General features: G+C 33.7%; 2 long non-coding RNA genes and 1 pseudogene across 2 annotated transcripts; 1 reads left to right on the plus strand and 2 right to left on the minus strand.

Annotated features, from left to right (window-relative positions):
• Positions 1 to 36382: 36382 nt before the first annotated feature.
• On the minus strand, positions 36383 to 36731 carry LOC149532641 (uncharacterized). Its single transcript, XR_016356947.1, has 2 exons — positions 36658 to 36731; positions 36383 to 36574 (listed from the first exon to the last, which is right to left on the minus strand). It is a non-coding gene; the product is annotated as an uncharacterized LOC149532641 (long non-coding RNA).
• Positions 36732 to 44838: 8107 nt separating this feature from the next.
• Positions 44839 to 48222, minus strand: LOC149532642 (uncharacterized). The gene is made up of 2 exons (XR_016356946.1): positions 48086 to 48222; positions 44839 to 45186 (listed from the first exon to the last, which is right to left on the minus strand). It is a non-coding gene; the product is annotated as an uncharacterized LOC149532642 (long non-coding RNA).
• Positions 48223 to 64646: 16424 nt separating this feature from the next.
• Positions 64647 to 66155, plus strand: LOC149532643 (F-box/kelch-repeat protein At5g43190-like; annotated as a pseudogene).
• Positions 66156 to 72089: the final 5934 nt, after the last annotated feature.

Below are 72089 nucleotides of genomic sequence, written 5' to 3' on the forward strand. Positions count from 1 at the left end.
CACTTATAAATTTTAGAATTGTTGCACTAATTAGCATAGCATAATGTTAAAACTTTTACTGAATTTGATGTTTCAAGTTTTGGTTGGTAATTTAAATTTTAGACCATTGTAGTCTTGGTTACATTCTAATGGCAACATTATTCATTGTAGTTGAGAATCAAATACTTCAACAGTGGCAACCGTGGTCACTTTAATGATGACCTCAAAAGGAAGTTGAGCAAGGTGAATCTGTCTCCATTTGATGGATTCGGATCAATCTCTGTACAATCATGTGTGATAAAGCTTGATAGATATTTCCAGCTCAATCCAATGCCCGAAGAAGAAGCAATCAAATTTTCCACCCTCCACTTGGAAGGAGTTGCTCATAAATGGTGGCACCATGGTATGGTTACTCTCATCCATTATCAAGTAAACTCTTATGCCAAGTTTGCATAAAGGCTTATAAATAGTTTCAATAGTAAGGATCTAGAACTTAATTTTCAAGGAATTAGCACAGTTAAGACAAATTGGGTCAGTTGACAACTACAGTACTGAGTTCCAATTATTTTCTATGTTGGTGATGAAGATCTCAGAGAGATGATGGATTGTGTTGTTCATAGATGGTCTGATGGAGCCCTTGAAAGGATGGGTGAAGGGGTTTAACCCTAGCACTCTCTCTGAGGCCATCAAGAAGTCATGTGGTATGGCAACATCATCATCTCATATTTTTCATACGCTAAACTACCCTTGGTTCCAAATGAGAAATACCACAAATTTTCTCCAAAGAAGCCATCACTGGATGAGGCCAGGAGGCAAGAACTTAGAAGGAGGAAGCTCATTTACTTGCAAAGATCCATGTGAACTCGGGAACATATGTCTAGGAAAGGGAAAGATACATCACATTGAGGTTATATTTGACAATGAAGATGAACATGAAGGCACTGAGCATGAAGGAAAAAAAATTTCATTAGATGACAACCAATCCTATGCAAAGAAAATTGCTTTGTTGGCATGGAGAGGAGGTTCCATCGCCACTCTTGCTAACACTATGAGATGTATGGTTTTCAAAGTACGAGGAACACTTCAAGGACAATGAGTGGTAGTCATGCTTCAAAGTTGGGCTATGCTCTATTTCATCATTTTGTTTCTAGTAAATCATAGAGTTTTGCATACAAAGGTGCACAAAGGGTTTTAGGTCAAAGTGGCAAGTGCAAACTTTATATCATGCACACATCTAGTTTTGCAACTGAGCATTTCCATGGGGAATCACCTAGTGACAAATGACTTCTTCGTGGTGGATTTGGATGACATGGAAGTAATATTAGAAATAAAATGGATGGAGGCCCTCAAAAAATACACAGAGTCTCAAAAGGATGGAATTCTCTTTCAGAGTTGATGGCAAAAGGTTATCCCATGGGGAATGTCAAATGATGGGCCAAGAGAGATCTCAACAAGGTGAATGGATGCAATTTTTAGGCATCATGATGTCATCTTTTGCATACTGCTTCATCTCAACACAACCCATACCTAAACAACAACCTTGCAACTAGAATGAAGGGCTTTAGGCAATTTTGGATAAATGCCACTTGGTTTTCACTGACATACCTCCTTGCATACCTCCACATCATGGGTTTGAGCATACAATTGAGATGGAGGTTGGTGCCAAGCTCATCATCACCACTCCATACTGCAATCCTAAGAAGTTTAAAGATGAGATTGAGAAGGTAACCCAAGAACTTCCCAATAAGGGACAGATCAAGTCCAACTCTAGTCCCTTCACATCATTGGTGGTGTTGGTAAATAAAAAGGGTAGAACCCTACGAATGAGCGTGGACTACCGTAAGCTGAATAAGAAGACCATTAAGAGCAGGCATTTGATTCCCAGAATCAACAAGTTGCTAAATGAGTTACATAGTGCACTCCATTTCTCCAGAATAGACTTATTTTTTGGATATCACCAAATCTGCATGAGAAAGCAAGATGCAGAGGAAAAAACCTTCTACTACCATTAAGGACATTACGAGTTCCTAATCATACCTTTTGGGTTGACCAATGCTCCAACCACATTCCAATCTTGCATGAACAAAATCTTTAGCAAGAAATTGCATAAGTTCCCATTGGTGTTTTTTGATAAAACACTTATTTATAGTAAGACATAGGAAGAACATTTAAAGCACTTGGATAAAGTGCTTTAGATCATGGAGTCACAATCATTGTTTTCCAAAAGATCCACATGTGAATTTGGAAGACAAAGATATTATATTTGGGATTTTCTTAGTGATTGAGGGGTTAAGGTACATCAAGAAAAGATTCAAGCCATTTTGGACTAGCCATCTCCAAAAACTCGCTTAGATTTGTGTGAATTCTTTGGGTTATGCAGTTACTATAGAAGGTTCATGAAAGGGCTCTCAGAGCATAGTGCACTATTGATAAATCTAATGAAAAAGGGATTCTTTCATTGGGATGAACAAGCACAACAAACATTTGACAAGATAAAGAAGGCTATGAGCTTCTATCTAGTTCTAACACTGCTAGATTTCATAGGACTCTTCATCTAAGAGTGTGATGCACTCAGTGAAGGCATCCAAGCCATGCTAATGGAGAACCATCACCCGATTACATTTGAGAGTCAAAAGCTCTTGGGAACTGAGCAATTGTATTCCATTTATAACAAAGAAATATTTTCCATTATGTCCATCCTAACAAAGTTTTGATAGTGCCTCATTGAAGCCAAGTTTGTTGTCCGTACTGACCACAACTACCCGAGGTATTTTTTGGAGTAGAGGGAGATAAATGAAAGGCAACATAAGTGTGTGAGCGAAATCCATACACTTGACTTTGATATTGAATACATGAAAGGGAAAAATAATGGTGTGGCAGATGTTTTATGTAGGAGACCTATTGTATGCTCATCTCAAAGTTCAAAAAATTGGAAAGCACACCTACTGGCCAGATACTCCAAGAACACTCTTGCATGACAGTTGTTGGAGGGTGAAATGCAAGATGACAAGAACAAAGTGGTTGACAATAGCATTTACTACAAGGATAGGATTTATTTGGTACTTGAGTCCAAGATGAAGAACTTAATTTTAAAGGAGATGCACAACTCCCCCTTGGTTAGGCATTTGTGGTACTTAAAGACCTATAGACAATTAGGGAAAGGTTTTTGTGGAAGGGACCCAAAAATGATGTCCTACAGTATGTTTAGGAATGTGCTACCTATCATTTGAAAAAATCCAAGAATACCCTTCCTATTGAGCTGCTTTAGCTATTTTTGATCCCTGAGCAGAAGTGGGATAGTATCTTGATGGATTTCATTACTGGCCTTCCCAAGGTACAAGGGAGGTTATATCTTCGTGGTGGTTGACTAACTGATGAAGTATGCACATTTCTTCGCAATTCTAGTTTGGTTTCAAGAAGTTCAAGTGGTAGACTTGTTCTTCTATAAATTATTCTATCTTTATGGTCTCCCACATAACACAGTAAGCGATTTGGACAATCCCAATCGCTTCCTCAACACTTTTCAGACAAAATTATTTTGGCTTGCAGGAACAAAGTTAACACTAAGCACCATCTATCACCCACAAACTAATGGATAAATGAAGATTTTGAATAAGTGGCTAGAAGGTTACCGCAACAACTACTTTTTAGCACAACAAAAGGCATGGGTTAAGTGGTTGCATTTGGGTGAGCATTGTTACAATACTACATACCATAGGTCTATCAAAATGACACTATTGAAGGCATTGTATGGTTATGAATCTTCATCATTCAAAGATATCACACTAGGAGATAGTCATGCACCAAAAGAGAAGGATTGACTACAAGAGGGATTAGAATTTTTGAGATCTCTTAGGGAAAACCTTTAGAGGGCTCAAAACTAGCATAAAATGTATGCTGACTAACATTGAATGTAGAGAAGTTTTGAAGTTCGCGACTTGGTGTCCCTCCGACTTCATCCTTACATGTAATCATCTCATAAGGTGTGTGGCAAAGAAAAGTTGAGGCCATGTTCTATAGGCCCTATTGTGTGGTCTGGAGGGTGGGCAAAGTTTCCAACAATTTGGAGCTACTTGAAGGAAGTTAAATCCACAATGTATTCCATGTATCTTGCCTAATGAAGATTGTGGGACAACACGTCACTATGTTAAGGGATTATTCACCCATTGATGAAGAAGGAAATTTAGTTTTGGAACTAGCCAAGATCATCAACACTTGAGAGAGGAAGTAGAGGGCACACGCTTTTAAGGAGTTTCTTGTGCGTTGGAAAGATTTGTCAATGGAAGATCCCACTTGGGAAGGTGAATAAATTTTAGAACACCCCAGCTGGAGATTGCTTGAGTACAAGAAATTTTCAAGACGTGAGGACTATAATGTCCCTGTCATTAAATAAAAGTAAAAATAATATTTGTATACTTGGGTCTTGATTGATTTATGTATATCTCATACCCTTCTTTATTATTTTTCTTCACATCTAGAGTTTTTCGCCGATTGGGTATTTATGACCGACATGTAGGCTATCTTTGGTATGCAACTTAAATTATTTATTATTTGTGAATTCCAATTACAATTATGTGTTATTTCACTATTTCAAAAGTGAAATATTTTCCCTATTTGGCTATGCAATTTCAATGGGATTCATCCCTCACCTTATTATGCTTATTCATGTTTTGAGATTATGTAATGTAAAGTGCTATCTTTATTAGTCCATGCCTTATATAAGGTAGGGAACTAATGTTCCCATTTGTCCCCCCCCCCCCCCAACCAATTAATTTATGTCAAACAATCGAATGGTATATTCTAAAGTTTCAAAGGTTTGATTAAAAAAATTTATTATCACATACTATTTCTCATTTTCTGATTGGTCCAAAGGCAATTTCTTGGGCTTTATTGTGACTTTTGGAGAACAAAAAAATTGGAAATTAAAAGGCAGTGTTCTGAGGAAGTTTCTAGAGGGCCTCTCTCCATGGACCTAACTACTATTGTCTCCACTACAATCATCATATATTAAATAGATAAGTCTCATTAGCATCACCAATAGACGCATAGGCCAGAGATAGAAGGAGGGAGTGAAGGGAGCGGTGGCCATTACCAAGTAAGTCATTGTTAGTTTTGTTAGCTTTGGACAGTTGTTTGTCCATTTGCTATTATTTAGCAAGTAATTATTTTGCTAACTAATTGGTTAGAATAGACACAAATATTTCTTAATTAATTGACCACTTTTGGAAACAACTAGAAACTAACTTGGTTAGGGTTGTTAAGTTGTTTTAATCTCAACCATTGATTGTAAATCAATATCGATCGTTGGTTTACCAACAGGAGTAGTATAAAAGGAGGTCAGGGGGGCATTTGGAGAATATGAAGTTTGGAGAAACATTTGCAGTGTTAGCAAACAATCTTGCAGTGTTAGCAAGGGCACAGTGTTAGCATGGGAATAGTAGTGGGGAATATCAGTGGGATAAATTAGGAGGTTGTCAAAATTCTGCTAGTAAGAGGCAAGGAATTTTGTATCTCTTGATTTGCTGAAGTTTAATATAATTTCTCATCTGTAGAACTAGTTTTCCCTTAGGGGTTTTTTTCCAAGGATAATTTGTTTGAAAATATTGTGTTCATTGTGTTGCGCATTTCTTTTTGTATTTTATAAGTGAAGTTGCAGTTGTGTTATTTTTTGATATTAGTTGGGAATTTATTTTCAGCAGTTTAATAATCATTTATTGTAGGAGATTAATAATCAATGACTGCAATAGTTAAATTTTTCACATGGTATCAGAGCATTGTTAAGGGTAGACGAGTTTTGCCCTAGGAAAGAAATTTTGATCTCTTTAGATTTATTATTGCTTTAAACCCTTGAGATGGCTTCAGCTGGTTTGAGAGATCAGGATAGATTGGATGGTGCCTCAAATTTTGGTGTCTGGAAGGCCAAAATTTTTTTATTGTTGGAAGAGAATGGTATCAAGGATTATGCTACCAATGTTGTACATGTACCAACAGATGCAACATAGCTTGTAGCATATAGGAAGGATGATGCCAAAGCGAGGAGGATTATCCTTGATGGTGTCAAGAATCATATTGTTCCACATATCGTAGAGCTAGATACAGCGAAGAAGATGTGGGATGTCATTCTGAATCTATACCAGAATGCTACCACCAACAGGAAGTTGATTCTCAGAGAGAAGCTAAAGAATACCCGAATGAATCAGGGAGAAGATGTCACAAGTTACCTCACCAGACTCAGACTTGTCAAGGATGAGTTAGCAGCTGTTGGAGATAGTCCTAGTGATGACGAGCTAGTGAAAATAGCCCTAAATGGGTTTACTAAACAATGGAGTGTCTTTGTTCAAGTTATCAGTGGATGAGATACTTTACCAAGTTGGGATCGACTATGGACTAATTTCACTCAGGAGGAGTTTAGACTAAGTCTTTTCAATGGGGCCAACAAGAGTCAGAAAAATGAGGTGGAACAAGAGAACGTTGCCCTAGTGGGTAAAGGGAAAGCAAAGAAGCGATCTAGCAAAGGATCAAATTCACAAAGTGAAAAGAAGAAGAAGGACCTTTCTAAGGTCAAGTGCTTTGGATGTCACGAGTTTGGCCACTATGTCAGTGATTTCCCAGAGAGGAAGAAGGGTAAAAAGCAAGTGGCAGCTTCAGAAAGTGCGGAAGAACTCTCTAGTAGAATGGAAGATGAGTTTACACTCATAGCTTGTATGGTTAGCTCAACCTCACAGTGTGTTTGGTATATAGATAGTGGGGCATCATTTCATATGACAGGAGTTAGAGAGTACTTCTCCAGTTACAAGGAGGAGGACACCAACATCCAAATTTTTATGGGAAACTTGTCCAAACTCAACCCTATTGGGAAAGGGACTGTTTAGTTTCAGAGGGAGAATGGAAAGATAATCCCACTTCATGATGTGTTATATGTGCCAGGCTTAGGTATGAATTTGATTTCTGTATCTATTCTTCAAGATAGGGGGTATAATGTACTATTTAGAGGGACAAATGTATTGATTAAGCACAAGGATTGGAAATCACCCATAACTATTGGAGTTAGGAGTGGTCGCCTTTATAGATTGCAATTTGATACTCCTAAGGCACTTATGAGCAATAGTAATCTTAGAGATCTTGGAGAGCTATGGCATAGGAGGATGGGGCACATTCATCATGGAGCACTTAGATTGCTTCGTGAGACAATGACAGGTGTTCCAGAGGTGAGCACAGAGCATGATGATGTATGTAAGGGATGTGTGTTAGGGAAGTTTGTGAAAGCATCTTTTCCAAGGAGTGACACTAGATCTAAGGGTGTTCTTGATCTAGTACATTCAGATGTTTGTGGACCGATGTCGATGAAATCTCTTAGAGGATATGAGTACTATGTCACTTTTATTGATGATTTCTCTAGAAAGACCTGGATATACTTCTTGAAGACTAAGGATGAGGTTTTTAGTCGATTCCAATAGTTCAAGGCTCTTGTGGAGAACTCGACAGGAAAGAAGATAAAGGTTCTTCGGTCAGACAATGGAGGCAAGTACAAAGGAAGTGTCTTCTACGATTTCTGCACCAGAGAAGGAATCAAGAGAGAATGGACTGTTCCTTACAATCCACATCAAAATGGAGTTGCTGAGAGGAAGAACCATTCTATATCTGAGGTAGCAAGAGCTATGCTACATGACCTAGACATGCCCCGTTACTTATGGGTAGAGGCGTGTAATACAACAATCTACATTCAGAATAGAGTTCCTCACAAGGTGCTAGGGAAGATGACACCAGAGGAGGCTTTCACAGGGAAGAAGCCAGATGTTAGTCACTTTAGGATATTTGGGAGTTTGGCATATTGCCATATTCCTGGAGATACACGTACAAAGTTAGATCAGACTGCAGAGAGGGGGTACTTTTTTGGGTACAGTGAGACCTCAAAGGCATACAGGATTTTCATTCTAGGGACTAAAAGAATTATTGTCAGATGGGATGTCAAGTTCATGGAGGACAAGGCATTCAAGAGATCTAGAGATTTTCTAGTAGATGATCAGAGTGAGTAGCCAACAGAAGCTCCAAGACCAAGTCAAGAGCAACAAAGCTCAAGTACAGTTACCAGTATGAGTGTAGACTTAGTTAGTGAAGATTCACAAAGTATGGAGCAACAGGTGCAACAGGAAATGCATCTAGAAGTCTTAGAGGTTGAAATTTCATCCTCTATAGTTGGCAACAGGAACCAAGTGGTTCCAGATACACAAAGGGATACTCAAGAGTTTGTGGGAGCTCCTAGGAAGAGTACTAGATAGCGAAGACAACTAGCCAAGTTCAATGACTATGTGGCATTAGTTAGTCAGTTGGTAGATAGTGAGCCTTCTAGCTATCAAGAAGCTACAGAACATCAGGTATGGCGAGATGCTATGGTTGGGGAATATTCTTCAATAATGTAGAATGATGTGTGGGAGGTAGTACCTAGACCAACAAATAGGGTTGTAGTTGGATCACGCTGGATCTATAAGATAAAGCACGGTGTAGATGGTAGCATCGAGAAATATAAGGTGAGGTTCATGGAAAAGGGGTTCTCTCAGAAGGAGGGAATAGACTATGAGGAGACATTTGCTCCTGTTGCCAGGTATACTTCTATACGAGCTGTAATCTCACTTGCAGCACAAATGGGATGGCAAATCCATCAAATGGATGTCAAGACAACATTCCTTAATGGTGAGTTGAAGGAGGAGGTATACATAGAACAACTAGAAGGCTTCGTAGCACACAGAAAAGAGACTCATGTGTGCAGATTGAAGAAAGCATTGTACGGACTCAAGCAGGCTCCTAGAGTGTGGTATGAGCACATTGATACATACTTGCAAAAAATGGGCTTTGTGAAGAGTGAAGCAGATGCTAACCTCTACTACTTGGTGGTTGGGGGTGAGATTCTCATTCTTATTCTTTATGTGGACGACCTATTTCTTACAGGTTCACTAGAGCTCATAGTGGATTGCAAGAGGAACCTTGCAGAAGAGTTCGAGATGAAGGATTTAGGACTTATGCACTACTTTCTAGGCATGGAAGTGTGGCAGACAGATGGGGAGATTTTCTTTGGTCAAGGGAAATATTGCATTGAAATCTTGAAGAAATTTGGGATGGAGGATTGCAAAGCCATGTCAACACCCATGATCACGAATTGGAGGAAGGTAGATACAACTAAGGAGAAAGATGTAGATCCCACTTTATACAAACAGTTGATTGGTTCGCTTATGTATTTGGTCAACACTAGACCAGATATAGCATTTGCAGTAAACTCTCTTAGTCAGTTCATGGTTGAACTGAAGAGAATGCATTGGATAGCGGCTAAGCATGTGCTACGTTACTTGTGTAGTACAGTCGAGTATGAGATCAGATATGTTCGAGGTGAAGGTATTAGGTTGATAGGCTATACTGACGCAAATTGGGCAGGAAGTACAACAGACAAAAGGAGCACTTCAGGGTGTTGTTTCAGCTTGGGATCAAGAGTTGTATCTTGGTTCAGCAGGAAGTAGAAGTCTGTGGCTCTAAGTTTAGCAGAAGTAGAATACATAGCAGCTAGCATGGCAACATGTGAAGCTATATGGCTTCGGAAGTTGTTAGTAGCCTTGTTTGGTCATAAGGTTGAGACTACTATGATACATTGTGACAATCAGAGTTGCATCAAGTTGTTTGAGAATCCAGTGTTTCATGATAGGTCTAAACATATAGATATCAGATATCACTTCATCAGAGATTGTGTACAAAGGGGAGTTGTTCAGCTACAGTACATACCTACAGAGGAGCAGGTAGTAGACATTCTGACTAAGGCATTGGGGAAGGCAAAATTTATCTTCTTCAGAGATAAGTTAGGTGTCTTGCAGAATAGCTTCCTCGCTAAGAGGGAGTGTTAGTTTTGTTAGCTTTGGACAATTGTTTGTCCATTTGTTATTATTTAGCAAGTAATTGTTTTGCTAACTAATTGGTTAGATTAGAAACAAATATTTTTTAATTAATTGACCACTTTTGGAAACAACTAGAAATCGACTTGGTTAGGGTTGTTAAGTTGTTTTAATCTCAACCGTCGATTGTAAATCAATCTCAGCCATTGGTTTACCAAGAGGAGTAGTATAAAAGGAGGTCAGCAGGGCATTTGGAGAGTATGAAGTTTGGAGAAACATTTGCAGTGTTAGCAAGGGCACAATGTTAGCGTGGGAATAGCAGTGGGGAATATCAGTGGGATAAATTAGGAGGTTGTCAGAATTCTGCCAGTAAGAAGCAAGGAATTTTGTATCTCTTGATTTGCTGAAGTTTAATATAATTTCTCATCTATAGAACTGGTTTTCCCTTAGAGGTTTTTTTCCAAGGACAATTTGTCCGAAAATATTGTGTTCATTGTGTTGCACATTTTTTTTCGTATTTTATAAGTGAAGTTGCAGTTGTGTTATTTTTTGATATTAGCGGGAAATTTATTTTCAGCAGTTTAATAATCATTTATGATAGGAGATTAATAATCAGTGACTGCAATAGTTAAATTTTTCACAGTCATTACATAGCAAGTGCAAACAATGGCCCATGAGGGCAAACAAATAGGTTCAATGCCTCTGATCAATAGCCATGCCTACCTACTTACCCTACAAATCTCTAGTGGTACCGCTTACAAATCATCAGAAGCAATCAACAATAAAAATGATTATAATGAAATCATCAATGGCAGGTTCTCTTGTTTGGTCTTCCATGATTTACCATCTACAAAATTTGAAATTCTATTCTTATTGCGATGATCTACCTCTGGCTGTAAAAAGCTACAATCAGTCCAAGAATGAAGAAATTGTCATTGCATTCAGATAAATGTCTCAACCCACCACTCTTTCCAATTGCAGTTGCAGGCAGATTTTGACCCCAAAAATATGAAATGGGCATGTCCCATTTATTTCTTTCTTCTAAGATTCCTGATATCTAGTAACTCCCTTGATATTATTATCCATAGCACCTGTCTCATCATAATATGACAACAGTTTGAATAGGTACAGGGTTTTAAGAACAGAATGCTTTGCACAAATGCTAAAAAAAACTTTTTCAAGGTAACGTGGGAGAGCGGGAGAGAGTTTTATAGCGGCAAAGATGTCATTATTGATGATGAAAGGGAGGGAACCCTACTTGTAAAGGCAAGAGAATTTTGTTTCCATAGAAGTTGAGTAGATAATAGAACACCCCAAGCATCAGTCGTCTCAGGGAATGAAGTGACGTCAGAGCCAACCCCTCAATAAATTTTGGTCTCGACCTTATCAAATGGAAAATTGTGAAACTTCAAGCAGGCTTGAAAGAAAATCTATGCACAAAAAATATGCTTGCCCCTTCAAATAACAAAAAATCTCAGTAAAAACAATATCAATTATGCCTTAAGAACATTGTATCTGTTCTGCCTGCACGATACAGAAAATAGGCAAACTAGATATTTCGATCACTGACGCCACTTGTAAACCAGACAAGCTAGACCGGTCACCCTCTGTAGTTGTGGCAGAGGACATATGTTCCAATTACCCCTCCCACTACAATGTTGTTTCAAACTAGAAGGCTGGAGTGGTGTTGTCATCAGAAGAGAGCTGGATAGTTGGCAATGGGCTAAAAAGGCTAATTAGTCGAAGGTGGAGGAATGGTCAAAACTACTAAAATGCCTACACTTTTCAAATCATACACAAAGATTAAACTGAGCTTCATATGCGAATTTATTTTTGACAACATCTTGATTTGTAGGTACGGAGATTATTTCATGCCTTATTTATTTATGGTGTCAAATCATTATTTGGGACTCCCAAATAGATTAAATTGGGTATTTGATTTATTTATAAACATAATTCTAAACTATTGTAGAATGGATTAATTTGAATGAGAAACATGTTAGAAAACCAATGATATATTAATAGTTAATTTTTCAAAAGCATAGATCAAAACTTCAAAATAGAAATCAATTTTTCTGGGGAAAAAATAGTTTAAGAAAAATTACTCATGAATTTCTTTTCTACTTTTTTCATTAAAAAAACAATTCAAACAAGAACTTATATTCTATTTTCAAATCCAGTAGAATCTAAATCATTCAACATAGTTTTTTTTAATTTATGTTTATGTTTCATTATTCTTTTCTTACACTTGGACAATAGTATTCATGATAACAATTGTTCATACCTATATTACACTATCTTTACTTTCCTATAAATTCTTCAAATTATAACAAAATATTCATAACTTGAAATAAATATTAATGTTTTAGTTACTGAATGAATTTCTAAAAATAGTTTTGTTACTATTTAGCACTTCTCATTAAATTTCAGCTAATATACAATACTCTTTCTATCCCTCCACTATAATATTTTTATACATTTTATAGGTTCCACTCATGTCATTTTTAAAAATATCCCTCCACTATAATATTTGTATACATTCTATAGATGTACATTCCACTCATGTCCTTTAAAAGAAAAAGAAAAAGTAAAATGTGAACTAACCTTTTAAGAAAAATAGCTTATTTGCTACTATGATCGTTTCTAATATTGTTTTAGATAATAGAACATTGAAATCAATTTTTAAATTTATTTTTTCTATTTTCAATTGCTTTCTTTTATAGCTCTCAAAGAGCTCTTGTTTAATTTGAATTTCTATGTGCGCATTGCTAGCCTTTTGAGGACCATTTACCAAACATATGTTTTTGTGCTATCATTATTGAATTGTCTGCATTACAAAATTATCACTAGAAAATACTAAATTTATTTGTATGCAATCTCTGTGCTTTTGAGTAGACCAAGGATAAGAAGGGTCGTATATCCAACTCTGGTATACACAAGCTTGTGAAGAGACCGTATGGTCATAATCCTGATCGTACAACTTAAACTCAACTATTGTATTGGTGATACATCACTCCACCCTGCAACAAATATTCATCTGGCATCAACTTGGGTGAATGGTAATTTTCCTTGACACTACAGGACTTGCATAAATCCACTGTATGTCTGAATTAGTCAACATTATAGTGACAAGCAATTTGACCACGTCGTACAATCAAGATAGTGCGCCCCCAAAGCCTACAATCAACCTCCCACCCTGTTGCAGATACCCCTTGCATTAGACGTAGTCCGTCATTGTCATACAACCTTGATATCCCACGTACATACCAGTTTTCACACCAAAGTAATCATGGGATACCATTGAGCTATTTGTGCTGACGATAAAGACTCCGACCGGTCTACATCCTCATCGTCTGAGTTGGGCATTACAAATTGTTTCCTATTACCTCCATTGTTGTCATTTTTGGATGTTAATTTGCTCAACAACTTATCCAATTGATAATTTGATCTATGCACTTGTTAAGTCTTCCATCTTCTTCCTTTTTTAAACCCCTTTGTTATACTAGTTTTAAAATTGTTTCCAATGTATTAAATTGGAATATGTTTATCTCGCAAGCTGGCAGGACTATAGCTCTAATAATAATTGGAATTTCCCCCTTTTGCTATGTATGAGACACTATTGAATTTTTACAATTCCTACTTGAATAATTGCTCTATTGATCCAAACTTCAATTTATGAAGAGGTAAAAAATGTGATTGATTTAAATATATAAATCCTTGTACAACTATAGTTTCAATGAAATGCAATTTATTGGCGAATTCCAAATGCAAATTCTGAATTTCTATATGCTTCAAGAATGCAATTTACAATTACGAAGGGATGTGTTTGATGTAACAATATACATTGTGCACAATAACTTGAATGGCTGTCTTTGTTCTTTGTATGTGATTCATATGGCAAATACAGGTTGGTATAATGCTCTCAGGCAAAGATATATGCCGTCTCTAATATTCTATAATTATCTATGCACTACTTCTCTGATATATGAGAGGTCTCTGATATATCAATAATGGCTTATGTTCCTCCAATAGATGTCGTCTATGATATATAAAGAAAATGCCTACATCAATAGTTGCTATCGCAAACTTCTATGCTCTAAGTGGAGCACTTTCCATAAGGGAATACATAAGTTATCAAATATCAATTTTTTATTGCCTTCTTGGTGAGCCCTTCCTCATTTGTTGTCCTTCTACTATTCATGAATCTGACCATCTCACAGATGTTGGAGAAAGTGAAGAGATAGCAATGGGGTGGGGGGTTGAGGTGGAGGGGAGACTGACTGAGGATATTTTAGAGAGTAGAAGTATCTGAGACCAGAGAGATGTGATCCAAGGTGTAGGGTGAGTGTGGTAGGGGAACATTGTACGCTAGAAGAGCTTGGGAGATTGCAGGGGGTGACGTTAAGAGGTCTAAACTACATCATGAAGAAAAAATATTTCTTTTGGCAAAGAAAATGGCAGTAAGCGAGCCTCAACTTAGAAAAATGGGGTGAGTGAGTAGAGAAGGCTGAACAAACCTAGTGGTGGAAGAATTTACAATCCTCATCAAACCATTGATTTATAGGATGAGTTCTTGCACTTGGGACTATTGGAAATGGGGGTGGTGCGATGGAGGATAGAGAGGAGCAAATTCCCAAATGGCAGTAGCAAGCAGATCAAACATTGTGGATGCACCCACAAGATTAGTGAAGGTGTCCTAGCAAAGGAGTTGTCTAAGGTGGAGGACAAAGAGGTCATGGTCAAGATCGATGAAGGAAAAGGAGGTGTAGGTGTGGTTGTTTCTAGGGGGAGGCGGTGAGGTGAGGGAGATCTTGAGAGTAAGGTTGAGGGGGCAATCGTTGGCTAGGGGAAGTGACAAATAGTGAAGCTCCTGATGGAGGGTGTAACAGAGGCACAAGAGAGGGTGTAGTCCATTATACTCGCACCATCGCCATGAGGCCAGCAAGTAAAAGAGTTGGAACTAGGATTGCAAGAAAGCCCATTCAGGATCACCAAGTTTGAGGACTTGCAAAATTGAAGAAGTTGGTGACCGCGTCTCATAGGGGTCCTCCACTATACTCAGAGGAATGTTGGAGACCCAGGATGCTTGGATCTGACTCAAAAGTACAAATTGAATCCATACAATGACTATAGATAGGAATCTGATAGTCTCTGGTCAATGCATGAAAGTCCCCCAAAATGATGATGTCTCCTATGGTTGCAAACCTAATAATGCATTCATGTAAGTCCTCATAAGGATCACCACTTACTGTACTATGAAAGATGTAGGATGAGGAGGTTAGTGGGAAATAAAAGAAAATGATGAAGATTTCTTTGTCAAGTGGTGTCACATGACTAATATGGATCCACAAAAAATTGGCCTAGCTGTCAGAATGAACCACAAAAACTACGTTGACGAGGTGGTCTTTAACCAAACAAGCAACCCCACCCAACCCTATGACTCTGCCAAAAAGTCTGACCTCATCCAACCACTAGCACTTGAAAAAACCCAAAAGAGGACAGATAGGGTTCTCATGTTTCTCTACAACAAGAACAAGTCTCCATAACAAGAATAGTGTCAGTAGAATTGATGACATCCCAAAAGAGATAGGACAAGGGTCATGCAGGGAACTGATGCGAGGCTCCCTCATGCCCAACTACCACCAAGAACCATTTTTCCTTGGCAGCCAACCTAGATTCCCATCCAAGAGGAGAGGAGTCCCAAATAACTGCACTGAGGTTTTTGATAACAACTCACTTCCTATTGCATCTAGTGTCCGCAACAACCCCTAAAGAGTGTTCCAACTCTGCCACCTGAGATTTAGTGTGGTCCTCATCAAGATAAATCCCTATGGGAAGAGGAAAGAGCTTCCTCCTCACCCTAAGAGCTTGAAGACAATCATCCAAAGAAAGGAACTTGAGAAAGAGAGTGTCGTGAGGTAGGAGGGAGATCCTAAGAGTAAGGCTGAGGAGGGTGTGGTTGGCCAAGGGAAGGTGGGAAATAGTGAAGCTGTTGATGGAGGGAATAAAAAAGGCACAAGAGAAGGCGTAGTCCACTATACTCACACCATACAATGGAACATCGTAGACCTAAGATGCGTGGTTTGACTCGTAAGTACAAATCAAATCAATACAATATTTGTAGAGAGGAGTTTGATGGTCCTCTAGTTAGTGCATTAAAGTCCCCCAAAATGACAATGTCTCCCAAGGCTATGAACTCGATAATGTACTTATGTAAGTCCTCATAAGGATCACCACTCACTGTATTGTGAACAATGTAGGATGAGGAGGCCGATGGGTAATAAAAGGCAACAATGAAGATGTCTTCTCGAGTAGTGTCATACAGTCGATATGGATCCACAAAAATTTGGCAAGGCTACTAGAATGAAGCACAAAAGCCACGCTGAAGAGGCAATCTCTAACCAAACAAGCAAGCCCACCCAACCCTTTGACCGTGTTAGAAAGGTTGACCTCATCTAACCACTAGCACCTGACAAAACTCGAAAGAGGATGAATAGGGTTCTCATGAGTCTCTATAACAAGAACAATGTCAGTAGAACCAATGGCAAACTAAAAGATTCATGACAAGGACAATAAGGTACAATTGCCATTCCAACGATTGATACATAGGAAATCAATGTGAGGCTCCCTTGTACCCAACTGGCACTAAAACTGATGTTTTTCCTTAGCAGCTAACCTGGATTCTTATCTAGGAGGATAGGAGTCTTGAGTAACCGCTTCAAGGTTCCTGATAACAACCCACTTTTTGTTGCATCTAATCTTAGCAACAATCCCTTGGGCATGTTTCAACTCTGCCACCTAAGATTTAGTTTGGTTCACATCAAGAAAAAACTTAGTGGGAAGAGGGAAGAGCTTCCTCATCACCCTAAGATCTCGTAGACAGTTAGCCAAAGAAGAAACATGAGAAAAAGGGTTCCTTCATGGCCAACCCAGGCCCTGTTAAGTGTGATATATGTAATGCCTAACTGGTCACTGAGAAAGGAGTGACTTGTAGAGATAGGATCAATGGAAGAGGAAGGCCCCAAACTCTCAAATTAATCTCACAAGCTTGCCGAACATGCTCATCCACCAACCTAGCCTAAGCAAGCTCTTCCACACTAGAGAGTGGTGCAAAAGTGGTATGGCCACAAATGGATGCCCAAGATTTGAGTTTTTGGTCTATTTCCATCATTAGAGTATTGAGTTTAGCTTGTTTGTCCTTGATAAATGGCTTTTCTGAACTAGTTCTTTGTTTGAATCAATAGTTTTTTTGAGGTCTCCTATTTCAGTGGTGCAGATCTCAAAAAAATCCTTAATATGCAGTGTGTTGGTGTCAACAATTTGTTTCAAGCTTGATAAAGTTGCAGGAAGAGAGTGTACAATGCCACATAGGCATTCGTTCTCCTTTTCCAATGTAGCCATATGGTCAATAAGTCTCTAGTAAGTGATAGTTGTAATTGGTTGATTGTCCATATCAGTCATGGGAACCAGTGAAAAACCAATAAGGAAACACACCAATGGCTCTAGATTGATAGAAGAGAGGACATCATAGAGAGAGAAAACTCAAAATATGTGGAAGGAACTATAGAAGGAAACCCACAACAATAGAGACTCCAAGCTAGTGTAGTGATAGAATAGGCGAAACCATGGTGCAGAGGCAGAGACATAAATTCTTGATAGGTAAAGGCCAAAGAAAACATGGGCAAGGAGCAAAAGTTGGCAGCTCGAAATGCCAAACGTGAGTACAACTAGCAACAGAGGAGAGCATTGAGAACAAGAGCAAGATGGGCTACCAAGGAATGAGAAAAAACACCTACAGGAATGTTGTGGGTGCAATAATCATGCGGGCAGAAACTATAGAAACAAGAGGCACTCTCGTATTGGACTAGAGAGAGAGCACCATAACAACCCGTCACCAAGGAGGTTGATGGGTGAAGCAATGCTTGGAACAATCCTAGCCAAGCGAAGGGAAGGAAACATGAACACTTCCCAGGAAAGAAGCCTTTGCAGAACACTACGGAACATGATGCAAGAAGAAAGCAAGGAAGCCATGACAAAAAAACCACGGAAAAACAAACCTACAAGTACCCACGTGGCGGACAATAATGCTCGAAAGAAGCTTAAGCCAGAATTCAAATATTGCAGGCGCCGGGGTCATAGATAAAAATGACGTCGGGAGCAATTGTGTCAATGGAGAGGGTGTCAGGATTCATCACATTGTGGGAGAGGGAAGATACATGTCAAGGCAAAGGATACAAGATCTAGCAATGGCATCAAGGGAGAGGGTATGAGAGTCATTGCGTCAAGGTAGAGACATCTCTTAAACAAAGATAAGGAGAGGAGTTACAAAGTAAATCACAAATCTATGAATGCCACCATTCATAATGTGTGTGCAATGTGACAACATCCTCTTAAGAAGGATAAAATAATATTCCTTCATAAAGACAATTTAAAGAAATGACATGCCCTCATTCTTGTACTGGAGGACAAATTACATGAAAGGATTCAAAGGAATATCTCAAATTAAATACAACCAAGGAAAGATCAATAGTTTAACAAAAAAAAACTATAAACCATGCATCAATTTCCATAGATAAGATAAGATAACTTTATTAAGGTCCATAGAGCTAGATCAAGATCAAGGATGGAAGCAGGGTGTCTACATTATTTTTGACCTTTGAATTTGTAATTTTTCTTGTCTAACATGATCTCAGTCAAACCAACTAATTTGGACTTGAAATCATTCATTGTTGATGCTTGTCCTTGTAATTTATCAACATTTTCACCAAAGTAAGATGTTCCCCACGGTTTGACATGTACGAGTTTAGTTCTTGTTTTGCAGAGATAAGAATTGTTGTGAATTTGGGTGTTAGTCATTGACAACTATCCATGTCAAATTGGAGTGGCATATTGTTTCTTTTAACCAAATTTATACTTTAAAGCACCATTTCCTTGTAAGTGATGCTTGAAGAATGAGAACAATGAAATCAATCAAGCATCATTAGCAAAAAACAATTCTTATATTATTATACAAATCTAGTTATATAAAATCATGAGAAAATATTTGAACGATGTGCAATTCCTAGTTATTGCTAATATTAGTTCAATTTTCTAGGTCTTACAAATGTTATTCAAATGCAATTTTTCTTTGAATATTTGCAAGTGACAATAGCTTATGGAAGTAGCAGATCATTTTGTGTTGATAAATGGTTAAGAGGACAAGATCCATCAAATGGGTGAGTGTTTCGTCGTAATATTGTACAAGACAATTTTCATATATGTGGAGTTCTTATTTGTAATTTTGCATTATGTTTATTAGTACTTGATTTTACATTTGCATGGTAGTTGTCTATCATGTTACACTTATATCTTTTCATATGGAACTATCCTCATTTTGAGATTTTTGTTTTCACATATAACTAGGATGACATGATCAAGGGTATAATATGTCTTCCCAAAATTACCTACTTGCTAGGATTATCTCTTGAGACATAACAGTTTTGCACCTTTAAAGCTTCCTATTAGTTGTAGTTAAGGCCAAAGCCGAGAATATTTTGGATGGAAACAAATGTCATTGTGTAATTTCTTATTAAACACACTAAGACACCAGTGTGGAGATGCAAGGAGAAATTGTATTCAATAATGATAACACTTAAGATTACAAAAATCTCAGACTAAGAACAAGTAGAATAGGGTGAGGAGTTACTCCCAACAAAACTATAGATGCCAAGTAGGGAGGATCTATCACTTTGGAAATGGTAGACAACTGAACTCCAACAGGATTTCACACATACAAAGAGAAAGATCAAATTTTCATACCTACAACAACTAATCAGACCTTAAATATGGCTTTGTGGAAACTTCCCAAAGGATTAAAAAAAGTGTCGACATCACTAACATGCTACTGACAATAAAATAAAATAGAGCTTGGGAGATAATAAAGTTGATTTTGGGGCCATACATACAAAATTATTAAATTAAATTATTTATTTAAATCAGGACATTACACTAAAACTCTAACAAGTTTTATAAAAAGGGGAAGTGTGAGCTCATTTGTTATGTTGAGTTTATTATTTCTAATATTTCTCTCTAAGAAAAACCTTTTGTGGCTCTAGAGTTGGGCAGGGTTCAGCTCAAGGTTTTTTTTGGATGAGATGTCTTATAGGCAACATTCTCTACTTTGTTGCAATACACAATTTAAAGTATATCTACACTAAATCTCTTAACAAGTCTTATAAAAAGGGGAAGTGCGAGCTCATTTGGTATATTGAGTTTATTATTTCTGATATTTCTCTCTAAGAAAAATCATATGTGGTTCTAGAGTTGGACTCGGTCCAGCTCAAGGTGTTTTTGGATGAAATCTCTTGTAGGCAACATTCTCTACTTTGTTGCGAGACACAATTTAAAGGATATCTTGGTGATTTCATCTCAAAGATCATAATTGATCATTTTTTGGAGTTTCATTTCAGTTTTTAGAGGCTTATTGCATATGAAGTTGTTAGACGTGGATTGAAGAAGATTAAGAGGAGGGTTTAGTGTTCATTCATCTCTTTTTGCTTGTTGTGCTTTGCTGAGGAGATATGTGAGCTTACTAGAGCTGGCTGCCTATGGTTTTGATGTTTTCTTCAGCAGTTTGGGAGGGCTAGGATGGGAAACTACATTGTTATAATGTACTATATCATTGCTGGAGTGTTTTGTAGTTTGGTGTCCATTTTGAGTTTGATAGTTTGTGAATTTCATGAACAAATCAAGCTATTTCAATTCTGCATTTTTTGGGTGTGTTTGAATTAGTTATTTTATGCTATTTAATTATCCAGGTTGCTCTAACTTGTGGGAAAAATGTATTTCTACATCAGAAATAAAATCTGGACTTTTCAGTTTTATGGATTTATGAGTTTTGTCAAATTTTCAAGTTAATATGTTGTAAGTTAATTTATTAGTACAGTTTGTTTATCATTCCAAAACAATTGGAAAACATCTTTCAAAATGGGAAACAAAAACAAAGGCAAATCTGGGCTGCATATTACAGTTCAAAATTTCTTTCTACAGGTGGTTCTTCTGTTGTTGGTCTTGATAAGGAATTTCCCTTCCTTTTTCTATTCTCAACTCTTCATTTAATTCAGATGTTATGTTTATCTCTAATGTGTTGCCATATCTTGCTTTTATGTCACTAGAACTTGAGATCACTTCCCACTACCTCTACTTCACAAAATACACCAAGCCTCTCTCTTCTGAATCTTCCTTAGGTGATGCCCTTTCTTTTTTGCAATATACAATTTTGTTCAACTTTCTATCCACCTACCACCTATGGCTACTCTTTCTTACTTCCAATTTGTTAGGTTTCTAGTGGCATCTATTAGCTGACTTGAATTTGATGACATAAAATTGCCTTTTTTCCTTCCAAGTTCTTTTATTAACATGGCTGATTTGAATTTTGTTTTCATGTAATTTTTTTTCTATTTCTTGTTGTGTATTTGGGAATTGATGTAAGCTAATAGCCTGCCTATTTATTCATTTATTGTTTTGCATTCGGGTAAAAACAAAAACGATTATTCTCTCCAACATTTTCATAAGTCTTATTGACATTGCTTTGATGTAGAAAGTCATAAAAAAGACGGCTCCAAGAAATCATGTATATTTTTTATTTTTGCATATGAATCATTCTTACAAACTTTCCTACCTTCCCTTAGGAGAATATTGTCCATGAATTCAAATATAATTGGACTTTTTCTTGTGGGAGGCAAGTATTTTTGTAGTTTTTAAAAATAGTTTATTGTCAATTGCGTCAAATTTTTCACAAGCTTGAAAACCATATTCATACTGTACATTTTTTTTCTGTATCATTTCGTAGGTTTTTTTATTGAATCCAAATGGGATGTGTTCTATACCCCTTATGATGTAAATTCTTTCATCATACTATAAGTATATGCGTTCTCTCTTGCCATTAGGATGCAAAGTGTACCATTCTTTAGAATATGGAAACATACATTGATATTGCTTGACTAAATGGATGGGTGATGCAGTTATGGTATTACAAGGGTAATTGAAGATGGAAATCTATTGGAGAAAGGAGCTGTCAATATCTCAATGGTGCATGGTCAACTCTCAGAAGCAAGGGTCAAGGTTGGTATTATTTCATTTTATAGGATTATTTTATTTTATTTTGATTGGTAAGAGGCCGAAGCCAAGATTAATTATTATTTATTAAGTGCAAGTAGATTCGAACCCAAGACCTCTTTGATTAAAAGCTCACAATTTACCGTTGTTTTGTAGGCTCTTACGCATAGGATTGTAATTTATTATTTGTGTAAGTTTTTATCCAACAAAAAGGTTCGAGATGAAAAAAATAACAAGCCTTACTGAATCAATTACATGCAATATAAGTAACTTCTAATACCACATATTTATTAACCTCTTCAACTTAGTTTCTTTCAATTTTCCTTATAGATCTTGTTCTACCCGTGATATTTTTAGAGATGTACATCTTTCTTTTTATATTTTATATCTTTTAAATTAGCAACTACCCGAATTTTCACTTTACCTTTACTGTGGACAATTATTTCCTTTCCTTTTTCACCTAAATAGTGGACATACAACCAAATCCCAATATTTTAGTTTCATTTATATGTAGATGTCTCTAATCTTGATGATTTGAGAATAGTAGCTCTACCATAAGACTTTCAATTGCTTAGGCCCTGTTCCCATTCAATGATTATCAAATTCAAATTTTAAGTCTGGATGCACAAGATAAACCTAGTTAGCAATATGGCTAAAATATTTCACACTTATTGTCACTAAATCATAATAGATCTTTCTTACCAAAAATCAGTAGCATTGAAATATGTTTGTTGCCACTACCAGAAAGTGCTTTAATGTAGTTTTCTCTCTTAAAAGGATAGATAAGTCTTCTCTCCTTGCAGAGCAATGGAACATAGTTAAATTAAGGAGAATTGGGAAAGGGATTAGTGTGGATCTGTGTAGCTAATGGGAAAACATAAAAGTTGGAGATAGATCAGCCAATTCATCCATTGGTTGAGACTCCTAATAGCAGGTTTTACAAGGGTTATGGAAAGAGCCAAATGGAAAATTGAATTCCATTTCAATGAGAGAATAAAACATTGAAAGTGTTAGCTATCAATGGAAGCACGAGGCCCTGTCTTATATGGTTGTGAGCTAGTGTAAGCCTAAGCTTCAAAACTAGTTTACACCATTTTAATCCACTGGAGAACCTCCAAAACCTTTGAAATCCAATCATTTGAAGTGTCACGTGTCTCTAATAAGTCAACAATGGCAAGCTCTACATCTTGGAATACAAATATGTTAGATGCTCAAATTTTGGATAGGGACAATTTTAAAGCAAACATTTAGTCATTATTTTGTAATCTTTTTCATGACAACTTTGCCACAAACTGAGTTATAGTATTGTGGACACCCAAATCCAAACATAATTAATTTATTTGATTAATTATGCATCTTCTATAGTCTTAGGTAAACTAATTCATTTAATTTATCTAATGTCCTTATTCTATTTAATTTAAAGAACCTTTGGCTTTGTTTAATTAAATGACCAATTTCTATTATTTTATAGATGTCTTATTAATTAAATAATTTATTTATTTAATTAATCATCCAGAGTTGCATTAATTAAATAGCTTGCCTATTTAATTAATCCGAGCCTACTTGACAATCCTTCTAGGTAAATTAATTGATCTAATGTATCTAAAACCCAATCCCATTTAATTAAATAGACCCCTCTATTTAATTAAATAAGCTATTTTGAATTTTAAAAAATTCAAAATTCATAAGGTCCTCATCCACTTGCATTTTCCTACCCATCTACTTACACCACTTTAATCCTACCTTCATTAGGGAAATACTCTATTTGCCTAATCAATTCTCATCCATTCTCTCCTTAGACACTTGTAAATTCCTACCAAGTCCACTTGCCCTTTAATTACCTAAATCATTAATCTTAATTTCTCATTAAACATGTGCAGATTCCTAAGTACAAAGATTAAGGAAACAAAGTCAAGCCTTGTCTCTTTCATCTAAATACCCAAAAAGGCATGACATGTGTCTTCCTTAAATGCTCCTAAAATCCTGTCCCCTTTAAAGAATTTTCTTTATTCCATTCCATCACTTGAATTTGGGGTTGAGACATAAATTGCTTTTATGTAAAATCCCTCCATCTCTCATTAATGTTGAAAATCATAACCTCCTAAAAGACTTCAAAAAATTATCCTTTCATTCATTTAATCATCTCTCATTGTGCAACTTTATTCAAGGCCTATTTGGTTGTTGGAATTGTCAAATTCTAGTATTTAACACAAATGAAATGTGATTATTTTGGTGTAATTTAAATGTGATTTTTGTTACGTGATTCAAATCTGATTTCAAGGTGGTTCTTGTTATGTGATTTAAATGTGTTTTGTTTATATGATTTAAATATTAATTTGTTACATTTTTTTAATGTGATTTTTTTGTCATTTATTCATGAATTAATTGTGATTCTTTTTATGCGATTTAAATATGATTTTTCTTGAAGATGCATTTTTTGCATTGCGTTCCATATTTATGGGATTGGAATACCACTTAAATAAGGTTTTTTTTTTTTTTTTTTTTTTAACACGAATGAAATGTGATTATTTTGTGTGATTTAAATTAGAGTCATGAGACTCGCCGCGAGTCGGGCGAGTCTTTTGAGTCAGAGAGTCGAGGAGGGCTTGCTAGGTCAAAATGACACGTGACTAAGGCTTGGCGGGTCAGGAAGGGTGACTCACTTGACTCACAAGTCACGACTTGCTTGACCTAGTTGCGACAATCAACGTCTAGCAAAGTGAAAACATTAAAAATTGCTTGCTTTTTTAATATTTTTTTGGTTCTTTTTTATCCTTAAGACCCTAAAAGGTCTTTCATAACACTATTGTGAGAAAAAGAAAGAGAGAGAGAGAGAGAGGAAGAAGAGAAATGAGTGTTATTGTTTTACAACCAGCTGAAAGGAAGAGGAGAAAAGCTTGCATTTGTGACATTGGAGAAACTATATGCTTGCATTTAGATCATAAAGGAGTTTTTAGTAGCTCTTCTCAACACTTCTCAACTCATTTCAAAGAGGTAAGAGTTGATTTTTTGGATTTTGATGATTTTTTTTCTCTATGCTTATGAGATTTTTGGATGATTTTTTTTTTTTGAATGTTTATGGGTTTTGTTTTACTTTAGATCTTCATAAACCACAATGCTTAAATGGTAATATTTGGTCTAAAATGTCTTATTACAACAACCTTGACATTTTTCCTTACTCATAATGGCTCCTCCAGCTAAAAAACTCAAGCTCTCTAAGGCAATAAAAAAGATGAGTGCTGGAAGTACACCATAGACTTTCCAGGTAGAGGTAGAACTCAAACAAAATGCCTATTTTATAAGGTCATTAAAAGTGGGGGGATAAATAGCTTGAAATACCATATTGTTGGAATACATGGTCATGATGTTGAGCATTGTAAAGTAGCAACTCTTGAGGCTCAACATTTTTGTTATGTTTCCTTAGAAAATTATGAACAAGAAAAGGAATTAAAACAAAAACAATTAGCAAAGTTAGCTCAAACTAGTTCCACGCTCATCTGAAACTACTTTTGTATCTACTTTTACACCCCTATGTTCAATAGGTTGTATTGGAGAAGGTGTTTCCTTTCCCCCTATCATGCTAGTGCTTCAGCTAGTTGTACTTCGTCTACATCTATTCCTTGCACTTCTTGTGGCACTACCTCTACTAGTAGTGTTGGTGTTACCTTTCATCCTAGAGTCATAAAATCTAGGTTAGACAATTTTTTTGTACCACGTTCCACTCCTGGTGCACAACCCTCACTTGAGAGATTGGTCTGGAATAGGGAGATTTGTGAAGCTGGAAGAAGAGCAATTTGTAAGTTTTGGTATTTCTGCAACATTCCATTTATAGTAGCCAGGTACTTCAACTTCATTTATATTTGATTGTTTTATGTTTTAAGTGTTAAATTCAATTTTTAAAATAAAATTTTATAATTTTAACTTGATGTTGAAATATGCTAATAAAAATGTTTTTTATAAATGTAATAGGACTCCTTATTGGCAGGGGATAATTGATGTGGTGTCCATCTGTGGTGCAGGGTTTAAAGCCCCCATTGAAGATGAGTTGAGTGGCCCCCTCTTACTAGAAATGATTGAGGAGATGAAACTTGAGTTGGAGGACCATAGAAAGATTTGGGGCCAAAGGGGGTGTACCATTATGATGGATGGATTGACAGATAGGAGGAATAGGACTCTCCTAAGTTTTCTTGTTTTTAGTAGAGGTAATTCATTATCCTCTACTTCTCAAAGTCTAAAATTTTGTTTTATTGACTATTCAATGATAATTATTTTGTTTAATTTTTAATTTTAGGATCCACTATGTTTTTGAAGTCTATAGATGCTTCCTCACATGTCAAAAATTCAAAAAAATTATGTGAGGCTATTGAGGAGGTCATAAGGGAGGTGGGGGGGAGAGAATGTTGTCCAAGTGGTGACTGATAATGCAACTAATTATGTTGCTGCAGGTAAAATTTTAACTCCTAAGTTCTAAAAATATTATTTTATTTTTTCAATAAATTTTAAAAATTAAAAGTTTTTTAACACATTTGTAACAAATGGTTTTTCATAACAAACAAAGACAGTTTATAAAAAGATTTTCCCCAACATTCATTGAATAGATAACTGAATTCCTTTTCATATGACATTAATTGTTTTAACTATCACCAATTAACTAAAAATAACTGTATCCATGATTAACTGAAATAACTAGATTAATGATTATCTAAAAATATTTGTATCCACAATTAAGTGAAATAACTAGATTAACTATTAACTGAAAATAACTATATCCATGATCAACTGAAATAACTAGATTAACAATTAACTAAAAATAACTATATCCATAATCAGCTAAAATAACTAGATTAATGATTAACTATTTTTTCTACATACAAGTAAAGTAAATGCTTATCATGGAAGAAGAAAAGAAATATACAAGTATGATTTGGTGAGTCTTTAGTTGCTTGTGCAAGCCTTGGATTTCGGTAAGAGGAGAAGCATTGACTTAGGCTTAACTTCCCAACCACAGATCATACTTATCCCCACACAATCTATTGAATTAGAAAGGCCCTCCCTACCCTGGGATTAGGCTTGGGATATTCTTAGTCCAACCACATGATCATTCTGGTGTTTAGAATGTCCGTACAATTATGGATGGACATGTCTACGTAAATGGCCCCACAGACATCAAGTGATCAATAGATGGAAAACATGCCTTTAAACTACCTTAGCCAAGGTTTTTTTGATGGATTCAATGACCTGATCACCATAGCTCAACTTGACAATAGGAAAACATTAATAAGGACAAACATGAGCTATTAAGTAAATGTATTTAGTTTTATTGTATCATATATGATTCTTTTTCACGTCTTTGCAAATTCCATCTCACCTCTTCACCTTTTTCATAGCTATTCAGTCGGTGAGTCCTAGGTGCTCGAATTCTCAGAGCAATCAACTTTGTCTGATGATTCTCAAAAAAATCATGAATTTTATATATTTTCCAACTTATCACAATCTATGATTTAGAAGGGTGTGTTCTTTAAAACATGCAGCAAATAAAATTTGGTTATGATCATCAAAGACATAAGAAATACAATTATGTATCATGGATACTTTATTACTATTGGATAACAACTCCTTAAGTGAGTAAATTAATGGTACTTTAACATTATGGATATATATTACAACTGCCTATTGCTAAAAAGTTTGGTTTACAAGAGTAGCTTATAAATTCATAAATTACTTGAGGTTGATGGACCACATAACTTGATATATTTCTAGAAAGATTTGGAGCCCTACCAAATGCTAATGATTCAGTTCTCTTTCTAAACGATCCTCGGGTGAAATCCACAAAGTGATTTACAGTCATGTTTCTCAGTAGGAAAGGTATATTGTATACAAACAAAAAAGATATTGGCAATACTAAATTGAATAGAGGTATATCAAATGGTAATGTAGGGATTCTATGGGGTAGATGGAAGTCAGATTCTTGTAAGATAGAAGTTGAGTATCAGGAAATAATATCAAAGTCAAGTACTTAGGAAATAGAAGTCAGGTGTTTAAAAAATAAGAGATGTCTTCATCTCTCACTCATGACTTCAATAAAAAGGAAAAGACATGACTCCTTGGCTTTCGTAACATAAGAATTATCTTGGCAATTAAAAATACCAAGTGTTAAATCAATTTTAAACAAGAAAGAAAATAAAAAGGATGGAAGAAAGTTTGAAGGTTATAAATTGAAAATTATTATGGGTTATATTTATCTACATACATGTAGATATATTGGTGAGTTGGCACCATATTATTATAAGAAAATAACATTATGGTGTCACTTCATTTTTATGTCTATGTGTATGTACATAAATATATATTATAATAATATGGTGAAAGATCATTTAATAATCCTTTGAGGTACATATTTAATTTTAATTAAATTATTTTATGTTCCTTAAATTATTTATTTAGTTGCTCATGTGGGTCCTACAGATGTATCCTAAAGTTCAAGTCGCTAGGTCCTTGCCAATAAGTTTAAAGTCATACCTATCAATCCTATTAACTGGACTAAGCTAGTATCCCATTTCGTTGATCCCATTTAGTAATGCTTCCCCACTTCATCTTCTCCTGCAATCACCTATGAAACACTTCCATCATAATAACATGTTCCATATTAATTTTCATATAAGCAAAAAAGGACTTTAATTATTAAGCATAATTCCAAAATCAAGCAACTGCTAAACATCATATAAATAATGGTTAATGACCATCTTCATTAACAGTTAATATAATAGATATAAATACTACCTACTTCACATGATTATGAAAGAAAAATCCATTAAATCCAATGGTTGTGAGTAAATTTAAAATTAGGTCAAAATTTAAGATGTAACATACCCTCCCCCTTAAATTTTTCATCATCCACAATGAATATCACAAAAAAACTTTAAACAATGTCTATTCAGATTATTTCAAGAAAAGAAATGTTCAAGTTCTAACCCTAGAGAAAAGATGAGGGTATTTTTGAAAAAAATTGTGATAATCTTCCCAAGTGGCATTATCCTCTTATTGATCCCATTGGACCTTGCATTGAGTCACCTCTCGATTTCATAAGTGTAGCTTCCGCACCTTGGGTATTCTGAGTGGTTCTATTTTCACCACCCCTGGTTCTTGCACCTATAATAGGTTCCAATCAATTATATGATCATGACGAGTAATGTATTTCTTAAGATATGACACATGGAAGATGTCATGCATCCTTGCAAGGGCTAGTGGGTGGTAAGGCAATTTTGTAGGCTACTGGGTTCACAACTTCCAATATTTCAAAGGGTCCCACATACCTTGGGGCTAACTTGGCATTCTTACCAAACTTGATAGTACTTTTTTGAGGTTTTACTCTTAATAACACCTTTTCTCCCACTGAAAATTCCCTAGGTGTTCTTTTTGTATCTGCATAACTTTTCTGTCTGTCATTAGCCTCTTTCAATCTCTGATGAATTTGGATTATCTGTTCTTCCATTTCCTTAAGCATTTCAAGCCCAACAATAATTCTATCTTCCAATTGATTCCAACTTATAGAAGTTCTACATTTGTGGCCATATAGAGCCTCAAAGGGGGCCATTTTAATGGTGAATTGGTAGGAATTGTTATAAGAAAATTTTACTAAAAGTAAATATGTTTCCCACTAATATTGTCGATCCATATAGTAAACTCTCAAAAGATCTTCTAATACTTGGTTTACTCTTTCTATTTGACCATCTATCTTAGAATGATAAGTTGAACTGATGTTTTTTTTAGTACCTAGTGTTGAAAATACTGTTTGCCAAAATCTAGAATTTATCCGAGCATCCCTGTATGAAATAATTTTCTCTGGAACTCCATGCAATCTAAAAATTTCTTTTATGAATTTATGAGCAATTTTTGGTGCTCCATCAGTTAGATTTCCTGGTATAAAATGAGCAACTTTCATTAATCTATCTACTACTACTAGAATGGTATTGTGTCTATTCTGTGTCATTGGTAATCCTTGCACAAAATCTATGGAAATTATCTACCATTTCCATTATGATACCTCATTTGGGTGCAAAAGATCGGCTGGGTATCGATGTTCTTTTACTCTGACATTCTAAGCATCCTACCACAAATTTTGTTACCTCCCTTTTCATTCCTTTCCAAAAATATAAAGGTTTTATATTTGACAACATTTTAGTTACTCTAGGGTGTCCTAAATATGGAGTTGAATGAGATTCTTCCAGAATCATTCTTCAAAGTTCAGTTTTGTTGGTACATAAATCCTATTATGATATCTTAACAATTGGATCTTGTGGGTCTCTAATGAGAGCTAGGCTAATCTCTACATAAAATTCATCATGCTCTAAATGCTGTAAAATCTAGTCCTTTAATCTAAAATTTATAGTAGCCATTGCAGAAATGTGTCTCCTCCTGCTTAAGGCATCTGCCACTTTGTTTTCCTTGCCTTTGATGTAACTTGTCTCAAATTCATAGTCTGCTAAAAATTCCAGTCATCTTCTTTGTCTAGCATTTAGATTTGGTTGGGTTAAATTTATTTTAGGTTCTGATGGTTGGATTGTAAATCAAAAGTTTTCCCAATGAAATAATGTGTCTACATTTGAAGAGCATGAACAATAGTTGCTAATTCAAGATCATGAGGGGCGTAATTTTGCTCATAGTTTTCAATTTCCTAGATTCGTATGCAATTACCTGCTCATCTTGCATTAGCATACCTCATACTCCTCCCGATGCATCAACTTTATAACAATGAATTTCTTTTGTGGGTTAGGTACTCTTAATATGGGCATTGTGGTTAACTTTTCCTTCAAGTATTCAAAAGTTGATTGACATTTTTCCGTCCATGCAAACTTCCTTCCTTTTCTCTGAAGTGATGTAATTGGGTAAGCTATCTTGGAGAAATTCCTAACAAACTTCTTATAGAACCCAGCCAATCTCATAAAACTTCTAACTTTTGTCACATTTTTAGGTATAGGCCATTCCTTAATTGTTTTAATTTTTGACTGATCTACAGCTATTCCCTGAGCTGATATAATGTGCCCTAAATACTGAATTTCCTTTTGGTAGAAAGTGCACTTAGAAAATTTTCCATATAATTAATGTTCTCTTAACCTTTGTAAGACTTTTTCCAGATGTTCTTGATGTTCTTCTTTATTCTTTAAATATATTAGAATATCATTTATGAAGACTAGTACAAACTTATCTAGGAAATCTTGGAATATGCTATTCATTAAGTTCATAAAGGCTACTAGAGCATTGGTTAACACAAAAGGTAACACTATGAATTCATAATTCCCATTCTTAGTTCTAAATGCAGTTTTGTGAATATCTTCATCCTTAATACGAAGCTGGTGATACCCTAACTTCAAATCAATCTTTGAAAATACTGTTGCGCCTTTCATTTGATCAAAGAGATCATTGATTCTAGGAAGTGGATATCGGTTCTTGATAGTAACCTTATTGAGCATTCTGTAATCTATGCATAATCACATGGTTTTGTCCTTCTTCCTAACAAAAAATACCAGGGCTCCCCATGGTGAAGCACTAGGACAAATTAGTTTCTTGTTTAACATATCTTGCAATTGTATTTGCAACTCCATTAGTTCTGTGGTGGTCATTTGATATGGTGCCCAAGAAATGGGTTTTGCTCCTAGTATCAAATCCATGGTAAAATCAAAGACTCGAGATGGTGGTAAACTATGGAGTTCTTCAGAAAACACATCCTAGTAATTCTTTAGGTAGGGATATTTTTCTTCAAAAGATTCCTTTAACTTTTCTCTGATTTCCCCATCTTCAAAAATGTAGTCATCTCCATAAGTGGTGTTTATAGGATCTCTCATGTCTTCAACTCTTACTGCAAAAATCTCACATCCCTTTCTTCCATATGTCTTAAGTTGCATGGCAGATATTTGTTTTGATTTAATTTCATGTTTAATTCCTATAATGCTTGTAGGTTTTCCTTGGTCATCCAAACAATCTATAGTTTTGGCAAGAAAATTCACCTTCTTTGCCTTATGCTCACTGAGCCAATTAATGCCTATAACAGTGTCGTAAGACCCAAGAGGTGTCACATACAAATTCAATTTAGTGGAGAAATTTGGAAAATCAATCTAAGCCTCAAACAGACACTACTCTAGCTTAGCCCTTGACTAGTTTGCATACTCAACTATCCATGGTTTTTCCATAAAACTAGATCTCTTTGAAAATTTACTTTATAGTTTAAGTGATATAAAACATTCAGAAGCTCCGGTATCAATTAAAATAGAGACAGGGTTCCTGTAGATCTTTCTCGGAGTTTCAATCGGGCCTATCTATTATTTTGTTTGTCTATCATCCAAGGCTGCATGGATTCTTTGCTTATAAACATGTTGCTATTGTGGAAGAGGTGGTTGGAGCAACTGATTGGTGTTGGGTTTGACGAGGCATTTACTAGCATAATGATCTCCCCCACAATTGTAACATCCTGAAAGTGGCCCGTTCTTTTCATTGCTCTTATTATTTTTAATTGTACTGAAATTACTTTTGAAATCCTTGATTCCATTTCCTTTTTATTATGGCTTCCTATACTTGTAATCCTTATATTGTTTCTTCTAAGATTCAATATCTGCACCATTTGTATTCCAGATTGTTTTCCTTTTATTATCCTGAATGGAGTCATCTCTTTTGATTTTGTATTATTGTCAGACAACCTTCTCTAAAGCTTCTTCCATGGTTTGAGGAGTGAGAACATCAACTGCTCCTCCTATTCTATTATTTAGTCTCATAATGAATTTCCTCACCTTTCAATTTCTATCTTGTTGATATGGTTTTACATACTTCAATAGTCGGGTAAATTTCTCCCAGTACTTGTGTACACTCATGTCTCCTTGCTTTATGTTTTTGGAAATCTAGTAATTTTTGGTCATAAAAGGTTTGGGGTAACCAACGATTCCTAAAAAATGGTTACAATTTTTTCTTAGGTAATTTCTATTGTTTTAATGTTTTGTTCAACTTTGGTGTTTCCCCACCATGTAGTAGCTTCTCCAGTAAAGTGGTATATACCCCAAACCGCTTTTGAGGTTTCTGAAAAGTTCCTAATTTCAAAATGTTGTTCCATTATAGTTAACCAAGCTTCTGCATCCTCTCCAAATTTAGAACTGGCAGATTTGGATGGTTTGATTTTCTTAATATCTGTTGACAAATTAGTCACTATTTCTTGTTTCTTTTGTTTTTCAGTTTGAGTGGGTGAAGAAGTTTTCATGTTGTATTTGGAGACTTCTATCTCTGTTCTGAGAGGAGGTGATGACTAAATTTCCTCTTGGTTATGCCCTATCTAGGCTGCCATTTCATTCATTCTCCTTTCCATATTATCTAACTTCAGTTGCATTTCTTGCAAAATCTGAAGTAACAAATCAGTGGATGATTGCGTGTTTTCAAGGACCATGTCATGATTTGCAACATTCTTGTTGCTATTCATTTTTTTTGTTTACTAGTTTAACCTATGATTTTACAAAATTTTGTGTCAATTTATTGTATTCATATTTTTAAGTGTCCTACAAAAAATTAAAAGAGTTTTGTGAGTACATATAACACACAAATAAACCAATTTTATTCAATTAATTTTAATGCTTTTGCTACTAAATTCATGGCAACCTTATTTACAAAAATTTCCTCTACTGAGGATGTTTACACTATGGAATCTAAGTTTTGCTTCTCAGCATTCAATTCTGATTCAGACTTCTACATGCCTCGCACCATCCAGGATTTGTGAAATTGTAGAAGAGAGTTGCCCTGATGAATCTTTGAATTAGTTTTTTCCTATATGCTACTTTACTTGTAATGCCCCGCCCGGAGATCCTTGGAATCAAGGATTCAAATCAAGCCAAGATTTTTTTTTTTTTACAAGTATGAATGCACAAGACAACATCATACAGGGATCACAAAGATCGCAATGGAAGACTTCAACACAATCTCGGCAACCAACGAATCTCCAAACGCCACTACCAAACTGACACACACAACCAAAGCCAACAAGGACGGCACTGGCTACACAGGGACGAAAATGCACCCGGTCATTTGGTTACCGTCAGTGCATTTCTGTCAGCCTCGTCAATCATCACGAAAAGAAATTGCAAATTTCAAAGCAGTTGAACAGCGGAGGAAAGGTGTCAGTGTCTTGAAATCACCATCACATTGCAGTCAATTGCTCTTTGTATTTAATGTGTGATGTGACTAAGAGCCGGCCATTGTTGAATCTTCTCCCATGTTGCCCATTGGTTAGAGAACTAGTTTCTCTACCAAAGATATCCACAATTTTTAAGTCAATTAGAGTGTTTTCGATTCGATTCAATAATGGAATTTCTTTTAAATGTGACCAATTTAATGATAATAGTTGAACATTTACTTTTTTTTATTTTCTTTAAATGAATATTGACTTTGTAAGTCGTTTGAGTTGTTTATTTGTAGGATTCATTAATGTAAATTTTTCTTTAACATATAGAGATTTGAGCGGACATTTTATTACTATTATTATAATGTGATGTATAATGTCTTATAAATATTTATCCATTAATTATTATTATATGTACAAAATTTTATATGTATGCTTTTATTTTTTTACTTTTATGCATTATATCAATTGTTATGTCTTTGCCATTTACCAATGAACACGATTCTATAGATGTATTTTGGTTTCAAGTCTTGATAGTCTTGTCTTAGGTTATTATCAGGACATATAAAAAATAATTATAAATGATGTAAATCTAACTCAAAATTGTGTCAATTCTCACCATTTCCTAAGGGTGTAGTATTTTGATTAGATCTTTGGATGGAGATGTGTAGTGATTCTTGTAATTGGATTGATATCCACGCATTCCAGTGTCAGTGCTCTAGTAATTTTCAAAGTAGTTGCAACTTAGTTGGGGACTCCCAACCTTTTATTCCAATTTTTGTTTTTCATACTACATTTGCGGGTACATATATACCTTCAAAGATTCTTATTAATCTCCTTGATCTTGTTCATATTTGTTGTCCTCCTTACTATGGCCACTTGTTCTACATCTAGGGTTGATCATTATGTATATCTTCGTCTCCTCCTTTTCTAGGATCAACGAGGTTTTATTCAAGTAGAAATTTGTGCATTGGTGTGATTTTGACATAGTGGTGCCCATTCAATTTTAATACAATGGTGCTTATTTGGTGCATATTCATTTTTAGGATGGCAAGCTTATTTGGTATTACATGTGATTTCTAATAAGAGTATATTGATAAAAGTGTCACCAACTCTTCAAGTTAGATGACGAAGAAGTATGGTAGGTCATTTCCTATGTAGTGCAATATTTAGTGTTGGTGATTCTCATACTCGTGATGGGTTAATTTATGAGCTTTTAATTAAACAGAAATAAAATAATCTTATTTAATATTCATAAATTTAATTTCATATATAACATCATTTTAGTCTTATAAGAAATAATAATTGATTTCATTAGTTTTAGTTTAAAAAATAAGATTATTAAATATTATAGATAGCAAAAAAAATTATTATTCTTAAATAAATAAGATAAAAAATATTTTGACAAATTTATAAAAAATTTAAATTATTTAGATAAAAATATTAATTAATATATTTATCAAAAATTTAAATTATATATAATATTACTTTAATATAAAAGGAATAATAATTAATTTTATTAGTTTTAATTTTAAAAATATAATTGTAAAGTAATATGATTTAATATAATTGTAAAGTATTTATTAAACTTATTTAATGACAACAAACTAAGCAAGTATCAATTTCTGATATTCCTCTCAAGATTTAAGTGTGTGATTTTGAGTCAAACTCATTGACCCATGTTTCATGAGTAGTGATTCAACATGAATCCATCTCTCATGAGTATAAATGTAACACTTAGCACTCATTGGATCTAGGTGATGCTCATAGGGGTGAAGCACCAAGACTTTCTGAGAGATCACCCATCCTAGTACTACTCCAGCTTGAGTGCACTTAATTACAGAGTTTCCTCGATCGAAATGATCTCCTACTTATCAAGTATCAATTTTTTGTATAAAATAATTCATAAGACAACCATGTTGAATATAATTTCTTAGACAGTTAACCTACTTAATCATTTCATTTTATATATTCTATATCTTGTCATCTTATTTTCTTCTAAGTAAGAATGAGAAAAATTATGTGATTCTTAACCATATAAAATGTTACAAAAAAATTGCTTAATTTGACCATGTTATTCATAACCATACACATATATGTTATTTCAACATTTGTGTTATTGCAATACTAAAGTTGGATCAAACGTTACATGCTAACTTTAATCAAATAACACATGCAAAGTTCAAGACAACATAAATATATGAAGATGATGAACAACTATTTTACCAAAATATAACTCAAAGCATCATAATGCTTTCACTACGAGACAAAATCAAATCCCTTGTAAAAGCACAAAATCAAGGATGTAATATTTGGATGATAAAATAATACAATATGTTTTGAAAATCCTTCATAATGAAGCTCTTAGTCTTGACTTATATTGACCTCTCTTCTAATTAGAACCAATTTTATCACTTTGATAAATTTACAAAAAAGTGTTGATCACCATCCTCCATATAAACATCATCAACACCTGCAAATATATTGTGTTAATAATAAAATTTATTTTCAAACTAAAGACACAATTGATTGAAGTTCATTTCTTATTTTCCTTACCATCTCTACTTTGCATTGTGTTCGTTCTTGCTATTGTTTGATTAAGATCAATAAAGTATGGTTGCATGCTTTTTTGAATTTTTTGTTGATCATCTAATTCAAAAAAAGCATTAACATTTAATATATATCATCAACAAATTTAAAATATGGTTGTCAATTTAATACTCATAATTATGTTTATTTCATAACTTCATTACCATATCTGGCTTCTGTTGCATCATTTTTTGTTGATGCCTGATTAGATTCAATGGAATCTAGTTGCATATATTCTTGATTTTTTTGTTCATCATCTAATCCTGCAATAATATGAACATTTCGTATGTAAACTTTGGCAAAATAAATTTACAAACTAAAGACTCATAATTCATTGATTTATATAATGTCATTACCTTGTCTAGTATTTATCACATCCATTGTTGTTAATGTTTGGTTAAGATCAATAGAGAAGGGCAACGTAAGTTGTTGAGCATCTTGTTGATCGTCCAAATCTACATAAAAAACTTATATTTAACATTTTAACTTATATAAAATGTTCAAGTATAAAATTAATTAATGTAAATAATCTAAACAATATTAAAATTACTATCTACCTACAATAACTTGTTCAAAGGTATGGACAGGGATAGTATTGGTCATTGACGGTTGATCTCTAATAATTGTATCTTGTACATAAAGAAGTGGTTAGAACTATGAACCGAGTATTTTATTATAAAAGTAACAAAGAGACTTAATAGCTAAAAGCTTACCATTTGGAAACTTCACTTCACCAATTGTTGTATGGTTTAGATCAATGGAGAAAGGTAATTGACGTCGTGGAATACTTTCTCGATCACCCAAACCTACAATGACATATGATTAATACATGAAATGAAAATAAGAATTATTGCTATGTAATTACAAAAATACTTTTTCTTAAAAATACACTCACCTTGTTGCCTAATAATATCTCTTTCTTCTTGAATAGCTATATTTGAGCGATTTGTGACCTTTTTCTTTTTCTTTTTGCATCCTATAGAGGGGAACTGGAAATTTTTATTCTCCTCAACTCTACTATTTAAGTTTCTAGAGAGGGATTTGCACTTTTTGTGAATGGAACGACTTTTTTTCATTTTACTTGGACTAAACCATGGTCTTATTCATCTCATAGATATGTTATCTGAGCCAGGGATTGGTTTAAATTTGGAAGATGAAGCAAGAGATGAATGAATTTCTCTAAATTTGTCAACAGATTGACTAAAGATGTCTTTGTCATAATCACTAGTTGGTAAATTTTTCAGCAATGAATTTAAATAATCAACAGATTTTTGAAACTTATCATTGATAGTAGTAGATAAATTCCAACTATCTGCAATACAAATGTAATGACAAAGTCAAAATTAGTGATAAATATTGAAATTTCATTAAAAATGATAGTTTTGAAATTTACCAGTTTTGTCACCTTCACCAATGTTAACCTCAAGCACATCTTGATTTTCAGAAAGTATACAACCATCTACAATTGAAATATTACGTAATTAATGTTGAGAATCATAAAATCATTTAATATTTAACTATAGAGATCATATTGATCATTACCAATGACATTAATGTCATGACTCGATCTTCCTATGACTTCCTCATCATCAACGACCAATGGAGTAGAAGCTTCTATAATTTTAAATGAGACTAATATAGTTAACATAGATTTTTTTTAATAAAATGTAAATAAATTAATGCTAGATTTTAAATGATACTTACCAACAACTTTATCGTGTGTGTTTCTCTTTAGAATATATAAGATCTTCAACACATGCTTGCATGTGTTTCCTCTTTTTGCCCATTCACAATCACATACATGTAAATTTTGTCCAAAATTCCTTACAAAATACCATTTTGCTGGAATAGTTTGACTTCTAACTTTATATGTGTTTGGTAGCTGGTCATCTTGATAGCAATCAGCATCTGGTATTAATTTTGATCTTTCTAATGCAGTTATGTAATATCTTTCCTTTTTGAAGTTGGTTAAAAATCCAGATTGTTGCAAATATCTTTTATTTTTATAGAATGGCTCTACCCTATGAAGAAGTGTATAGATGAGCCAATCCATTCTTCTTGTGCCTTTCCTAGAATGATCACTTAGATGTTGACTCTTGATGTGGGAGTGATATGACTCTATCGAAGCATTAGTTTCTTGATTTGCATGAGGGAAGCTTCGAAAGTTTTTTGCCCACATCGCTAGAAAAACAAACATGACATCTTAGCATATAGAATAATTAATTTAAATTATATAAATTCATAATAAAATATAAAAGATAATCTTGATGGTCGTACCAACGCGACTCTCATCATGGCACCAATAATTCTGAAAGTAATTAATGAATTCCTTCTCTTCTTTGAATTCCTCTATGAACTTCATTGTCAAATCAGTAATGGCATCTTCATTTTCATGCATTGCATACATTATCTCACCCAGTCTACCAAATATTCTTGTTCCAACATCTTATTTTTAACAAATCTGGATTATATACAACAATATAGAGTTATGATGTTATGTATGTGATTTTTCATATATTTTAATAAAATATGTACTTACTTGTACACATTCTTCAGCCACGCCCTACGCACATGCCAAATGCATAACAAGACTCGACACTTAAAGGATAATCTACAAGATAATTTATTATCAAAGTTCATAAGTAGTATTCTAAAAAAAAATTCTTAAATTGAAACTTGTTTATGCTAAAAATTGGAAAACATATATCTGTATAAACTAAACATTAAAAATTTGCATTCTTCTAACTATAAACTAAGGTTGGAGAAAACCTTATTGCTTCAATCTCGGCGCTAGCATCATCTGTCATGAATGTGTTGACATGCCAATCTTCTCTATATTGTTTCCCTCTTTTATAAATCTCTATTAGCCATTCATTTATATCCTCAACTTTATTTCTTGAGGATATGGCCCATGCAACCGGTACATCGGCTTCTTGTTCATCAAATACAAGCAAAGTATAAAGTTGATACTACGCATGAAAAAAACAACGATATATTAATTTTTTAGACAAATAAAACTAATGGCTAAATTAAAATCCATAAATAAAATTAAAATCGTTCTACTCACACAGTATTTGTTTGTTGAGAATGTGGACTCCATCGCAATAATTGAATCATGTGAATGTTTCACCATCATCTCTTGCATCCATGGTGTTTGGATGCCTATGATAAATGGAATATTTTCTTTATTTTTTGGTGTTTTATAAAAAAAGAAGTTCTCTTTCTCCTCTATATGCCACAAACATACACTTTTTGCATCATCCTCATTTTTTTGTGAATGTAGGGAACTTACTCGTTTCCATGCATTTAACACATCCTTTCTTAGCAAACAAGTATCCCTCTTATTCATCAACTTTGTCAAACCAAAATCTAAGTAATGTCGTTCACATATTGTGTCAATCCTTATGCCCATCAATAGTAAGGATTCAATATATGATTTACATTCAGTTGATAACCTTGGTGCAAAACTACTCCTTGGATCACTAGAAGGGTCATTTTTTCCATGACAAAATTCACCATTGGCATCTTGATGACTAAATTCATTATATATAATTATTGCAACATCTGGTCTACCATACATAACCTTAACAATAAAATGAGTTTGACAACCCCTTTTTTGAGTAAAATTGTGACTTCTTTCCTTGCTTTTTGGTGCATTTCTTTTATCTTCTGGCCCAAAAGCACAATGATAACTGTTTAAACATGTGAAAAAATATAAGTTAATGGATATAAAAAAAAAGTGACATGCTTAATCAATTTATAAAGCTAGACAAACCTTGAATACATCTTTGTGGCTTGATTAGTAGGTTCTATCAAATTATTCTCCAAAATCCTTTTACGTATAAATGTTGTTTCAGTACTATCCAATAAACCTTCCCCTTTGACAAAGTGAGGGAGCCTCTCAAGAGGCATAGCAGCACACCGATCATCTCCAATAAGTTTCTATTCAAGTTCACAACTTGAGAAATGACTTCCTTCATTTGGGATGTCTTGCACATCTAACTTGATAAGTGATTCCCACTTATTCTTTCTACCCATCCTGAAATTTTTTAATATTGTTAGTGACAACCTATCAACAAAAAAATAGAATGACATATCCCATGATTGAAATGTTTTTTTATTTTTATTGCAAGAGATATATGAAGATGTTATGATGGCATAAGTGATTCCCTAATGTATGACATAAATATTTTTGTAGATTCCATATGAGTATGGATACTATATGTGATGGTGCCCAAGAGATATAAATGTTCATAAAAGCATGTTAATATAGATCGTAGACAAAAGAATAATTTTCTTAGTATAAGTGTGGACTAAAAAGAGAGACGACATTGGCCCCACTAGGCAAAGCTAATACCTTTTTCAAGTATAAGTTAAAATAAATAACTAGTTATTGTATTTTTCACAAAATTTTGAACTTTTTAAAATTAATACATGACTTTTTTGAAGTACGCAAAAGTAAATGTAATTTGAAGATTTAAAAAAAATACCAAGATGATTCTAAATAAAACCAAAACTTTATGAAAACATAGGTATTCAATTCCATTTCTTACTTCAAGGAAGTACAAATTTATGAAAGTAGAATGGATGTAAAATTTATATATATCTTAAGTATCTTAGTAATTCTACATGGATGTAAATATACCAACATGTGTCAAAATGAAATAGTTAAAAAGCTTTTGGAATAAACTTTGTATATATTTTCATTTGTCATGTTTTATTATGCTCTAATTATTTTCATTTGGCAACCCCTTTTTTGTATAAACTTTTGTATCATTTTCACCTTTTTAATGTCTTTAGGTTTTTTTCTATTATCCTTGGGCCCAAAAGCACAATGATATCTATTTAAGGACATGTAGAAAACAATATATTAATCAACATGATAAATTGTGTGTGTGTGTGTGTGTGTGTGACATGCTTAATTATATGGAAAATGTTAAGCATACTTTGAAATCATTATGGTACTATGGTCAGTAGGGTTTTCAAATTTGGGCTCTCTATGAGCTTTACATAGAAATGTTGTCTCTATGCCTTCCTGCAATATACCTTCTCCTTTGATAAAGTGAGCAAGTCTCCCAAGAGGGATAGCAGCGCATAAGTCAAGCTCCTGGATATTTTCATTTCCGATAGGTGTCCATTCAAGATCATTCATTAAAAAAAGATTTCCTTTTTTTGGAATGTCTTGGACATATAATCAAATGAGTGATTCTCATTTCAATCCCCTACTCATTCTATACAATATTTGGCTAATTAGTTTAAAGATTTCAAGTATTTCTGTAACTAGAAATGTCCCTAATATAACTCATCAACAGTATGCAGATGATACCATCCTACCAGGTAAAAGTTCAATCTAAGAGGTTGTGGGATATAAAAATATCTTGCAAACCTATATGGATGCATCTGGACAAAAAGTGAACAAAGAAAAATCAGAGATTTTCTTTTTGAATACCAGTACAGAAATGGAAAATTCGATATGTAGGATCATGGGTTTTAAAAAGGGCCTGTTTCCTTGCAAATATCTAGGAATCTCTTTAGAGAAAGGCACAAAACACTGCAAATTTGGAAGGACATAATTGAAAAAATAGATAAACGGATTGAGAATTGGAAAAATAAATGGCTATCTAAGGCAAGTAAAATCACTAAGATAAGATCAGTTCTCTCAGCCATTCCAATATTTCCTATGGCCTATTTGCCCCTTTCTAATTGGATGTCTTCGTCATTTGAATCCACATTGAGGAACTTCTTATGGAAAGATAAAGAAGAAGATAAGAAGCTAGCACTTATAAAATGGGATAACATATGTAAATCCAAAGAATATGGGGGCTTAGGTATTAAAAAACCTCAATGGCAAAATGACACCTCGGGGGAAAAATTAATTCGGAGATTATACAAAGAATCTGATAAAAAATGGGCTAAAATCTTATTTAACAAATATCTCAACCCTTCAAACCCGGAATCCCTGTTTAGAATGGATAGTCTCCCTAAAGGATCGGAATGTTGGAACTTTATGACTAAATGTCGGAGTCTTATCAGCAAATTATGAGGAAAAGGTGTAGATATGTGTTCTAGCATCATATGGTGGTTAGTTGTTGGATAGTTTCTGTGGTAGGGATATTGTGTTGTAGGTTGTAGGTTACTGATCATTCTGAAGACAAAAGCATTGATATGGAACTGGAAGTAAAGAGGTGGACCTCTTTCATAAAATAACTATTTCCTGTAAAATGGTTGGTATAAATTGTAAAGAGTTCTACCTGTATTGATATTAATGATATTAAATAGCTAGTACGTAGGTCACTGGGGTATGCCTCTTTTATAAGATGTAATAATATAGGACTTTTGTCCCGGGCAAGAGTGGAGGTTTTCTTCTCCGTTCTTTCCTACCAGTGCCCGTTTGAATGGAGAAAGTTGTATTTACTTATGTTATTAATAAAAATATCATGGCCTTGGCCGTTTATCAATTAAAAAAAAAACTAAGATCAATTTCAAATTTATAAATAATAATCAGGCACATAGAACAACAATCAGGGATTTCAAGCAAACGTCTACAAGCAATGGGCAAGGGACAAAGCAACCTTGCGCATGAACAAAAATAGTGTCGTAGTATAAATCTAATCCCTAGAACCACTACTATGTATGTTCTCAAAATATTTTTCAATCATGCACATAGTCTTAAAAAAGAAAATTTGGCAGCACTAAGGTTCTTAGTAATGGTCAACTCTGCAGCTTTTGCAATCTAGAGTGGGCGAAATCCAATCCTGGTGTACCAGGGTTTTGACATATTCTGAGAATTTAATCAATCAGAGATACTGAGGAGATCCGACAACCCAACAAAAGACTACACTCGTGAGGATTTCCCCCACAAGGACATTTATATAGCGGTTGCTACTACCACGTCAAAAATGGCTATTACCGCTTGAGGTACCATCCACCTGGTTGACCCAATAAAGGGAATGTCCACTACGGTTTAACCCTCTCTAATCAAGAAAGGCTCACAAAATCTTACCACATGGGGACTTGGTTTGGATTCAAGGGTTCCAAGTTTTTGATGTGCCCAAAAGGGAACAGAGAATACTCCTCTAGCCTCTTCACCTTACCCAAACATAGCAAACACAATTTTTTGACACGCTAATTTGAAATCACCCCACTAACTTTTTGAAAAATCCAACAACAAACACCACTAGTCTCAAAAGAGAAAGTACTAATGGATGTTGAGGACAAACCCAAGCAGAATAGTGAGACAATGACAAATATCCTTCCCTACCTACAAGGGGATCCGTCATCAAGAGGAGCTTCGCATGTAAAGCAAGCGAATGAAGCTCGATCTCTCAAGATCTCCCAAATAGTGTTCATAGGGCCTAATTACTATGTGAAACATATATGCGTGAAATAAAATCTAGATCCAATTTTAAAGCACCAAATGAAGTGTGAATCTATGAAAGCATGTAAAAACACTCAAGCCAAACACATGAGATGTTCATTTTAGTTCCAAATCCAAATGTTATAGAGATCCAGCAAAATACCTAGTAATCCTTGCAACGCATTTTTCTCTGTTGTACCTTTCGTTTATGCTTGAACGCTCACTCGCAATGAACAAAGCAACAAGAAAAAAAAACAAACACAAGATATGTAATATATATACCAAAGCCAAGAGGCATTTCCAAATTAGAGAAAATTTAAACCTTATTATAGCACTAAAATTTAAACTTTATATGCACTAAATATTTAATTTGAATTAATCTAACTATTACATTAAATAGTATACAATAGATCTAAACTATAAATCATGTATAATTAAAATTTAATATTATTTATAAAATAAAAATAAAAATTATTTAAATGTATATTGTATGATTCAATGTATGATTTGCACTCATTTGATAACCTTGGTGCAACACTAGTTCTTGGATTACCAAAAAGGTCATCCTTTCCATGACAAAATTCACCATGAACATCCTGATGGCTAAATTCATTATATGTAATTATTGCAACATTAGGTCTACCATACATTACCCTAACATTAAAGTGGGTTTGACAACCCCTTTTTTGAGTAAACCTATGTATTCTTTCTTTAGTTTTTGGTGCATTTCTTCTATCTACTAGTCCAAAAGCACATTGATAACTGTTTATACATGTACAAAAATATATATATTAATCAATAAAATAAATGAATAAATTGACATTCTTAAAAAAATTATTAAATCTAGGCAAACCTTGAATACATCTTTGTGTCATGGTCATTAGGTTCTGTCAAATTATTCTCCATAAATTTTCTACGGCTAAATAAATATTGTTTCTGTACTATCCAATAAACCTTCTCCTTTCACAAAGTGAGGCAATCTCTCAAGAGGGATAGCAGCACACCGGTCTATCTGTTGGCTACTATCGTCTCCAATAGGTGTCCATTCAAGTTCAAAACTTGAGAAATGACTTCCTTCGTTCGGGAGATCTTGCACTTCTAACTTGAAAAGTGATTCCCATTTATTCTTTCTACCCATCCTGAATAATATTAATATTGTTAGTCAAATATTATTTAAATATGTACAATTTTTTTTATAGTGATACCATTATATCTATATCTTAATATCCTCAACAAAATATTTGGCTAGTATCAAAATCATATAAACACCATCATATCAAGAATAAAATAGAATGACATATTCCATGGTTGAAATGTTTGTTTGATGTTATTGCAAGAGGATCTATATGAGGATTTTATGGTGATATAAGTGATTCAATAATGTAGGACAAGGATGCATTTGAATGTGTTATGTGACTATGGATACTATTGTGGTGGTGTAGACCTAGGATCAAGTCCCTATTTGGCTTCGAGTGGGATGGTTGCAATCTAACATGACCAATGCATATATGAAACAAAAACAACCCTATAATTATTCAAGTGGGAGTGACTCCTAATATGGGCCCACTAGGTGAAGCTAATACCCTTTTCAAGTATACTAAAATACTTAATAAAATATTCAAGTAAAATACTTAATAAAAAAAGGCCAATCAACATCAAATACCTATGCAAATACTTCAACACATTAATTAACTATTTAAGTGCTTTGTTATGTGCTAGATTATCTAATTTTTAAAGGTTGACCTTCTATAGTAAAATTTTCTAGTGCAACACCTAAATTAATTTGGAACTAGATGTATGTATGGATGATAGGACCCACTTTAATTGTTCTAGATAAATAGAACACAAGTCTAATGAAGTTCCATAATAATAGAAGAACATAAATTAATATGATCATTTTATTATTATTATTTAGAATGGTTTGATTTTAGATATTGTGGATAACATAACAACACAATTTAGAATCAGTCAATATATACCTACAATAAAAATGAAAGGAAAATGGGGAGATAATTGTACTTGAAATTTGAAGTTAAGTATTATCTAAATTTCAAGAATTGATTGTGAAGTAGTCATCTTAAAATCATACTCATGATAGAAAAGTCTATGAAAGTAAAATAGATGTATAAATTATATACATCTTAAATATCTTTAAAATCCTATAGGAATGTAAGACATCATGTGACAAAATGGATAATTAAATCAAACTTTTGGAAGGTATATAAACAAAGATGAGTTTTATAATAGATAATTAAAAATTACATTAAATAAAAGTATCCAATGGATTTTTTGTTTATTATTTGGAACAATTTGATTAAGATATGTGGATAACATGACACAATTTAATTAGGTAGTTTTCAAAATTTAGTCAACTCAAGATTAGTGATCCTATAAATTTTAGAATATATTTTTTATTTGCCAATTCATATCGTACTCTAATTAACCTAAAAATTAATTTAGTTAAGTTATATATGAAAAATAAGACTTTCATAATAAGAAAAATTAAAGATTAAAACAAATAAAGGTATTTGATAGTTTTTGTTTATAATTTAGAATAGTTTTCTTTTAGATGTATGTTAGTGACATAATGACCTATTTTACATTTTGTTGTTCTAAAATTTTGTTAACTCAAACTTAAGAAAAATGGTGGGATAGTTATACTTGAAATTACAAGTTAGGTATTATTTAAATTCAAATTGATTGTGACATAACCATAATAATAGAAGAATATAAATTAAAATGATCAATTTATTATTATTATTTAGAATGATTTGGTTTTAGATATTATGGGTAACATAATAACACAATTTAGATTTAGTCATATGTGGGTAGCATAATGGAGGAAATTTTAATTTGTTTCAAAAGGTTATTTGTAAGATTGTATATTTTTACATTGATATAGAAATTGATTTCTAAAAGATAATTTTATAAAGATAGTAAAGTGTATGTGATATTAATATTTTTATCAACATAATATAAATAGAATTATATCCTCAATACAATAGAAATAGAATTACAAGTAGATCTAATAAGTTTTGTTCTATTTTTCTGATCTTGTGATCTAATAATGAGTGACATGTAATGTAAGCCTAGGACACATGATGTATATGGTAAGATTGCAAGTTATGGTATATCATTAAGCTTCAAAATTTATTGTGTCCTTAGATCTAATTTTTTAAAAATTTAATTTAATATAAAGGTAATTAAGAAATATTGTAATATATGTTTACATTAAATTGAAATAATAAATATTCATTAAATTATTTATTTCAAATTATTTTAAATACAATATTGAAATTTATATTAATACATTAATTTATAAGCAATTATAAATTTGATATATAGTATAATATAAATAAAAGTTGTAATTCAGAAATAATATTAATATATGTATACATTTAATTTAAATTATATGTCAAGAATTTTATAGAGGATAATCTTAAAATTAAATTAGTTGGTAATTAATTTATTTAATTTATAAAAAAATAGAATAAATAGGTTCTCAATTTTTATGTTGATATTCTTTATTTAAATATATATATATATATATATATATATATATATATATATATATATATATATATAATGGGTTTCTTTATGCACGGGTTCGAATCTCTGCATTAGGATTTTTAATTACAGTCTCCACAAATTTTCTATGGCTAAATATTGTTTCTGCAGTATAAATATTGTTTCTACGGCTAAAAAATTTGGAGGCTACTGAGAGGCATTATTTATATTGCAGAAACAATATTTAGCCGTAGAAAATTTGTGGGTTTTTTAATCTGCATTAGTCTATGGTTTATCTGCATTAGGTTGCTAAAAAAAATTTGGTTTACAACGACAGATAACCAAGATTGTGTGGTTTTCCATAAAACAATATGCATTTTACATTTGTAAAACCTACAATTATTTTATGTAACAATTCCATAATTTAAATGCACTAGCAGACAACTAGATGTGCATATGTGCAATCCTATTAATCCTCTAAAGAAAATATTTTGTACTAACCTGTGTGTGTGCTACTGAAATTTTGCTCACAAAAAATTGATAGTTTCTCTCTGACGAAGCTTGAAGATTGCAGTTGCAGATGTGCTTTTCCACACTCCAGATTGCCACCAAATTCATTACAGACAGCAACATCAGTTTCACCCGCCAAGAATAAATAGATTGTTTCTCCCGCCATAAAAAAAGATTGTTTCTCCCGCTATAAATAAAGATAGGTGAAGTGTTTAATGGAACATTAATTTGGAGAGCACATAAGGCAGGCACGAAAAATTTGATAACTTTGTCCAAAGATTTGACTTTCGCAGCACATAATGCACAGCAAATAAACTTCGGCGCTGACGTTGCAGTGATTTGACATTGATTGACTGCCATTGCCATGATTGACAAGGCTAACGGAAATGCACTGACGGCAACCAAACGGTCGGGTGTATTTTCGTCCCTGCGTAGCCAGTGCCAACAAGGACAACACACATGATGAGGGCACAAGAAACAACCACTCATCAACAAAACACCAAGCTGGGGTAATATGCAGAATCCCAAAATTTGGCTAAGCCTGAAATCCTGAAAATTGGCTAAGTCTGGATTTTTGAAGCCCTGAAATTTCCTAGAATCCATAACTTATCTCTGAGAGGTCTGAAACCTATCTCAAACTATTTGTCGCATATATTAAAATATATCTTAAGTATAAGGAATTGAATTCAACTTATACTTAAACGATATATTTTAAACCCCAAGAGACTAAAACAGAAACACAAAAACTCGATTTCAAGAGAAACTGACAGAATTCAAAATGCAACAGCATAGGGTCGAAGAACGCCCAAAAAGGTATCCAAAACCACTCTCAAAAAGATTGGATCATGAAGAAAAGTGCCCGCTGATGGCACGCGCAAGTTTTTCACAAAAACCGTGCGACACTTTTTACTATGGGAGGGCGATACTTCTCCTTAAGGCGTGCGACACTCTTCCAGTGTCGTACGACATTTCTCAAGAAGGCATGCGACACTTTTTAGCATCATACAACATTTCTCAAGAAGGTGTGCAACACTCTTCTAGTGTCATACGACATTTCTCAAGAAGCCGTGTGATACTTTACAGTGTTGTACGACATAGTTTGCATGGGCGTGCGATACTTTTTAAAGTGTCGCACCATGCTGAACAAATGTCGCCCATAGAAACATGAAAACACTCCCAGAAGCAAAAAGGACCAAAATAGAGCAAAGAACCTCCACACTAGGGAGTACCAGATCCACAAAGGCTCGAGGAATGAACACTCGAGTGCAAGAACAACACAAAATGGAGAACATCAACCATCTAAACTACAACAGCATAGAACACACTGAATATAAACATCACAGAGAACAAAAGCAACATCGCAATGTACATAAATACATCTCAGGAACAAAACAACCAAACTAAGTACGCGGTTCCTCCCAACCATCAATAGCATCATAAGACCATCGTGGGTCCTAGCCATCCCCTGCACGTAACATCCCAAGCCACCGACCAGATCGTCGGTACTGTCGTAATAGGGATGTCACTACTAAAACATGCAAAAATATAAGCATAAGGAAATCTAACATTCTAGTAGTAAAGCATAAAGATAATCCTACAATAGATAACATCACCTATCACATGCTAAACAGCAGTAAGCAACAGATATACTACTAAATCAAATAACGTCATATAATCATATGCTAAACATCATGATAAGGGAATGCGTCAAGTAAAATAACATCATCTAAACATGATATACAAGCATCCCAATGAAAGCATAAATCACAAGAAAGCATACTCTGGAACCCGAAGTACCAAGTGAAGACATCTAGCAACGGTCGCACTAGGACAAAAGATCATCTCTGTACACCGATCCCTAGCAGTGGTGAAGGTAGCTATGCCTCCCAACCACATGGCACCCGTAGGTCCACACCCACCCTGCTAATGGAGATAATGATCCAACCACACACACACAAAACAACAACCATGGCTAACACACACACCAAGCAGTATGATGACTGAATCCAAGACATAGACAATGCATAACTACAGGTCCTGGTCAGACTTCTCAATAGGCTACTAAGTAGGGGTTGACATCCTGGAGAGTCGCTTGGCATCCAAAAGCCCAAGCTTGGATCACATGTGGCAACACTCTCAAGGGACTCCCTTGGAACCATCACACGAATGTAGATCTTTTCATTATCTTTAGTTTTATTAACTCTCACAATTTTATTTAGTTATCACTTACTTAAAACTTCTTATCCTCCGTCAACCTCCGGCGCCATACGCCGAGCTGCGAGATAGAAGCCCCCTCCAGATGCTACCCTACCCTACCCATGCTCATCCAACGATGAGTGCCCGTAGGCATGCAAATTCCCAACCCAACCCCAATGATCAAAACTTCCAGAAAAGATATGGAAGGTCAAGACTCGCAAGTCTCCCGACAAAAGTACGCACACGTACTCATGTGTGGCGCACCACCATCACGAAGATCATAACACGAGGACAGGAATGAGAGCACAATGCAAAGAAAACACCCAACTCAAAGCAACACAGGAAGGATGGATTCTACACAAATCCCAAAGCCAATAAAACTGTACATCATAAAATCACTCAACCGGCCTCAATCCGAGAGTATGGATTCTACACGAATCTCAATGATGTAACAAGACCAAACATCATGAACTCACTCAATCGGCCTCAATCTGAGAGTATGGATTCTACACGAATCCCAATGATGTAACAAGACCAAACATCATGAACTCACTCAATCGGCCTCAATCCGAGAGTATGGATTCTACACGAATCCTAGCGTTCAAGAAACAAAAGCAAAGGTCCAACAAAAACATAACAAATATAAAATCACTCAACCGAACACAACATCGGGAGTACGGATGCAACACGCATCCCAATGCAACATAAAAGTGCTAAAGTGGTCTGATTGATATCCAAACGGATCATCAAGGTCCACGACCCACATTGTGCCAAGAAAACTCGAGAAAATAGGGTAGCACGCAAAATGAGGTAAAATCTCAAAAAATTGGAAAACTTCAAAATTAAAACCCATTTGGCCTTTGGGTTCAAAAACCCCAAAAATCCAAAAATAAATGAAATCAAACACCGTATGCAAAAATGGCCAGCATAACGGCATAAAATCCCAAACCCTCATCTCAAAAAATAGAGAAACGTTCATACCCGCCCAACCAGGTAGAACTAGCATACAGAAATGGAGGGGAACACTAGTTCTCAGCCTCCAAACAAACGGCTACCAAAAATAGAAGCAGAAATGGAGCAGAACCAATAAAACGGGAAAGCCCTACCTCACAGCCAAAAGGGCAAAACGGGAATCTGAACCATAAAATAAATATCTCGCAGAAGTAGCTGAAAATTGCGGCAATCCAAAGTTTCTCTGAGCTGGATCCAACAAGCCCAACCTCGCGACGATCCGACGCCCGTAGCTCCCACAATGAACAAAACAGTAAATCCTCATGAAGAGGATTTTGGGTTTTACTCTCCAACTTTCCAATTCAAATGTGAGAAGTGAGGAATTAAATTCCTTTTTGGATATTTATTCACTTTTTGGGTGAATAGTCAATTAGGGCATTTAACCAACCAATCCAGTTAAACCCCAAATCGACCCAAATGAAAACAGGCTATTCTTATAAATAGGAATTCATCTATGGCAAAGCTGCCAAAAATTAAAATAAATCAATTTAAAAAGCCCGAAAATCCAAAAAACACATAAACCTCCTTAATAACTTTTCACGACAATGTGAACCTCTAAATGCACAGACACGCTTACTGGTCTAATCACATAATGCAAATGAGTTCGGATTTAATAATCACCGAAAGGTTTAAATTAAACATTTTAATAAAGGATACGTCGACCATACAAGGACAACATTGGTAAAATATGAAAGGCTGAATCACTAACTCCATGTGCCACTGCCAGGGATATAATCCTGCACACTAAACAACACGATCAAGTGCAATTGCATATAATAACATAGCCGAAGCAATAATGCGTTAAATCACCTAATTTAACCATTTATTTAATTATATTAAAATAATCTATTTACATCACTCACGTTCGCAAAAGGCATAGCAACGCAGGAATGAAGTGAATAACCATAGCATTAAATCCATCACATAACAAAATCAGAGGTATGTCCAAATACCAAATAACCAGATAACATCACAAAACACACTGTCATCTCAAAATAGCATCATCATGCAATATGATTAACTGAACAACATAGTAGTCTAATGTCTATGATACTGGAATCAAAGAGTAACATTTGACCCTCAGGTCATCTCAAATGTAAACATAACACGAGAACAGATATCTCTCAGATCAAAATAAAACAAGGTAAATGTCTGCAGCATATAACCAAAGAATCCAACAAGAATAATCCATTCTAATTACTTAAGCATTTAATAATGATTGATTACTCTGCATTAAAAGGCATTTAAAACACATAAGAAAACTCAGTCATAAACATGACTAACCACTGCTACAGGAACCTAGTCCCGTGTAGCATGGTAAAAAGTACACAGTGCAATCTCTGCACACATCTCAGGGTAATCACGGAACAACCTCATGATACCACATCAATCCTAGTAACCACTGGCACAAACCTCAGTGAACCAAAAATCACATCATAATCTCAAAGATCAGTCAAAAGCATAATCAAAGCAACTGATACAGAAACATAAATCCAAACACCTCAATGGTGTAGACCACTCATGGTCACAATCATGATCCCATCACAACAAAAGATCAGAAAGGTTGCATCCATCAGGATGACTTACAAAAGTCAAATGGGAGAGGCACTACATTACTAGTAGGAGGCCACTTAACTCTTTCCTTCTTCATTCGTTGCAATGCCTAGTTCAGGGTTTCATTGTCTTGGGATATGGAGCAGCAAGTATAGTTGAATTTTGGCATGTTTTTAACTAAGAGAAGATGGGATGTTGATCCTTCTTGCAGGGTGTTTATGTACGTGCATCCTATATATTTGTTCTAAGAACTTTCAGGTTTACTAGTAGGTAGTGTGCCCTAGGTTCAGTGTTGAACCCATATGTAACAAATGATTTTTCATAGCATAAAGATAGTTTATAAAGAGATTTTCCCTAACATTCATTGAATAGATAACTGAATTCCTTTTCATATGAGATTAATTGTTTTAACTATCAACAATTAACTAAAAATAACTGTATCCATGATTAACTGAAATAACTAGATTAACGATTATCTAAAAATATCTGTATCTATTATCAACTAAAATAACTAGATTAACTATTAACTAAAAATAAATATATCCATGATCAACTAAAATAACTAGATTAACAATTAACTGAAAATAACTATATCCATGATCAACTAAAATAACTAGATTAATGATTAACTATTTTTTCTACATACAAGTAAAGTAAATGCTTATCATGGAAAAAGAAAAGAAACATACAAGTATCATCTGGTGGGTCTTTAGCTAGTTGTGCAAGCCTCAACTTTCAGTAAGAGGAGAAGCATTGAATTAGGCTTAACCTCCCAACCTCAGACCATACTTATCCCCACACAATCTATTGAATTAGAAAGGCCCTCCCTACCTCGAGATCAAACTTGGGATATTCTTAGTCCATCCACCTAAGCATTGTGGTGTTTAGAATGTTTGCACAGTTATGGATGGACATGTCTGCATAACTGGCACCATTGACATCAAGTGATCAATAGATCACAAACATGCCTTTAAACTACCTTGGCCAAGGTTTTTCTGATGGGTTCAATGACCCAATCACCACCTCTCATCTTGACAACAAGAAAGTATTAATAAGGACAAGCATGAGCTATTAAGTAAATATAATTAGTTTTATTATATCATATCTGATTCTTTTTCATGTCTTTGCAAATTCCATCTCACCTCTTCACCTTTTTCATGGCTATTCATCTAGTGAGTCCTAGGTGCTCAAATTCTTAGAGCAATCAACTATGTCTGATGATTCTCAAAAAAATCATGAATTTTATATATTTTCCAACTTATCACAATCTATGATTTAGAAGAGTATGTTCTTTAAAACTTGTAGCAAATAAAATTTGGTTATGATTATCAAAGACATAAGAAATACGATTTTGTATCATGGATACTTTATTACCATTGGATAACAACTCCTTAAGTGAGTCAATTAATGGTACATAAACATGATGGATATATTACAACTACCTACTGCTAAGAAGTTCGATTTGCAAGAGTAGCTGATAAATAAATTCATTAATTACTTGAGGTTGATGGACCACATAACCGAATATATTTCAAGAAAGGTTTGGAGCCCTGCCAAACACTAATGATTCAATTCTCTTTCTGAATGATCCTTAGGCGAAATCCACAAAGTGATTTACAATCACGTTTCTTAGCAAGAAAGGTATATTATTTTCAAACAAAAAAGAGATTGGCAATGCTAAATTGAATAGAGGTATATCAGATGGTAATGTAGGGATTTTGTGGGGTAGATGGAAGTCGGATGCTTGTAAGATAGAAGTCAGATGTTAAGAAATAATATCAAAGTTGAATATTTGGGAAATAGAAGTCGGGTCTCTGAAAAATAAAATATGTCTCGGCCTCTCACTCATGACTTCAATAAAAAAGGAAAAGATGTGACTCCTTGGATTTTGTAACATAAGAATTGTCTTGGCAATAAAAAACACCAAGTGTTAAATTGATTTCAAACAAGAAAGAAAATAATAAGGATGGAAGAAAGTTTGAAGGTTATAAATCAAAAATTATTATGGTTTATATTTATCTACGTACACGTAGATATATTAGTGAGGTGGCATCATATTATTATAAGAAAATAACATTATGGTGTCACTTCATTTTTATGTCTATGTGTATGTACATAAATATATATTATAATAATATGGTGAAAGATCATTTAATAATCCTTTGAGATAGGTATTAAATTTTAATTAAATTATTTTATGTTCCTTAAATTATTTATTTAATAGCTCATGTGGGTCCTACAGATGTATCTTGAAGTTCAAGTTGCTAGGTCCTTGCCAAGAAGTTTAAGGTCATACCTGTCAATCCTATTGACTGAACTAAGCTAGTATCCCATTCTGTTGATCTTGTTTAGCAATGCTTCCCCCCTTCATCTTCTCCTACAATTTCCCATGAAACACTTCCATCATAATAACATGTTCCATAATAATTTTCATATAAACAAAAAAAGACTTTAATTATTAACCATAATTCCAAAATCAAGCAACTACTAAACATCATATAAATAATGGTTAATGACCATTTTCATTAACAGTTAATACAACGGATATAAATAACTACCTACTTCACATGCTTATTAAAAAAAATTTGTTAAATCCAATGGCTATGACAAAATTTAAAATTAGGTCAAAATTTGGGATGTAACATCTAAATTTTTAATTGTTTACTAACTAATTTAAAATTGTTGTAAAAAAACTTTAGATGGAGAGACACCCAAGAATCTTTTGGACTCCATGTGTGGCCCATTGCCTCGATCTCATGTTAGAGGATATTGGTAAGCTTGAATGGGTGAAATCATATGTTGCTAAGGCCAAAAATCTTGGCAAGTTCATCTATAATCATGCTTTGGTCCTCAGCATTATGAGGGAATGCATGAAGGGAAAGGAGTTGGCTTGTCCTAGTATCACAAGATTTGCCTCTAATTTTATCGCACTAAAATCCTTGTTGAGTTCAAGGTTAGCTTTGAGGTGCATGCTTGTTGGTCCACAATGGAGTTCCTCCTCCTTTGCCACCACCCCTACAAGGATAGATGCAAAAAAATGCATTTATGATGAAGAAGGTTTTTGGGAACCATGTAAGGAGATTGTGGAGGTAATTTAAATTTTAAAATCTTTAGTCTTAAAATTGTATAACTTAATTTATCTCATACATATTTTTGTTTTATTTTCATTATACAACTTTGTAAAGTTTCATCATTCACTAAATTATTTTTTTGTTTAATTGTTTTTTAGATCACTAAGCTCCTTGTAGCCCTCCTACAAGTTATTAATGGGGAGAAGCCCACTATGGGCTGCATATATGAGGGCATGGATAGGGCCAAGGAGGTTATTAAGGAAAAATATGTAGGAGTTGAGGACAAGTGTGGCCCTATTTAGGACATAATTGATAGGAGATGGCAAAATCAGCTTTATAAACCCATCTACACAGTAGCCTATTACCTCAATCTGGCATACCATTTTCGTAAATATTTCAAGGCAGATGAGGAGGTTCTTATTGGCCTATACACTGATATTGAAGATGGCAACTAATGCCATAGATATATTGCTTGAGATGGATGCCTATAATAATGCAACAAGGCCCATTTTTTCAAGTCAAATTTGCAAAGAAGGTGATACAAAATTGCAGCCAAGTAAAAATTGTAGCTTAAGCCTTATACAATCTAGTTTCTAAATTTCTAGCTTTAAAGTTCAAATTTTGAAATGAGATTAATATTTTTTTCTTTTCCTTTTTACAAAATTTAGTTAGATGGTGTCAAATGTTTGGGCCTTCAACCAAAAACCTTTAGCAAATCACCATCCACATAATGAACCATCCAAGTAGTGCTTTTGGATGTGAGCGCAACTAGAGCATGTTCGAGCACATCCACTCAAAGAGGTGTAATAGTTTGTCTGTAGAGAAAATGAATAAGCTAATCTTTGTGCTTTAGGACCAAGTAGATTTTGGATAGTGACACCTCTCTGATTACTCTAGAGGAGGTTAATCTAGAGTCTGAGTGGATCACTAAGGCTATTGATCATGTCTTTGATGATGAGGACCTAGAGTGCATTGATGAGGCAAACAAAGAGGCCGAGTTCATGGCTATGGCAGTAGAGGACCATAGAGCTACAGTTGTTCCTAGTGGCACCTCACAAGCATTGGTAGTGACTACAGTTGATCCTAAAGGCACCTCATAGGCTGATGCTATGGCTAATTAGTCATCCATTACCTACCTTAAACACCTTACTAAGAGGCATTTTATAGATTATACTGACCCTAAGGTTGAGGTTGGGGATGATGATGATGACGACGATGAGGACTAGGACCCATAGCTATAGTCTTGTTTTAACTTTTTTTTTAATAGTACTTTAACTTAACATATGATCAGAATTTGGAACATTTGATGATGACTATTGATGTGTTGGATTTCATGAATTTGATATACATTTTGATGGGTTTCATGTATTTATCATTTTAAATTTATATATCTATGTTTTACTTTTCTATTTCATTTAGCTACTATTTAGTATTTAGCAATTTACTTTTGTACTTATGTAATCGATGTATGTTAAACTTTTAAGTATGTGCATTGTGATCAAATTACCTTCTATTTCATAATGTTATTGTGTCTTTAAGCTTTATTAAATAATGGGTGCATGGAATGTTCTTCAAATCCTAAAATATCTCAAAATTTTGAGGTTTTTTCACTTTGTCGAGTCATTGGCGAGTCTGAACCAGGTCACGAGTCAAGTTACCCTCGTCAACTCCAAGCCAGGTTCGAGTCACATTACTTTGATTTAAATGTGATTTTTGTTACATGATTCAAATCTAATTTCAAGGTGGTTTTTGTTATGTGATTTAAACGTGTTTTTTTTATATGATTTAAATATTAATTTGTTACATTTTTTTAATGTAATTTCTTTATCATTTAATCATGAATTAAATGTGATTCTTTTTATGCAATTTAAATATGATTTTTCTTGACTATACCGTGCTATAAAGGAAAATAAATAATTCCCAAAAAATTGCTAGATTAATTTGCAAATAGTCATGAGATGACATAAATTAGTCAAACATATGCATATAAAATCATATATAAGTTAAATATAAGGTTAACTTAAAAAAGAGCAATCAAATTCATTAGGAAAGTTCCCTTTGTTTTAAGCTTATTTATGCTCTTGGTCCTAACATACAAGTATGATAATAACACAAAGAAGATAGCGTAGAAAGATAATTTCAGCTTTTCCCATTGAAGAAATGTTAGCCCTAGCCACCTCTCAATTCTTACACAACTTACAAGCATTTCCTTCATCACATATAGATACAAATGGTGTATCATCAACCCTATCTTAAAATCTTTCCTCTACTACAAAACTTAAATGGGCTAGAGCTCTTGTGGTTGCTATATGACAGGACAGAAAGTGGGTCATGGTTAGAAATATTAGGGCATTGATTCAAGACAATTTTTGTCCTAACTATACCCACTAAATTACACACCAAGCATCAAGATGTGGGGTTGTTTTTGTGATTTAGGGTTTACATGTTAGCTATTAGAAGTTTGGAACTAGAATGGTTCGATTTGGCCCTCACCCAGTCTTCTTCTAGATGCTTTGGATTACTTGGATTTGTTGTTCCTCACTAAGACTCGTGATAGCCCTATTTGACCTCTTCCCACATTTTTTAGTTTTCACTAGATGTTAGCATTTAGGAATGAAACTAGTAGTTCTGGTGGAGTCTACACTTCAAGATGGATTGCTTGCCTTGTTAGTGATCGACTTTATGGTTTGGTTTTTGTTGTACTTTCACATGCCTTTGCTAGATTCATGTGGGTCTGGTTATGTTGCATTTCCATACATGTCAAAGACATCGCTTTTGGGTTTTTCTACTTGTTTAAGGGAAAAATGAATGTGCTCAATAGGGCAGGTCCTCCACTTTACACTAACATTCAATACAAGAGAAACAAGGGCTTCCAAACTACTAGTAGAATTTGGGCAAATAAATGACCACGTGACTAAAACTTTAAATGACCGTGTGACTAAAACTTTTAGTCACATGGCCAAAACTTTTAGTCATGTGACTAAAAGTGATCAAATTCTTGTATATTTTTGCAATTGTTTAGTATAAACAACTAAATCAATGACTAATTTGGTCATCGAGTAAAATCACAAGGTTGGATAAATTAAAATGACTAAATAATTAGTCACAAAGACAAAGATGACTAAATGAGTGATTGTTTCCATTTTACACACTATTTTTATAATTTTAGGATAGTTTTATAAATAGTGGACTATCCAATTTCCTTTTTTGAGCCACCAAAGCTTGCAAGATTTTGCTAGCTATTTGGGTTTTTTCATATTATAAGCTTGATGAACACAAACAATAAGCATGTTGTCATATTGCTTGTGCAAGCTTCATCTTCTTATGAATTATTATTTTTGTTATTTTCTTCTTCTTGAATCTTAACATGCCAAAAGTACTTTTCTCGAATTCATTCATAACCCATTTTTTAGTTCCTCCTGCCCACAAGAACTATAGGTATTGTTTAAAACATAACTCGCTAGTAATATTATTTTTGAACCAGTTGCATAATAAATATTTTTAATATTAATAAAATATTAAAATTATATTTTTTTGAATTAAATGCATTTCAAAAACTAGATTGCTCTAATTTGATTAGGTAAAAATATTTGAGCAATAAACATTTTTTTTTTTAATTATTATTTAACCACATTTTTAACACTTACAAATTTTTCAAATACACATTACCAATGATTTTAATAAATTTTACACATTCTTTTAATAAAAATTAATTTTATTAAAAATATATATTTATTTAAAGACTAATAAGAATTACTATTTTATTCAGATTATATAATAATAATTAGTTTTTAAAAATGATGTTATTATTAAACTTTAATTATTATAATCTAATTTAAAAAATTTATTAACCATAACTTCTATTGCATGTAAGACATTACTAATATTATATTTAATTTAAAATTATATTATTAAAAAAATATTTTAAAATTATTATTTTGATATTTTAACAATTCATTTAAATTATTATAAACAAATATCTAGAATATATTTACTAACTTTGAACTTCAATTATAATCTAATTTTTTTATTAATTAATAAACTAATATTATTAATATTGATTAAAAAATACCAATAAAAAATATTAATTAAAAGAAATGTTATTTCAAGTAGAAGAGTAGTAAAGATGGAAAAGTAAATTAATATTAGAATATTATAAAGATGTGTAAAGTAAATTAAAAACAATATCTTACCTTTTGCCAAAGCTTAGTCGCTTTGTCGCATTGTATTACAGGTAAATGATAAGAAGTCTCAACATTTTTATCATTGAATCTGCTAATGATATGAAAAAAATGATAGCATCACTAAAATAATCAAAAAAACCAATGAGAGATGTCACAAACCTTTTTAGGGGAGATTTACAAGCTATTTGCGATCCTTCAGATTAATTTGACAAGATGTTTATAGTCTGAGTGGAAAACTTGAAAACAATAAAGCAACGTTGTAAAAGAATCATGCTTTTAGCTCCAACGATGATGATCTTCGCAAATGCAGGGCCAGATCGGCTATGGTTATACATAAAAACTTCTTCTCCATGGAAGTGAAAGTACAAAAGAGGAGATTTTCTACTTTTTTTCTTTGTAAAACACAAATAAAATTAGGGATTTGAGTCAAAAGGCGAACTTGAAAACTGCCAATACAAATGATCAGTCTTGGATATGAAGAACGCATAAACATCTGCAAGAGGATTTTAATGGAAAAAGTGATAAGGCAAGGTCCTAAATAGCTGTGAGTGGGAGACAAATGACTACAACTTCTTTACGATATGGTACAAACATCCATTCAACAATAAGGAAGAGATGATTTAAATCATATGTTGTAGTTGCAATTGCGTTGGTAGACATGTATTCAAAATTTCAAAGTTTAGACAAGTCAACTAATCTGTTTGATAAAATACCCAAAAATAAATGTTCTCATATGTAAAAAAATCAATGTAGGAAGCACACGAAATGGATTTGTTGTTGTTGAGAAAAGCTTTACAAACTTTCAAGCAAATGCAATAGAATGGTGTAAAGGCAGACTCTTGACCTATGCCAGTGTTTCCCCTGCCTGTGCTAAAATGTGCTTTTAGACTAGGGAGAAGACATTTGTCAAAGTATAAGGGTAATGGGAATTTTATTAGATATTATAGTTGCAATTACAATGGTATACATGTATTAACATGTGGCATCATAGACAAGGCACACTAAAAGTTTGACGAAATGTCTGAAAGAAGCGTGGTGTCATGGACTACAATGATTGCATGATATACACAAAAATGATGATTTGATTTAAAAGGATTTAAAATTCATTCAATAAAATGCAATCTGTAGCAGAAAAGCCAGATTCTACAGACATTGCCATCATCCTCCCCACCTGTGCAAAAATGGGAGCTTTTGAACAAGGTATGCAATTTTTAATTGATTAGTTCCACAAATAATTTATTTGTAAATGATACAATCAATATAGGAAAAAAAAAGGACTGACACTCACCGAAACTATAAATCAACTTATTAAAATGCAGTAAAATTGGGCATTAAAAAATCACAGAGATATAAAAATATAGAATGTCCAACGGAAACATTCTTTAATTAAAATAAAACAAATCAAGTATTCTTCCAATTTATTTTAAATTTTAAAATTTTATGTTATTTTCTTATCCTAGAAAAGTATGAATATGAACATATTATTTTTGCAGTGTTGCACTTGTATAGTAATTTTTTGGAATAAACTACTAAACTTAGCAAAGTTTCAGGTCACACTAGGTCTCGGTATCCAGGTAACGAATCCTTTTGAGAAGTTTAATAAGAGCTTTATGCAACTCATTCGTGCCAAGTTTTTACCATAAATAATTATTAGATTAAGCTTTATATAATATATCTTAATCAAGAACTGTGAAAAATGAGACCTCTAGGACTATACAAGAGTAAATCTAAAAATAGTAAACTGGAAGATTATCAAGTTGATGTTAAAACTTCAATTAGATTGATTTCATCCACCTCTGTTTGTATCAAAGATTCAAATATGTATTAGATTATTTTGGTAGGATCCAATTGCATATTAAAGCATATTTGATTAATGCCAAGCAATTCTTACATGTGAAACTTATGATTAGAAATTTCTGAATGTGATGGTTTCACCATATCTAGAGAAATGTGAATTACTAATTCATATGTCACATGATTACTTAAAAATAGACCACAAAAGGGCATTACTGGTCTGACCAAAATATGACATCTGTACAAGCTTATGAGAACTAGAAAAGCTATGAATATTTGTGACAACTGTCAATAGAGGAAGGAGTGATATTTGTGAAAACTTAGTGCAAATCATAGAAGGTAATGATGTTGGCTTCTCAAGATCTGTTCAGTTTTCCATACATTGGAAAAGTAGTTGTGTAGATATTTCCAAAATTGATGCTAAAATTCTCATTTATTCTGTTACATTGGCATTGCAGCTATGTACAATAGAAAGCTTGGTTATGTTGTTTTTCTCTTTTGGAAGATATAAAGGGACTGGCAGTCAACCTATTATTGTTCCTAAGAATAAGGGACAAAATTTGGGGCTTGACAATGATGAGCATGTATGTTATCACTACCCTTGTAAATCAGTGATGAATGATGGAATGTTTAGGTTATGTGCAGAGTCATTTTCAAGCATACCTACATAAACAATGGAGGAAACTACTTTGTTTCTGGATTCAACATTCATATATAATTGGATGCATCGAACATATCTAGAAGAAAGGTAGATTTTATGCTCTATTATCATGCTTAATCTTTTGGTACATTTTATCTATAGTTTATGTTAATGGATCAAAGACTGTTGTATTTACCTTTCCTATTTGTCATTTGGGAAAATATAGCAGAATTCTAAATGTTGGGATTATAACTAGACTTACAACATTAATGAATTATTTGAGTGTTTTGTTGGTGTATAGAGCTTTGAAGTTGGACTAGCTTGTAGCAGCTTACTAGGTTTGACTTATTCAAATTTTAGTACTATAACAACTGCTTCTATCCTTTATAGTGGAGTGGTGCTCATAAATTCTAGTAAATGTGTGACATTTTTGCAACATTATTCTATTTTTTGTATGTCATGTGACTTTAATAAATACATTATCTTGTTAGACTTTTTAGAAGGAGGGCATCAGAAGCTAATCAAATATAGACTGATGTGTAGAAATGCTTACTGGACATTGTATATGAACAATCTGATTTTCATTTGAAACTAAAAATTCCTTCTTGTTTTTTACTTCTTGCTAGCAATATTGTGTAAGTAATCCTAGATTTGAGCACTTGTGTCATTTATGGTACGTAACAAACACATGGCATGGAAGATACAAATAAACACACTATTGTACATATACTGAGAATGTCCTATTAGATATGGGCTACTACTCTGAAGCATGAGAATTGGTTCACAATGTTTTCCAAGTATATTTTAAATGTAATAGTGTCGAATTTTATCAATACAGAAAACTATATACAAATGCTATGCTATTTTTATTCATATATGCATAATGAAGCCAGTCATTTACAACAAATGTTTTTTTGTGGATGTACAGTTAGAAATATATTGTGAAGTTTGTTCTTAAGAAGTACATCGTACATGCTAATGATAAATACACAAATTCCTTCCTATAAGCTTCTAAATAAGTGTATTTCCTCTCAAGTGGGCCATGCCTAAAGTGTGCCTCTTTTAATCTCTTGTAAGACAAAGAAATCCTCATATTTCACTAGTTTTATTAAGCACCCCAGTAACATATACATATGCCTTGGGAGGTGTTGTCAGTCATTCCTATCTATAATCTGACACTGTGTTAGGCCTCTTGGTCTTACAGAATTTTGATCAACATTGATCCTTAGTACATTAGAGGCATCAATTTAAGCTTTAACAACATTAGAAAAGGTATTATTTCCCACTTATGTTCAATTTTGTTTCCTTTTTTGGGGGGGCTTTAAATGAGATGTTTCTTATTCAATTATACTCCTTTTCATAAAACAATATAGAATGTCTACAATAGAAGCCTAGGTCTTGGGCCACATAAATTTTTTTTTTTTCGAAGCCAATTTCTAAAATTTCAAAGTTATTGTTCAAGTAAGAAGTGTTTAATCAAAGGTTGGCCTACTACTAACATATTATGCTATTATTCTTACTTGGATAACTAATTCTTCATGATTGGTGTTTAAATGTCATAGATGAGGCTCAAATAAGTCATATGAAGCATTTTGAAATATTTGAATACCCTCCTAAAGATGGTGATGAAATAGTGAATTACAACTTCTTAAATTATGAAGAGCACATCAAAGCCAGTATGTTATCTATCAGTAGCTTACAATTTAAAGTTAAAGATGTACTACCCTCCTTCCCTATCTCTCTATAGACTTATAATGTAGCAAATAAAATGGCTAACATGGTTAAGGTGAAATCGTTAACTTCTGAGTCTAATTCTGTTAATCATATTTCTTTGATTTATTGATTTTATGATTCTAACAATAGAAACTAAAAAATTAGTTGCATAAAATTTGATGTACAACTTGATTTGTTTTTTTTATGGGTTGATTTTTATGTGGAAAATTGACTATGGAATTTGATTCAAGAAATTAAGAATGTATATGGAAAATTCAACAAAGTTTCAGATGAACCATTAAATGACCATTCCTCTATAGGAGGAAATGATGTCTCACAACTTACAAAACATTGGTTATTGTTCTTGTATCATCTTCTAGGCTTATTCTATGTTTTCAGAATGAAAGTAGCTAGCATATATGCCCCTAACAAGCATACTTTGTCTTCATTGTGTTTGGAGGAGATGAAATGTTTTGGTTCAATCAAAGAGATTATAGAGTGCTCTGTCAAGGGTTTGTACTCCAAAGTGATGGTTTATCCTCTACATAATTGGAAGAGCATCATTTTTATATGATCCATCAATGAACAAGTGGCACACCATCATAGGGTCAACCAACAATAGTACAAAGCTGCAAAATGGGTCGGTAAGAGTATCACCATGTACATCCATATTAGCAGTATCAAGCAGCCTCCTTTGCCTAGGAAATCAAGTTGTAGAATGCAGAGTCCTTTCAATATGCAATCCCATCACCAAAACTCAAAGGCATCTATTGAGAATGCTAAAAGTCAGCCTTATCCACAAGCTCACCATGACCATGGCTTCCTTAAATTATTCTTACAAGATCATGGTCTCTGGAGAAAATGGTTTACCATCCATGATTCCTCACACATAGGAGCTCTTCATGGAGGTTTATGATTCTTCAAATAATTCATGGAAGATGTGTGGGAAGCCATTGGAAGAAGCCAAGTTTAGCTCTAATCTAGGCACATGGTGTAATAATCTCTTCTATTGCATTACTGAGCTCCCCTATGACATTGTGGTTTTTGACCTAGTTACTAAAAGTTCATCTAAGCTGACAATGCAGATGTCTTCTTAATTAGCATCACCCTCACTGGTTGAATCTCATGGCAGGATTCTTATGGTTGGAAGAGTTATGGATGAAGCTGAAATAGAAGACTCCACAAGAAGGATTATTATATGGGAGCTTGATCTTTTTAGAATGGAATGAATGGAAATGAGGACAACACCCAATGAAATCTGCAAGGTTTTCTCAACACAACTAGAATTTTATGCCCCATTTTTTTTCTCGAGCCTAGGAAATTCTATCCCTACTATTCTATGGGGATAGTTGGCCCCTAAAATTTAATAGGAATGTGCACATTGTGCATGCAGAGGACTGACTTTGTAGGGCAATGACCCCTAAGGCCCTATTATTCTATTATGAATGTTACGTATAGAAGATTTAAAACCTATAAACACCTTTATCTCCCTCGATCTAGCTAAAGAGAAGAGGGGGTGAAGGCCCACCACAGAATTGTAGACCGCGTGGGGGGTGAAAGCTTGATGGTATGGCAAGGATTTTATCGAGCAGCAAGGTAAGCAAGGGCATAAGCAGTGGTTTAAGTAGCACCAATTCCAGTAGCAGCAAAGAAGAAAAGAAAAGATTAAATGGGGGGGGGGGGGGGGGGGGGGGGGGGGGTGTAAAATGGTGCCTATAAATAATAATTGCAATTGAATCACATGGGAAGCATAGGGGTATGGGTCTCGATCACTATACATCACTATACACAAAAACACTAATGTGCTTGTTCATGATCTCTACAAGAATACATGGCAATGGTTTCCCTCTGATCCATTTTTTCCAAGGAAGATAAATTTCCATTTTGTGGGATTTCCCTTTCATCCTAGGCTCGATGCATGCCCATAATGTTATGTAATAAGAATCCAGGTGAATTATATATAGATGAACATCAAGGATTGATGTACAGTTTTCTGTAATACTAAGAAGGGTCTGAAACTACCAAGTATGGTAATGATGGAAGAAAACTATTTCTTTTCTAAATGTCTACCAATTAACTGGTGTTTATTCATTTAATATATGTTTGAAAAGTATTGTGTGGTCCTCTCAGCCAGGACTGCAAAAGTCCTTTTCTTTTCTCTATTCAAGATGCTACATAAATATGTATTCATGTGCCATTTTGACTGTAACACTTTCATTACAAGGAGGATAAATACACCTAGATAAATTCTTCTTTTTTCCTATCATTGTAATCTACGGATTAATTGAATATAATTTCCATTGTTTAAAAAGTTACCAAGTTGGGTATTTTGTAATTGTTGGAGGATTTTTTAAGTCTACTTTTCTAAAGAAGCTTAAAAGATTATTGTGGTCAATGGATAAGATCCAAGACATTTTAGAATTAAGATGATGATCTGATTGATGTAATTAAGATGAATCGAAAATAAAATAAATCATTTAAACTATGAAATAAACTTAAACAAACTTTATTTCAACCATAGTTGAATCTCCACCTCAATTAGAGATTCATCTCAACTTAAATTGTTAAGTCTTAGACACTACATGAATATGGACATGGGCATAGCTAATCTATTTGTACAAAGAAAATAAATAATATTCTAGTGGCGTGAGAGAAAATAAAGCTAGGTAAAACTATTAAACAATACAAAAGCAACGAAAGAACCAAAATTGGCAACATAAATAACAAGAGCTCTAGAGAGCTTAAGTCCCTGCCTTATGCAAGGGGTGACTTTATTGAGATTACTTTGTTGATATTATTGAGCAAAAAATTTAGATTTCAAATTCTAAGTAAGCACATCAAATAGAAACATACACTTACTAATAAGTTTTCAATTTTAAGAAGGTAAATTATTTTTTCAAAAAAAAACCTTAAAGATTTGTTTCTTTATATTTTTCTTATTTTAATATTTTTTTAAAATATACTAAAAAACTAATATTAAAATAAAATAATTTTTCTGAACCAAATAGATATAATTTAAAATAAAAGTATCTTTTTAAACTTCAAACAATTTTTTGATAAGTTTTAATTCTTGTTTATGAAATATTTAAAAATTTATAATAATTTTTTAATTTAGTAATTGCAACATTAAAAATGACAAATTACATATAATATGAACACCTAAAAAATTGTATTTAAATCATTTTACATTCACAAATGTTAAAAATGAGTATATTTATAAATATTTTAAATTGTGTGTGTGTGTGTGTGTGTGTGTGTGTGTGTGTGTGTGTGTGGTAAAAGTATTAATTAATTTGATAATTGATTGGAAAAATGGTATTTGGTTTAAGTTTTATTTGAAAAAAAAATTGTTTTGCTTTTCCACTTGAAAAATATTGTATCAAATAAAATATGACGAAAACAATCAAATGCTTATATTTTTTTCGAGTGTGGAATATGACTTTTCATCTACCACTAACATGTGTATAAACATTTCTTTAAAACCTATAAAATATTTTAAAACTAAAAATTGATATAGTGAAAAGACGCTACCAAGTTGCATTGCATTTCGTTGTTCCACGTACACCAGTCTTCCTTTTTATTAATTTTGTTGATATCAAAACTGACAATTTAATTAATGAATGGTTATCTATTTACTTTATCTTTTTCTTATTTATGGTGTTCAAAAATTCAATTTTACCCTAGGAAAATTCACATTGGCCATTAGGATTTTTTGTTGTACAAAAAATAATTTTAAAAATAATCTAATTTAATACTTTAGATGTTAGATTCAAATATTCAAAAAAAAAAATAGGTGAGGTTTAATAAAAACATTAGTTCCTTGCCTAGGACTAACAAAGGAGAAGGGGAAAATGACAGCCATGTAGGAGAAGAAATTATTACTTGAAGTAAGGAAAGAAATTGACACAAATGGGGAAAATGCACAAGATGGATACTACGGAGCATTTTTTTATATTTGATCTTGGCTCTCACCAATTTGTTTTATCGATTAAGGTACATGTTTTTCAAACCTTCTATTCATTTTAATAACATATTCATTATGTGTAATCTATGTTGTATAGTGCCCCTCTTTTCCTCTACCATTGAATGCATACAACAAATGATGACTTGAGTCACCTGGCTCCATTGAATTTTATTCCAGTTGTCTCTTATTTTCTTATCTTGATGTTACCTTTTTAAAATCCCTACAACCATTATACCTTGTCAAGGATTCTTCATTCAAAAAAAAAATTTATTTCTTGGTAGATATCATCATCTTTCAAATGGATCATACTAGTCCATTATTTCTTTTTGTTTTAGGATTTTTAAGCAATGTATCATAAACATATTATTTAGTTCATTGTTACATTTATGAATTTGGTAGTTGATTATTGGTAGTATAGTTGGTAGTTGATTGTTTAGTTATAGATCATTGATAAAAAAAAAAACTTTCTTTTCATGTGCCTTATTTTTATCAAATTCTTATTTTTATGTTGTTTGTAGACTAACCTTCAATAAATGTCAACATCAAATGTAATGGACACTTTTAGCACCCACCTGAGCATAAGAAAGAGGAAATATTTGATCCTTCAGCACCTCCATATGTTAAAAAGTGAGTACTTCAATTGATTGTGTTTCGTAGTTTTTTATAGATGTAATTTTTTAATGATGTTTGATGTTTTTATTTAATGCAAAGGTCTATTTTCTTGACATAAATTGCATAATCATTTGTATCTTTTTTTGAGAAGTTAGCACAAGAAACAATACTTGTGTGGTCAAAATGCTCCAAATTATATTTTATAAGAGTCTATCACTACAATAATTTAGAGAAGTGTAATTCACATGAAATATAATTTTAAAATGCTTAAATAGAAGTATTTAAAATTGTTGAATTGCTATTGATAAAGATTTTTATTATTGTTTTTTCATAATAACTAAAATTTGTGTTCTTCGAGAAGAGTATATCATGTTACAATGATCATGATCATGGTAGATCTAATTTTGGGAAGACAACTTTGTCAATTTTTTGAATTATTCTTGAAAGGGTACTAGCTCAATGGAAGAGCACCTACTTTATAAGTAGGAGGATGGTGGTTCAATTCCATCGTGCCTTAATATGACTAAATTAATGATTAAATAAGCTACCAAATATATTACCATATAGACTACCAATACTACCCAAAAAACTAACAAATCAACTACCAAACATACTACCAAATATACTACCATATATACTACCCAAAAAACTACCAAATAAACTACCAAAATTACCATATAAACTACCAAGTAACAACAATAAATGACTAAATCAATGACTTAATTAATGATTAAAATAGTTTAGTCATAAATTTGGTTGGGAGATAAATGTCTAGCAATAAACTACCATTGGTCACATGATCAAAATTAGTCAGATATCTACAATTTTTAGTAGTTTATTTAGTAATATATTGTTGTTTTTGTACTAGTGAAGATAACTTTCAATAAACCCAAGTTAGATTAGCAAAACCCAAAGGGATAAAGGGATGCCAATGCTAAACCCAAATAACTTCAAGGAAGCATGCAAGAAATCCCTTTTTTATGCAATGTAAATTTGATTAAAGATGTGTAAATGTAAATGTGCAATTGAGCTAATTGATTTAATGAGAAGAATAAGACAGATCTAGGTGCTAAATATATGCAATCAACCCAACTAAGATATGAAAATAGGTCTAGATTAAAAAGTGAAATGAATGATAATCTACTCACCTTGAAATGTGCAAGGGAATATACCTTTTCACTCCAAAAATTGCAGATCTAAACCTGTGATAGAACTTCCAACTTCAAATTCGTGATCCCAAAAGAAAACTCACAAAATGTTATTTTTTTTAGGGCTCGAAGAACACGTCGACCTTGAGGAAATGTGTCTGGATGCTTTATAATGAAGTCATCATATTTTTGAGATACAATATTAAAGTCAACCCAACTTCTTTGAAAATGTTTCGATGAGTAATCTCCAGATATGTTGTTGCAATTTGGCTATCCTGGTCCTATACACAATTAAACTTGGTTTTTGTTTTGGGTGGATGAGGGCTTGCCTTGGTCAAGCTCTAATTGAGGAATCAACCTTGAAATTGAAATGTGAATGAATTGATAAAGGAAATGCTAGCATGTAGTAGGATTGAATATACCAAATGAAAGATATAATTACATCTGTAGATGAAGTTGAATTTGATGTGTGATCAAGTATGCAAATGTAATGGCCTTGCCTTAGAAACCAAAAGGACATCAAAGAAAGAAAAACCTTATGAATAGGAATGTATGTGACATGCCATGATGAAGGATGAAAGAACTTGAATGATTTGGAATGATGGATCTCCTCCTTAGAAGCCAAACTCCACTACCATCTTGAAGGAAGAAGCTTGATGCAAGAATGAAATGCTTGAACTTGATAAATGCTTGAAGATGCTTTCTTGAAGTCCTATGAATGCATGTATTCTTGCTCTTGGTTTCTTGTAGAATGATGATGGATGCTTGATTAATGAAAATGAAATGCCTAAGCCTCCTTATCAACTAGTTTTGGGGATCGAAAACAAGGTAGGCAACCAGGGGGCAAGAGTAAATAATTGGCAAGCCTGAGGCACTTTGGGTCCCAAAATCAAAATTCCTTGGGAAGAGGTTAGGTCAACGTACACCTGAGAGGGATCCTGGAGGCCTTAGAGAGAATCTAGAGATGATGAAGTAGCATAGAAATATGGCCAAAAAGGTGACAAAATAGCACCTAAAGGACCATTATGAAAGATGAGAGATGATCTAGAAATATGACCAAGATTAGGAAGAAGAGAAAGAGACCAAAACTACACTAAGGAGGGCTAAAAGGTCTCAAAATGAAGTGTGTCCATTTTAAGATGGTACACTAATTTCCTCCAATCTTCTCCCCCTACACTATCTATAGTGGCCCTAATAAGGACTCCTCTAACCTTTATGGAAACATCACCCAATTCTCTATGGTTGGAGAAGTTCTCCTTGGGGACTTTAATGTCAAGGCTTAGATGACATAGAATCCCTTATACAACAAGGTGGTTGACTTCTTATGCATGGAGGATTTAGATCTAGCTTATATGGGGCTCCATAGATTTTTTGTGGATGCAAATTGTCTGTTAACCAAATATGGTAGACATCTTCTACAACTTAGTGAGCCTTTGGGCTTGGTAGTTCTTAACGGGTTATCTTGTTTTCATAGATCACACTTATTCACGTCCAAGCCTCATGTTGATGGTGATAGCACGATAGATTATGCTCTCCCACTAGTCTATTTCCTCCATTATCCACTTCTTTGTAATCTCACTCCCTTTGGCCAACCATGCTTAGCTTTGTCTCAGTCATCCCTTGAAACCCCTCATCCCCCCCCCCCCCCCTTCATCTACCCCTTGCACCCCAGACCCCTCTTCTCATACTATTGTTTGCTCTTACAATGGTGATTCTGACATTTTTACCCACCATTTCAAGTAGCTTCTCCCTCTTTATTCCCTCTTCTCCATTTTGGGGTGCAACACTACCAAGTTCTCTTATTTGTCCAAAATCATCTAGGAATCCACCATGTCCTTCTCTTATTTCTCCACCCACAGCTCCCCCCTCCCAAACCTAAGAATACATGCCTTATAAACATATGGCACAATGAAGACTATAAGGCCTCTCATTAGACCTTGTGGTTAGCCTTCATGCTTGATCACCCTATTGACTATGACCACGTCCTTTGCTATAGGAAGCATCTTCACATTTTCCAACGTAGACCTACCCTTCTTTTGTCCCTCCATCATTTGCCCAATTTTTTTCTGGCATACCCTCTTCCCTCACCATACCCTCCCCTCTAAGCATGATTATGGTTTACTAGTCTCCTATACCTC

Source organism: Cupressus sempervirens, chromosome 10 (genome assembly GCF_028749045.1).
Source record: "Cupressus sempervirens isolate cs-2001-9-10 chromosome 10, ASM2874904v1, whole genome shotgun sequence".
Lineage (NCBI taxonomy): Eukaryota > Viridiplantae > Streptophyta > Pinopsida > Cupressales > Cupressaceae > Cupressus > Cupressus sempervirens.